Source organism: Rattus norvegicus, chromosome X (genome assembly GCF_021556685.1).
Source record: "Rattus norvegicus strain SHRSP/BbbUtx chromosome X, alternate assembly SHRSP_T2T, whole genome shotgun sequence".
Taxonomy (NCBI): Eukaryota; Metazoa; Chordata; class Mammalia; order Rodentia; family Muridae; genus Rattus; species Rattus norvegicus.
The window spans coordinates 129,978,550-130,039,497 of record NC_141554.1 but is presented as its reverse complement, the minus strand read 5'-3'; the positions used below and the strand labels follow the sequence as shown (position 1 = coordinate 130,039,497).

The 60,948-nt window shown below is 39.5% G+C and overlaps 1 protein-coding gene across 2 annotated transcripts; it reads right to left on the bottom strand.

Annotated features, from left to right (window-relative positions):
- Positions 1-1,388: 1,388 nt before the first annotated feature.
- LOC134484021 (testis-expressed protein 13D-like) lies at positions 1,389-53,099 on the bottom strand. 2 transcript variants are annotated; one of them, XR_015647042.1, is made up of 2 exons: positions 52,929-53,099; positions 1,389-2,234 (listed from the first exon to the last, which is right to left on the bottom strand). XR_015647042.1 is itself a non-coding variant. In XM_087601185.1 (2 exons), the coding sequence occupies exon 1, from the start codon at positions 4,291-4,293 to the stop codon at positions 2,602-2,604; it is 1,692 nt and encodes a 563-aa protein (XP_087457311.1). In that variant the 5' UTR covers positions 4,294-4,541; the 3' UTR covers positions 1,389-2,234; positions 2,593-2,601. The 2 variants fall into 2 exon arrangements, 1 of the variants encoding a protein (XP_087457311.1); XM_087601185.1 differs by lacking the exon at positions 52,929-53,099 and adding an exon at positions 2,593-4,541.
- Positions 53,100-60,948: the final 7,849 nt, after the last annotated feature.

The window sequence follows — 60,948 nt, the reverse complement described above, 5'->3', positions numbered from 1 at the left end:
TTTAAGAATTTATATGTATTTAGAAATATACATTTAGGAATATATATGTATATATATTACATACACATATAAGTATGGAACAACAATTAATGGAAAAAAAGGCCATGTATTTGAGAGAGAGTGAGGAGGAGTATATGGGAGAGTTTGAAAAAAGTGAAAAGGAGGAAATGATGTAATTATACTACAATCTCAAAAAATAAAAGAAATATTTTTAAGTAGAATAAATGGGAGTGATAGTACCTATGTTAAAATATTATATATTATATGTCAATGTTGTATTATAGATTATATAATATTTTATATATAAAGTATTACATATACACACACATATATATATATGAACCCATTATAGCTATAATAACCAAAAGATATATGTTTAGTGAAACTGATTCATAGCAGGCACTGTATGGTATCTTTGCATTTACTCCAGAATGAGACCTCATGCATATAGATTAGAATGAAATGGTAGGTAAATAGAACTAATACTTGTTAGGTATCTTAGGGTTACTACTGCTGTGATGAAACACTATGAAGAATATCAAGTTGGGGAGGAAAGGGTTTATTTCACTCACACTGCCATATAATAGCTGATCAGCAGTCAGGACAGGAACTCAAATAAGGCAGGAACCTAGAGGAAGGAACTGATTCAGAGGCCATGGAGGGGTTCTGCTTACTGGCTTACCCCTGAAGGCTTGCTCAGCCTTCTTTTTTATATAACCCAGAGCCACCAGCCCAAGATGTTCTCACCCACAATGGACTGGGACCACCATCAGGTCGAAAGGAAACTCCAACACCCCAAACTCTAAAAAAAAAAGCAATCCAATGAGCTAAACCTGGACTTCAGGCGGATTTCCAGTGATTAGGTAAAAGTCAGTATTCCTTGGGAACTTGTGAAAATGGTCCCCATTTTACCAAAAGGAGTCATTTCTCTCATCTTTGGCAGAAGAAACACATGGCTACCTGTGATGTCTACCACCATATCAAAGCTCATGCTGCTTTCAGGACCCCTTGTTACCTGGAGTACCAGGCTAACAGCTACCCCTTCTCACCTCTTCCCCTACCCCAAACTCCCTCTAGCTCGTGAGCTTTCCTCCCCTCCACTACTCACTCTGTTTAGAACCTCCCCCTCCCCCCTCCACCCCCAAAATAGCCTATGTGTTTCCTTCTCCCTCCCCCTCCCCCTCTCCGTCTCTCCCCCTCTTCTCCTCTCTCCCCCTCTCCCCCTCTCCCACCCTCTCCCATCCTCTCCCCTTCTCCAAGAGAAAGGGCCCTCCAATGGTGGATAATATTGAACTGTCCTACAGTTCAATGGGGTGAAAAATGGAGATTTAAGATGCTACCTGTGAGCCAACCCTCCCCAAAATACAAACCACAAGAAAGGCACATCATAAAGGTACATACTCTTTATTGTTGATAGCAGAAGATGAAGAAAAAAACCTGAAAGGGTAGAATGTGGTTAAGTTGGAATAATTCAAGGAACTAACTAAGTTCAGAGTAGAGAAAAAAGCTAAATTCCCATCCTTGGCTCCTTCCTGGCTAGTTTACCTCACTTGGGATGAGAGCATATAAAAGAACGGTTTATTTAATTCACTGATGAAAGTCTCTAAATGATAATTATTTCATGAGTTACATGAAATACATCAAAGCTGTTCTCTTATGGAATTTAACATTACAACATCCTGAACTCGTTAAACTTAGCTCATCCTCCCAGTGAAAAAGATAAATTCTAACAAAACTACATTGTTCTTCAGTGTCCCCATAATGTGTACCAGGAGCTTTTCTTTCCTAATAGCTAAACTTTTCTTTGCTTCCACTAGCGGGGTCCCACTGATCTATGAGGCCCATGAGAACTAAGGTGTTTCTTCTGGTTCTTGGATTACCGGTGTTATAAGGGAGCAAGTTCAGCTTCCTCAGCAACAAGCAAATCTGTGGAGCTGCAACATCTAAACACAACTTAACCTATAGACTTAAAAGTCAAAAGAAAAATAGCAAACAAAGGAAAGACAGCATTTTTGAGAAGAAGTTCTATTTCTAAATATGTAGTGTTTTCAGGAAACAAAATTAATGAAAGGGAGGGCAAAGGGTTTCATAACTTTCTTCTTCTTCTTCTTCTTCTTCTTCTTCTTCTTCTTCTTCTTCTTCTTCTTCTTCTTCTTCTTCTTCTTCTTCTTCATCTTCTTCTTAAGAGTGTCATCCCATCAGGAACAGCCATCAGGAGTCCACCTCGTGCAAAACTGCAAAATTGAAATTGAAATGTTATTAGGAAGAAGTGCCTTTAAGAAGTGCCATATTCAAAACAGCCCTCCTTTGTCCAAAGGACAAATGGAAAAAAAGGAATATACATATAATTTTATTTAAATAAAGCAACATCAACCTATATAAAGTGTCCTTTAACTTTCTTACTGAACAATATAAGCAAGATAATTTTTTATAATAAACAAAAACTACAAACGGAATATTTTTACGTGTTAACCTATCATGATAACAACTTAGTTAATTTGGATAAAGGCCTAACAGGTTATTTTGGCTATAAAGCAAATTATTATTGATGGGGCTGGCGGTTGTTAGGAGTCTGCTTTTTTTTTTGCTTACCTTCTGGAATCAGTGAGTTTGTCCTCCAAAATCAGCTGACATACAAACTTTCTTGCATTTATAGCAGATTTTGCGCCATGAAAAATTCATAGCCTTACACCGTGAGCAGACCCAGTTCATCTGAGAGTGTGAGACGGGCTGGGATTCTGAAGCTGCTTCCACTTGTGGCTTCTTCTCCTTCCTCGGCAGCTGAGGTTGCTCTTTCTTTGGGCTTTCTCTAACAGCTTGGCTCCAGCTCTCCCACACAGGGGCTGGCGGGGCCTCCTCCACATCATCTCCCTTGATTTGACTTCTACCGAAATACGGGGAAGCTTGAACTGATGCCTGGGGACTATTTTCACTTTGGCTATGGAGCTCACCTTGCTCAGGAAGGTGTAGCTCCTGAAGATTCTGAAGAGCTACGTTGTCATAATATGCTGCTGCTGTTGCTGCTGCTGCTGCTGCTGTTGCTGCTGCTGCTGCTGCTTCCTCCTCCTCATCTTCCTCTTCTTCCTCCTCCTCCTCTTCCTCCTCCTCCTCCACGTCCTCCTCTTCTTCCTCCTCCTCTTCTTTGTCTCCATCTTTTGCTCCGTCTGTTGCTTCTGTTTCCTCTGGTGCTGCTTCTGCTGCTACTGCTGATGTTTCCGGTTCTTCATCTTCACTGTCATTTTCAATGTCCACTAGGGCATCCCTATTCTGGATTTCTCGTGGACTTTGACCTTGAATGTGGCTTCTCATGTCTCCCAAGGTATCTGTCCCTTGGCACTTCTCTGAGTTTCCCTCCTGGCTGGAGTCTCTGATGTCCTCTGCTGCTACAGCACGTTGGATCACTGGAGGGCCTTCAGTAGCCATGTAGCATCTCTGGTCCCACAGAGTAGCTGAGTCTTGGGAGCATGGTGCAGTAAATGGACCAGGATACACAGGTGGCATCTGAACTGGAACCACAACACCTGCTTCTGTTTCCATGACTACTGAAGGTGAGCAGGGCATTAAGAATGGAGATCCCATTAGAAATGGTGGATGTGGTGGAAGCTGATATGGAACTGAAACTGGCACAGTTGGTTGCATGGCCAGGGGCCAGGGACTTGTGCTTCCTGGCATGTAAAAGACATTTGTGGCAGCTGACATCTGTGCCTCCAAATACTGTCTGTCATATGCTCCCACTGCACCCATAACTCTTGCATGATCTGAACTCAGGGGTACCACTGAAGCCCCAAGCTGTTGGGTTTGAATACCAGGCACTATATCATGAACCAGAGGAGTCATCTGGACCGATCTTTCAACATGGTGCAGCCTCCGACGCAACAGATCACACTCCCTCATCGCCTGCTGTAGGGCAGCTTGAGTAGAAATCAACTGAGTGACAGCCTCCTCACGCTGTTGACGGAGCTGCCACAACTCTGAGACTGAGGCCCTAGGAGCCGAGGGACGCTGCCCTAATGCATCTTGTGGCAACCCAACCATATAAGCCTGCTGCTCACGCTGCCTTGCACATATTCGCACACTCAGTGCCAGGGCACTCCAGGTACAGGCCCTTTTGAGAGGACGCGGCACCTGAGGATCTATCAAAATGGCGCGAAGTTGGTCTTCTATCTCATTCCAGGGCCGCATGCGGAAAGCCATGTAGAATTCGGGCCCACCTCCATTCATGAGGATTTCATTGTTAATAAATCTAATTATTTCGCTGTGGCGAAAGCCACTAGACGGGTCGCCCAAGTCCATCGCTATGGTCACTGCGGCCTAGTCACGCTAGCGCACCTGACAGAATTCTGCCACTGTCTCTCAACGGTCACAGAAACAGGCTGTGCCACCAATCCCGTTCCCCTTTTCCCACTGTCTCAGTTCTAAAACAGTTCTTGCCCAATCTCACAAAAGAACAAAGCCGATCCTCTCACCACCTCGACCTCCTCCGGACCACATCTAGCACCACCGGCGGTCGAAGACCTTAATGGCGACAAGGTGGCAACGGTGGCTGAATAACGGTCAACTTGGAACATTACGTCACCAGCTTAAACGTCACAGAGCGCGCCCCTTGGCGCAGAGAGCGCGCCCCTCCTCACAGCGCCACCTACAGGTGGCTGTGGTAGGGACAGCAATGAGCCACTGCCAACGGTTTTGTTAACATGAGCTTGGGAAAGAAAGTAGCCAAGGTGATACAAAGAATTCATAGCCACGCATTACGGTTGACTATGAGTGCATAAGGGCTACTTATAGTTCAGCTATGATTCTCAAGCTGTTTAATTATGGTTTAGGTTTTGCTGTTAGGGGTCCAGTGGTAGAGAGCTTGCCTTGGATTAACTAGGTAACAGAAGTTTCTGAGTTTCATCCACAGTGCAGTAAAAAGAATTGATAGTATCCTTTTAAGCGAGCCTAGGTGACTGACAACTGCAACCCCAGCATTCTGACGTTTGGGCAGAAAGGGCACAGAGGAACGGTTCTAGGGAAGCTTGAGCTACTGAGTGACACCCTATGCCAAAAAAATTCACAGGAATAATTATAGATTGGGAACGAAGTAAGCCAATTTCGGGACAGACTTTTTTTTTAACTTTTTGAGATTATAATTACATTTCCCTGTTCCCTCCTCTCCGAAGCTTTCCATATACCTCTCAGCCTTCCATCTCTTTCAAATTCATGACCTCTTTTTTCATTTGTTTTAATATATATTAAATATATATATTACCTTGCTCAGTACTCATATTGTTACTCATATTGTTGCTCATCTTGTTACTTATATGCATGCTTTCAGATATATAGTTTTAATCTTTCTCTAATTTTATCATATTAGTATTACTGTGTACCTGTGCCTGTGATGTGTGTGTGTGTGTGTGTGTGTGTGTGTGTGTGTGTGAGTGAGCATGTCCCTGGCAGTCAGAAAATAATTTTGTGGAGTTGGTTCTCTCCTTGAACCTTTACATGAGTTCTCAAGCTCCAATTCACGCCATAGGCATGCATGAGTACCTTTATTGGTGAGCCAGCTTTCCTGTTCCACAGCAAATATGTTAATGACATGTTTTCGCAAATCATTTGTAAGTCCGAACTTCTACATATCTGAGATCACATATGTACAGATGACATGAACATAAAAGCAAAACTAGAGGACACAGAGAATTAATCAGAGGGGAAAATAAAGATTGAAAATGGGGGTAAAGAAGGAATATGCTCAAAGCACATTGTATACCTTTATGAAAATGATCTTGTAATAATATTTTTAAATATTAAACTCTTACACTCTTTTCATGTGTGTGTGTGTGTGTGCGTGTGTGCGTGTGTTCAGACACTTGTGCAGGTCGGAAGACAGCAACTTACTGTAGTCAGTTCTCTTTCTATGTGACTCCTCGGGTCATCAGTCTTGGCGGCAACAGCTTTGCTTTCTAAGCAAGCACTTCAAGTCCTTCTTAGACTCTTTAGTAAGTTACTACTCCAATCCTTCTAAAATGACAACCCTGACATCTGCAAATGTCCTTTCTCCTCCAGAGATAAGGAACTCAGAATGTCTGTCATGAAGAAAATTAAGTAACTGAACCATGAAACCCCTGACCTTTCGTTGGTTATACACTTCCTCCAAGCCAAGTGTGGGGGTGCACAGCTGTTATCCCAACATATACTTCTTCCTGGAGATGCTCTCATGTGCGTCTGAGAGAAATACCTGCTTGCTGTAAATTGCCTGTTAGGCCTATTTTTAAATAGTATTTTAAAAGTTACCATTTTTGTATTAACTCCCTGATCAATCTTTCTTTGTATCCTTAAATGTGAAATATTAGTGTCTAACTGTTGTAAAACTGCTTAATATCCTTATAGTATATCCATTATATGTACTTGGGGAACTTTTCTGCTCGGTTTTCTATGCTTATAATAATGCATCCTTTGATACATTATTTTTCTCATGGACTTCTAAAAAAATTTTAGTTAACATACAAAATAATGGGTTTGGGTATGATATTTCAATCTGATTATCGTTGTACTTTGCCTTAGATCCAGCTTCTTAAACTGTGGATTATATGGGATCATGTGGTCGAATGTGAAGGTGGAAAAAAAAAGACAACAGTAAAAAAGATTTTGAACGCAATGACAGAAAATTCAAAAATAAACCTGAAATGAATCCAAAGTGTTTCTGGAGTACTCATCTGTGTTGTAGCTAAGCACACAGCGTGTACTCTGCAAAGCATGTGCTGTCACACCATAGAGCACCAAGAAATGATACCTGAATGACCTAGACCCAGGTTGAAGACTTTTATCCTATGAACTTTAGTGTTGTTCTTTTTTAAAGAAACATGCAAATTTTCTTTTCATATAAAACCATGACTTAATTGTTGAAAACTAAGAACTTAAATATTTTAACATCATTCCTCAACATATATCAAATTAATGTATCACTGAATTATATTGTGTTAGAATGCTTGCTTTTTAAAATGTTTGAATTTCTTAGTTTCGTTTAAAAAGTTATTCCTTTGGGTTTTGGCTTGGGATTAGGATAGAATTTCCAATAACTTTTCAAATAGCCCTAAATATATTTCTCTCATTTTATACTATGTATTTATGTGAAGTGGTAGCCTCAGCATTGATGGTTATAAAATATAAATAGTAATTAACTCTGAAAGTGTTGAAAATGCTCTATATTCTTTTTTTTTTTGAAAATGCTCTATATTCTACAGTATCAACTATTCAGCCAACATTTAATTCTTCCTGTAAAAATAATCGAGTATATGCATCTCCTTACTATGTAAATTTGCTTCCATCTTTAATAAATAATTAATGTCTATCAAAGAAGTATTTTATAATTTATTTCTTTATGACTTATTATCAGTAGATGTTTGATTTTTGTATACCTATTTTGCATATCCATATACCCAGGTTGTAAAAAATTTCTTGGGGAAAAATGAGTTGATAACAGAAAAGGTTTAAGAAACTCTGCTCTAGTCTTTTAACACACTATATTCTCCAAAGGACTTGAGGAGTCCCACAAGCGTAGTTTTGCTGTTTGCAGTCCACCCATATCTCTCTCCACACTCTGCCTGCAGTTTTCCTTGGAAGATATTCCACATTCCTGGCATTTCTTTTTGGTGGCCCAGTATAATCTTAATTGATTTTACCTTCATAGTTTGTTTTACATTAAGTTTTCCCTGTTTTCTTTTTTTTCTTTTTGTAGGCATAGATGTTATCCTTATTTTTGTATATTTGGGGGTTTTGCATGTTATGTTTCTATATTTGGTATGTTTGAGTGTTATTATTTACTCTTCTCTGAGTGGTATTGGCAATTGAGCCCTCAAGAACAGGTTGTTCATTAAGAACCTCCATACTAAACTGGAAAAGATCTATTTCCTGACAGACATAAATCTTAAACACAAAGGAAGTATGAAAAACAATTCACATGAATTCTCTTAAGACTCACAACCCTCCAAAAAGCAAACCCAAACTTATTGAAGTGAGTAAAATATCAATGAATTCAAAAGTTCATATTAAAAGCATGATCCAAAAGAGCCCAGACTCTGAGTGACAAAACTTACATGTTGATTATGACTTCTAATGTTTGTATTGATGTAAATAAGGGGGTATGAACGTGGCTATGAAATGAGTGAAGAGACTACTAGAGGGGAACAAAAGATGGTGAGGAAGTGGAAGGAGGACAGAAGGAGCTGTGGTGTGAAGGCAGAAAGGCATCTGCTGAGGTTGGGAGGGCATAAGAGAGAAGAAAGTGTGGAAGGGATGAAGGGGAAGAGAAACAGCTAAAATAAGATTTGTTTGAGAAATGCCAGAGTGAAACCTGGTTCTATGCAAACTAAGATATTTTTAATTTTTTAAAGAGATTTAAATAAACATGGATAAAATAAGAGGTTAGATCAAGACACAGATTTTTTTTAAAAAGCAACTTAGGTAAGGTATTCACCAAGGACATAGATTGTAAAAACAAAAAGAATCTTAGAAGCAAAAACCCAGTGAAACAAAAACCTCAGTGGAAATAACACCAATCAAATATGCCAAGTGGAAAAACTACAAGGGGATGAAAAAAATGAAGATCTATTAGATTGAGGCAGCAATCTAAGTAAAAAGAAAAACTCAGACATGACCACAAATTTGAATAAATCTTAGACACAACTATGACAGCAAATTTACAATCCTTTGATAAAAAAGGAATAACCAACATACAAATTTTAAAAGATAGAAAAATTACTCAAGGATAAACTGTCATGATAGCTCAGTGGGTAATGCACATGCTGCCAAGCCTGAAGAGGTGAGTTTAATCACTGGGACCACGCGGTAGAAGGACAGAACTTAGTCCTGAAAGTTCTCCATTACCACTACATGAATGCTATGACACATGCATGCCCACATACACATAAGTATACACATACACATACACACACACACATAAATAAATATATAAAGTCTTTTTAAAAAGAAAAATTACTCAAAGAAATAATAGAAACTTTCCCAAATATTAGCCAAGGCAAACTTTCCCAAATATTAGCCAAGGCGTGGGCATCCCAGTATGGGAGGCATTCAGAACCCTAAATGGACATGATTAGAAAGAACCGCCTCTGTATATTATAGTTTTTAAGGACATTAAAGTGTTTTTAAAAAATAAAAACTATAGAACACGAGGCCCTGTGCTGAGATCTTCAATATCCATGTTAAATCCAGGCATGATAGCACACATCCCTATAACCCAGAGATAACACGCCATATCACTGAGTTCCAGGATCAGTGAGAGACCCTGGCTCAGGAGTCCTGAAAGGAACCAGCAAGACGGCTCAGCATACAGAGCAACAGGCTGCCAAGCCTGATGGCCTAAGTTTGATCTCACGACCCACACGGTAAAGGGAGGGAACAAAATGCTACAAATTGTCCTCTGACCTCCTCACGCACGTTATGGTACATGTGTGCCTGTAAGCATGTGTGTGCATACACATAGGTGGTGATAGCTAGGTAGGTAGATAGCTAGGAAGGTAGATAGATAGATAGATAGATAGATAGATAGATAGATAGATAGATAGATAGATAGATAGATAGACAGACAGACAGAGAGGTAAGCAGACAGTCAGATAGATAGGTGGAGGGGGGCAGATAGGCAGATAGGCAGATAGATAGGCAGATAGGCAGGCAAACAAACTGCAGGGAGTAAATAAAGTCCTAGGTTAATGTGCATTGCTTCATATGTGTTTGGCCATATCAAGGACCAATGCCTCAGTCTCTTGGGTGTGGAAAAGCCTTCCTCATTTCTGACTCCAAGTGTTGACAGTATATACAGAAAATGTCCAACAAAGTTTACACACACACACACACACACACACACACACACACACACACATATGCACGTTTACAGCCTGAAGAATGCTCCCTTACAGAGACTTATCCTACTAAATTAGCTGTTTAATTGCATGCAGTCACCCAACCTCTCCATTCAATTGTACATAATAAAAATGCTGAGCCTCCAGGGTGCTATGGCTTCTCCCTCTCCCCAGAACACCCGATACCAACTTTTCCGTGTATGTGTCTCTGTCATTTTTTTAAAGTGTGTCATTTTCTCATTCTCTTCATTTAGCCCTACTCAGGGTTTGAGGACCCAAGCCATATAAGGATGCACCAAAAAATATATACCTGAAAAGAACTTTTAAGTACAGAGCAATCAAGGATTGAAAGAGCTGAAGGGGCTTGCAACCCCATAAGAACAACAATGCCAACCTACCAGAGTTTCCAGGGACTAAACCAGGACCCAAAGACTATACATGGACTGACACAGGGCTCCAGCTGCATATGAAGCAGAGCATGGCCTTGTTGGGTACCAATGGGAGAAGAAGCCTTTGGTCCTGCCAAGTCTGGACCCCCCAGTGTAGGGGAATGTCATATGTCAGGGCCAGAAGATGGGGTTGTTGGGGAGGGGGAACACCCACATAGCAGAAGGGAGAGGGGGATAGGATAGAGGGTTTATGGACGGGAAACCAGGAAAGGGGATGACATTTGGAATTTAAATAAAAATAAACAACCTGTGGACCCCAGAAAGACTTTTTTTGTTTTGGTTTGTTTTTATTAACTTGAGTATTTCTTATATACATTTCGAGTGTTATTCCCTTTCCCCGTTTCCGGGCAAACACCCCCCTAATCCCTCGCCCTCCCCTTCTTTATGGGTGTTTCGCTCACCACCCTCCCCCCATTGCCGCCCTCCCCCCAACAATCACATTCACTGGGGGTTCAGTCTTAGCAGGACCAAGGGCTTTCACTTACACTGGTGACCTTACTAGGATATTCATTGCTACCTATGAGGTCAGAGTCCAGGGTCAGTCCATTTAGGTAGTGGCTTAGTCCCTGGAAGCTCGAGTTGCTTGGCATTGTTGTTCATAAGGGGTCTCGAGCCCCTTCAAGCTCTTCCAGTTCTTTCTCTGATTCCTTCAACGGGAGTCCTATTCTCAATTCAGTGGTTTGCTGCTGGCATACTCCTCTGTATTTGCTGTATTCTGGCTGTGTCTCTCAGGAGAGATCTATATCCGGCTCCTGTCGGCCTGCACTTCTTTGCTTCATCCATCTTGTCTAATTGGATGGCTGTATATGTATGGGCCACATGTGGAGCAGGCTCTGAATGGGTGTTCCTTCTGTCTCTATTTTAATCTTTGCTTCTCTATTCCCTGACAAGGGTATTCTTGTTCCCCCTTTTAAAGAAGGAGTGAAGCATTCACATTTTGATCATCCGTCTTGAGTTTCATTTGTTCTAGGGATCTAGGGTAATTCAAGCATTTGGGCTAATAGCCACTTATCAATGAGTGCATACCATGTATGTCTTTCTGTGATTGGGTTAGCTCACTCAGGATGATATTTTCCAGTTCCAACCATTTGCCTACGAATTTCATAAACTCGTTGTTTTTGATAGCTGAGTAATATTCCATTGTGTAGATGTACCACATTTTCTGTATCCATTCCTCTGTTGAAGGGCATCTGGGTTCTTTCCAGCTTCTGGCTATTATAAATAAGGCTGCTATGAACATAGTGGAGCACGTGTCTTTTTTATATGTTGGGGCACCTTTTGGGTATATGCCCAAGAGAGGTATAGCTGGATCCTCAGGTAGTTCAATGTCCAATTTTCTGAGGAACCTCCAGACTGATTTCCAGAATGGTTGTACCAGTCTGCAATCCCACCAACAATGGAGGAGTGTTCCCCTTTCTCCACATCCTCGCCAACATCTGTTGTCACCTGAGTTTTTGATCTAAGCCATTCTCACTAGTGTGAGGTGAAATCTCAGGGTTGTTTTGATTTGCATTTCCCTTACGACTAAAGATGTTGAACATTTCTTTAGGTGTTTCTCAGCCATTCGGCATTCCTCAGCTGTGAATTCTTTGTTTAGTTCTGAACCCCATTTTTTAATAGGGTTATTTGACTCCCTGCGGTCTAACTTCTTGAGTTTTTTGTATATTTTGGATATAAGGCCTCTATCTGTTGTAGGATTAGTAAAGATCTTTTCCCAATCTGTTGGTTGCCGTTTTGTCCTAGCCACAGTGTCCTTTGCCTTACAGAAGCTTTGCAGTTTTATGAGATCCCATTTGTCGATTCTTGATCTTAGAGCATAAGCCATTGGTGTTTTGTTCAGGAAATTTTTTCCACTGCCTATGTGTTCGAGATGCTGCCCTAGTTTTTCTTCTATTAGTTTGAGTGTATCTGGTTTGATGTGGAGGTCCTTGATCCACTTGGACTTAAGCTTTGTACAGGGTGATAAGCATGGATCGATTTGCATTCTTCTACATGTTGACCTCCAGTTGAACCAGCACCATTTGCTGAAAATGCTATCTTTTTTCCATTGAATGGTTTTGGCTCTTTTGTCAAAAATCAGGTGCCCATAGGTGTGTGGGTTCATTTCTGGGTCTTCGATTCTGTTCCATTGGTCTATCTGTCTGTCTCTGTACCAATACCATGCAGTTTTTATCACTATTGCTGTGTAATACTGCTTGAGTTCAGGGATAGTGATTCCCCCTGAAGTCCTTTTATTGTTGAGGATAGCTTTAGCTATCCTGGGTTTTTTGTTATTCCAGATGAATTTGCAAATTGTTCTGTCTAACTCTTTGAAGAATTGGATTGGTATTTTGATGGGGATTGCATTGAATCTGTAGATTGCTTTTGGTAAAATGGCCATTTTTACTATGTTAATCCTGCCAATCCATGAGCATGGGAGATCTTTCCATCTTCTGAGGTCTTCTTCAATTTCTTTCTTCAGAGTCTTGAAGTTCTTATTGTACAGATTTTTACTTGCTTGATTAAAGTCACACCGAGGTACTTTATATTGTTTGGGTCTATTACGAAGGGTGTTGTTTCCCTAATTTCTTTCTCGGCTTGTTTCTCTTTTGTGTAGAGGAAGGCTACTGATTTATTTGAGTTAATTTTATACCCAGCCACTTTGCTGAAGTTGTTTATCAGCTTTAGTAGTTCTCTGGTGGAACTTTTGGGATCACTTAAATATACTATCATGTCATCTGCAAATAGTGATATTTTGACTTCTTCTTTACCGATCTGTATCCCCTTGACCTCCTTTTGTTGTCTGATTGCTCTGGCTAGAACTTCAAGAACTATAATGAATAAGTAGGGAGAGAGTGGGCAGCCTTGTCTAGTCCCTGATTTTAGTGGGATTGCTTCAAGTTTCTCTCCATTTCGTTTAATGTTAGCAACTGGTTTGCTGTATATGACTTTAACTATGTTTAGGTATGGGCCTTGAATTCCTATTCTTTCCAGGACTTTTATCATGAAGGGGTGTTGAATTTTGTCAAATGCTTTCTCAGCATCTAATGAAATGATCATGTGGTTTTGTTCTTTCAATTTGTTTATTTAATGGATCACGTTGATGGTTTTCCATATATTAAACCATCCCTGCATGCCTGGGATGAAGCCTACTTGATCATGGTGGATGATTGTTTTGATGTGCTCTTGGATTCGGTTTGCCAGAATTTTATTGAGTATTTTTGCATCGATATTCATAAGGGAAATTGGTCTGAAGTTCTCTTTCTTTGTTGGGTCTTTGTGTGATTTAGGTATAAGAGTAATTGTGGCTTCATAAAAGGAGTTTGGTAGTGCTCCATCTGTTTCAATTATGTGGAATATTTTGGATAGTATTGGTATGAGGTCTCCTATGAAGGTCTGATAGAATTCTGCACTAAACCCGTCTGGACCTGGGCTCTTTTTGGTTGGGAGACCTTTAATGACTGCTTCTATTTCCTTAGGAATTATGGGGTTGTTTAACTGGTTTATCTGTTCCTGATTTAACTTCGATACCTGGTATCTGCCTAGGAAATTGTCCATTTCCTGCAGATTTTCAAGTTTTGTTGAATATAGGCTTTTATAGTAAGATCTGATGATTTTTTGAATTTCCTCTGAATCTGTAGTTATGTCTCCCTTTTCATTTCTGATTTTGTTAATTTGGAAACACTCTCTGTGTCCTCTCGTTAGTCTGGCTAAGGGTTTATCTATCTTGTTGATTTTCTCAAAGAACCAACTTTTGGTTCTGTTGATTCTTTCTATGGTTCTTTTTGTTTCCACCTGGCTGATTTCAGGTCTGAGTTTGATTATTTCCTGCCTTCTACTCCTCCTGGGTGTATTTGCTTCCTTTTGTTCTAGAGCTTTAAGTGTGCTGTCAAGCTGCTGACATATGCTCTCTCCTGTTTCTCTCTGCAGGCACTCAGAGCTATGAGTTTTCCTCTTAGCACAGCTTTCATTGTGTCCCATAAGTTTGGTTATGTTGTAACTTCATTTTCATTAAATTCTAAGAAGTCTTTAATTTCTTTCTTTATTTCTTCCTTGACCAGGTTATCATTGAGTAGAGCATTATTCAACTTCCACGTATATGTGGGCGTTCTTCCCTTATTGTTATTGAAGACCAGCTTTAGGCCGTGGTGGTCTGATAGCAGGCATGGGATTATTTCTATCTTTCTGTACCTGTTGAAGCCCGTTTTTTGACCAATTATATGGTCAATTTTGGAGAAAGTACCATGAGGAGCTGAGAAGAAGGTATATCATTTTGCTTTAGGATAGAATGTTCTATAAATATCTGTTAAGTCCATTTGGTTCATGACTTCTCTTAGTCTGTCTACGTCTCTGTTTAATTTCTGGAAGATCTGCACCACCCTTTCCGGGAGCTTGCATGCACCAGGGTTCCAGATGGCGTTTGGTGTTTTCCTCTGGAGTCAGAGATGTGGGCCGAGTGTAGACTCTTCTGGTTTCCCAGGCGTGTCTTCCTCTCTGAAGGTTTAGCTCTCCCTCCCTCGGGATTTTGGTGCAGAGAACTGTTTATCCAGTCGGTCCCTTCAGGTTCTGGCAGTGTCTCAGATACAGCGAATTTCCTGCTCCTGTGCTCTTACCCAAGGGAACCCAGAGGCCGTATACAGTTTCCTCTTGGGCCAGGGATGTGGGCAGGGGTGTGCAGTGTTGGTAGTCTCTTCCGCTCTGCAGCCTCAGGAGTGCCCACTTGTCTTGGCGGTGAGCTCTCCCTCCCACAGGGTTTGGGAGCAGGGAGCTGCTGTGGGCAGGGATCCTCGGGTTTGGGACTCCTGCTATAAACCGGAAGTGTCCGGTCCTAGAGGAATTTTGCCTCTGTGTGTCCCAAGGCCACCAGTCAGGTCGCTTGCAGCAGGAAAGTTGGTCTTACCTGTGGTCCCGAGGCTCAAGTTTGCTCCTGGGGTGTTGCTTATGAGCTCTCGGCGGCGGCAGCAACCAGGAAGATCTGCACTGCCCTTTCCAGGAGCTTCCGTGCACCAGGGTTCCAGATGGCGTTTGGTGTTTTCCTCTGGAGTCAGAGATTTGGGCCGAGTATAGACTCTTCTCCCCAGAAAGAATTTTTAAGACTCCCATATTCTAAGCCAGGCAGTGATGACACATACCTTTAATCACAACACTTGGAAGACAGTGGCAAGCAGATCTCTCTGTGAGTTCAAGGCCAAGGTTGTCTACAGAGTGAGTTCTGAAACAGACCACACAGAGAGAAACCTTGTCTTGAAACACAGTGACGACAACAACAAAAGATTCCCCTACTCTGAAAATCATGTTTGTTTGGGAACATTCCTTTGATGATTACCCACTGTTTTAATTACTTTTCTAGTGCTGTGACCAAGGTAACATATAAAATAATTAAAATTGGGTTTACTATTTCAAAGGGTTAGAGTCCATTTGAGAGAATAAAGACATGACAGCAGGCACAGCTGAGAGCTCATATCTTGACCCACCACCATGAGGCAGAAGGGGAACACTGGGAATGGCATGAATCTTTTGAATCCTCAAGCTACTTCCAGGCATAGACCTCCTCCATGAACTGGGGACCAAGTATTCAATCATATGAGCCTATAGAAGCCATTCTCATTCAAACCGTCTCATCCATTTCATCAATCACATTGTCTTTACTTTTACTTTCTGCTTGTTGGCACATTAGAGTTAAGATTAGCTCAGCTCAGACCTTCTCTGAGTGTGCGCTCAGTATAGGATGTGTGTGGCCCTTTCCATTTCATGCTTTAAAGCCTGTCTCCCTCAATATAGAGAATGCTCTGCACTGGACAGGAAAAGTACAGACAATATTTTAATAGTGTACCAGGGACCTAGCAGACATACATAACAAATAACCATGATTCTTTGAAACTAAAATCCACATCGCTCCCTCTATCACCCGACAACACATGCCAGGATCACAGACTGCTGTCACTATAGATACTGCCTGCCCATTTTGTGTTGGTGAAGAGGAGAATAGGCATCCAATTTAAAACATCAGAGAGATTATTTTCTGCACCAGAGCCTACTTTTCCTCTTTATCCACCGTCAATCCCCAACTGTCGAGTGTTTTACGTGGATCCAGACTTATACAAAGACCAGTTCTGACCATTTTTACTAGCTCTTTAATGGGGCCATGGAACCCTGGAATTATGTATCTTGGTAATTTTTATATGAAGGGGGTCTCACACCTCAAACCATTAATATCACAAATAAGTTGTTTAATGTCCTTTTCAGCTATTGTTTGTCCTATCGTAACCACTATCTCCTCTAGGAAAACTTTCACAACAATTATGTAATCAATTATGTAATTAGTAATTAGTTTATAGGTTTATTTTATTTTTGTATATGTATGTGATATGCACACCCACACAACATGTGGTATTTGCTCATGGCTATGTGGGAATATATGTATATTTGTGTATATGCTTATAGGGGCCAGAAATTGGTATCAGGTGTCTTGTGCAATTGCTACCCAACTTAATTTTTGAGCCAAGGTTTCTTGCTGAACCTAAAGCTCACTGATGTGACTAGAGTATCTGGCCAGTGAGCCCAAAAGAACATTCTGTTTGTGATGGTTTGCATATGTTTGGCCCAGGGAGTGGCATTATTAGAAGGTGTGACCTTTTTGGAGGAAGTGTATCACTGTGGGGGTGGGCTTGGAGACCCTCCTCTTAGCTGCCTGAGGATGCTCAGTCTGTTCCTGGCTTCCTTCAAGCAAAAATGTAGAACTCAGCTCCTCCTGCACCATGCCTGACTGGATGCTGTGATGCAGCCATGCTCCTGCCTTGATGATAATGGACTGAACCTCTGAACCTGTAAGCCAGCCCCAATTAAATGTTGTCCTTTATAAAACTCATGTTGGTCATGGTATCTGTTCACAGCAATAAGACCCTAAGTAAGATACTCCCACAAGTACTGAGGTTACAGATGAGTTGCACAACCAGATTTTACACGGGGGCTAAGGATCCAAACTTAAGTATTCATATATGCACAGAAGACACTTTACCTTGAATCATCTCTCTGGACCTGTAATTAGTTGGGTTTTTTGTTTGTTTTGTTTTAGTTATATTTCACCAAGTAATCTTAATATGTTCAGACTAGAAATTGGTATTGTTTCATCTTTTTAGTCCTAGCATCTAACAGGATTCTACTTACAAGCAGAAAAAATAAAACCGAAGTTAGGAAAATGAAAGAAAGGACATAAAACAAAACTACCTGCAATCCTGCTTAAACGTCAGGTCCTAAACGTAAAGGCCAATCCATGTCATGGCTTCAACCCAGATAAAAATAAATTTTAAAAGATACACATGCTTCTTAAAGCACAGCAGCAAAACAATAAAAAGAATATACCTCACCATAAACCAATTGGTGACATTTTTGATAAAGTAATCTCATATATTGTCATAGTTGCATTTTATAACAATTTTAAACTGTTTCTAAATTACGCTAACAATGTTTAATAAATGGCAATGATATTTAAATTTTTTTAAAGATTTATTCATTTATTATAGATAAGTACACTGTAGCTGTCTTCAGACACACCAGAAGAGGGCATCAGGTCTCATTACAGATGGTTGTGAGCCACCATGTGGTTGCTGGGAATTGAACTCAGGACCTCTGGAAGGGCAACCAGTGCTCTTAACCACTGAGCCACCTCTCCAGCCCGATATTTAAATTTTTTAAACTTCAAAAGATATCACACGCCTTCCTCTGAAGATATAAAGCAATCAGTCCAGAACTGATCTGGAAACTTCTACCATGCTAGTTAGCATTCATTGTCCCAGAAGGTACTGTGCAAGCTGCTGAAGGAGAAAGGATGTCAATGGTCTTAACCGTCTGGGAATGTTACGAAGTCTATATAGACTGCTAGGCACAATGGGCAAACTACCAGGCCAGACAGATGGCTTGGTGGTTAAGAGCAGGTACTGCTCTTGCAGAGGACTAGAGTTCTGTCCTAGGCAGCCATATCAGGTTGTTTACAGATTCCTGTGACCCGTAGCTCCAGGGGCCCTCTGTGGACACCTGCACTGTTTGTGCATATACCCACACAGACACGCACACACATACATACATAAGGAAAAAGAAAAACATTAGCTTGAAAAGAGAAGGTGTGCAACAATAATGGGAAAAACCAAATGCTCTCCACATGGATTCAGTGCTTCCTCCATACGGTATTCCTGACTGATAGCACAGATACAGTGAAAGCAGGGGGGGAATTGTCTCCCTGTTTGGGGGAATTGTCATGGCACCGACCTGCTCTCTAACATTTAGGTTTGTATCAATAGACAGATGCCACTTTCAACCTTAATCAGAGAAGCCTCTCTGCAGTGATGATGAATACAGAGACTCACAGCTGCTCAAGGCGCTGAGAATAAGTGACAGTTGAACACTGAGCCCTAAGCAGAAAAGTTACACCAACTTCTTCTAAGGCTCAGGGAATATCATGAAAAGGAAGTAGGGGAAAATGTCATAAAACAAAAGATAGGGGGAAGGGCTGGGAGATGCTATATCCTGAGCATGGCATAGTCTTTGGAATTATTATCTCACCGCAGCTCGGGTTGCCTCCACTGGGCCTGTGGAACACTGCGACTGTCATCTGTAAAGCATAGACCAGGGAGGGGTTCATGGGGTCCTACCCCTCCCTGATTAACTATTGGTTACCAGCACATGCTGGGGCAGTCAATGATGTCAGTTATGTCCCCATAGGTGATTGCACCAGGATCCAGTGAACAATTACAAACCATAGTCACTCAGCTAGCCCTGGTTAAATCCAGTGGATACCATAACAAAACAAAAGACATAAATGATAGAAAGGGACATATAGAGAAGAAGGGTAGAGGGAAATGGAGTAAGAGTAGCTAGAATGCATTATACACATGTGGAAAGAATGTCTAGCCAGTTGTGGTGGCGCACGCCGGTAGGATTTGCTGAAGGAGGCAGAGGCAGGAGGATCACGGAAAGAATGTCTAAGGACAAATTTAATTAAAACTTTTAAATATATGATTCTTTTAAATTTTAAGCTTAAAATATTTTTGGCCTTTGAGATCCTCGTGGCACCAATTTCCGCTGTGTTGAGACAGGAAGGTGATATACATTGGCCTGGAAAAAAATGGAACTTAATAGGCAAATGCAGTGAAACTGTTCTTGATAAAACTATGATGGTATAAAAAATTACTAGCACACTTCACTTTGCAGGTGAGCAAGTTTGCAAAGTGTGAATGTATGTTTACAAGAAAGTAGAACAATTCAATTGTATAAATTAATCACTCTGAGAAACCACATTAAAAACAGAGCCCATTTGTACATGATTTTCAGTAAGTTCATATACTTTCAATTTTACTAAAGCCTCTGTCACTGGGCCTTCAAAACAACTTTAAACGATAATCATTAGTGATAAAGAAAGGAAAATAACATTTTAAAGTTCATCACAATCGTATGTAGCTATGCCGGTGTAGATTTAATCTCTCAGCAAATAAAAGTGATACACTGAATCAAGAAAGGGCATATATAGTAAATGTACGCTACTTATGAGTTCGGGGGTAACATGTTTCATGTTGCTTTGGGGAAATTTACTCTTTTCACTACAAACGCTTTCTTTTTCTTGTACTTTGCACCCACAGTGACCTTTTCAATATAACAGCCAAACCAGTGCCAATGAAAGAGAGCTTAGCAGTTCCTCTCAGAAATACCAGAATGATGCTTCCTAGCTTTCTTTTTTCGTGTAAGCAGAATACATGGCTGGGCACTGATGGTGGCACAATGTCACGTTATAAGCAAATAAAATTTGCAATCAATTTCAGCTGACCACTTTGACAATATGAAGTTATTTTTGTGAATATGGTAAAAATTAGATGTAGAGATTAGAGCAGACATGCATTTCATTTTTTCTGTATTTTTATTTCTTCTCTCCTCTATAGATATTCAGTATCTCTACAACATCACTCAAACGTTTTCACTGAATCCACTCGTGAATTTAAGCCTTTCTATATCAACTGCTAACATGACATGCTCTCACACACAGTGTCTTATGTCTGCTTATATCCCAAGGTGTCCTAGAAGACCTAAGGAGGCTGGGACTCTGGGACATTAAGCTCTAGCCAACTGAGTGACAGGGGTGCCACCTCATTCTTTTAAAAGTTAAGACTGACTAGAGCTTTGATAAATCCAGACAACACAGTGAGCTCATTACCCATCACCCCAATAAACATAACCTCACATATGCCCTGCAGGGCAGACAGATTTCACTCTTAAAAGGGCAGCACAATAAAAAAGCAACTTTCAGTTCTGCTCTTTCTGCCCAAAGGCATACTCAGAACCCTACACTCTCAGCAGAGGTGCTTCTGCTCTTAAGTGCCAGATGTCACCTCTCTCTGAAACGTACCTTTTCTCATTTGACCTTATTGACTTACAACTGAATAAACACATTTGATATTTTTCCTGCTTGTCATAATAATAAGCAGGATTTCGGGATGGTTTACTCAGTGGCAATGATGCGAAAAACAAACAAAAAAGGCATCATTTGATCATCAAAATAAGTCAGTGAACTAAAGGTATAGTTATCCTATTTTATAGGTAGAAATACTGGGGCTAATGAACTTTAAGTAACGTATTCACCATACACCCAGGTGTGGTAAAACTAGATTTTGTGAATGCTTTTAATCTTTTTTTCTAAAACCTGTTTAATGTTTGCAATACAATTAAAATTATCTGTCACCTTTTCTCTTGTCCTTCCTTCTCCTTCCTTCCACAGAAGTACACAAATTGGGACAAACTTTTCCATATATATTTTTACAAATACGCATTTGTCTAAAAGCAATATGCAATGTTAGAACTATAATGAATAGTAATACTTCTCACTTCACATAGATACTGCTATGCTAAAACTGGTGAGTTATTTCCGTCTTTTTTCTTTTTTATTAATTCTTAAAAACTACATACAAATAAAAATATATAATAAACAATAAGGCAAAAAATTTAAAAAATATATCAGTTTTCTCCAATGGGATAACACTAGGTATATAAAACATATTCCAGAACGGGCCCGATGCCCAAGGGTAGTTGGCCAATATATAAAGAGAGTATATATTTCATTTTTTTTTTTTTTAGGAAAACGCTTTGCAGTCCGGGCCCTTTATTTCCTTTTTGTCCATTAGGTCATGAATTCATATGGACTGTGCTCTCGTTCCTTTCCGTTAGTCCTTACAAAGTATGCTTCTCTGGATGGCGCAGGCTGGCCCTTCAGCTGAACCCAGGTCCCCTTCCCTTTGGCTTCCTTTTTCTTCTGATCTTTCTCTTTCACTCACTTCAGGAAGCTGTCTCTGCTCTTCGAGTGCTTGATGTGCTCAATCTGCACATTGATCCTCTTGGCCAGAATCTTGGCCTTAGCTTGCTTGTTTACAATGATGCCCACGGCATGCTGGGTAACATTGTAGACTCTTCTGGTTTTGCCATGGTAACACTTATGGGGCATTCCTTTTTCAACAGTGCCCATTCCCTTGGTGTCTACAATATCACCCTTCTTGTAGATTCTCATGTATGTGGCCAAAGGAACAACTCCATGTTTCCTAAAGGCCTAGGGAACTTATACTGAGTGCCTCTCCTCTTTCCCTTTTTGTTCGTCATTTTGGTGAGTTAACTAAAAGATGGCTGCCACAGCCAAAAATCTATTTCATTCATTTACAGACTTAGGCTATTAACAGTATTTTTTTTACCATTAGCCAAGGTTGTAATTAACAATACTATACATTGTTTTATTTTATTCATAAATATATAATTAAAAGTAGGTTTCCACATGTATGTATTTTATCTATGTAAATTTACAATTTTTAAATTATCATTGTTTCCACAATGATCTTAATGTCACACTTAGGTCTCATTACCAATACAGTTTCTTTTCTCTACAAAGCACTGAAGATGATGATATTCAAAGTCACAACACGTTTATGATAACTGATACTTAAGAAAGATAATAGAAAATGATGCTGGCTCCTGTCAGAGGAAGAAGTGCATACCGGCAATCTCAGTACTCAGAGAGAAAACGGTGGTGAGTTTGGCATGAGATTTTCTTAAAAAAACCAAAAAAACCAAAAAAACAATAGTTGTGGTAGTTTAAATGAAAAGGTAGATCTCTCCTGAGAGACACAGCCAGAATACAGCGAATACAGAGGCGAATGCCAGCAGCAAACCACTGCACTGAGAACGGGACCCTCGTTGAAGGAATCAGAGAAAGAACTGGAAGAGCTTGAAGGGGCTCGAGACCCCATATGTACAACAATGCCAAGCAACCAGAGCTTCCAGGGACTAAGCCACTACCTAAAGACTATACATGGACTGACCCTGGACTCTGACCTCATAGGTAGCAATGAATATCCTAGTAAGAGCACCAGTGGAAGGGGAAGCCCTGGGTACTGCTAAGACTGAACCCCCAGTGAACTAGACTATGGGGGGAGGGCAGTAATGGGGGGAGGATGGGGAGGGGAACAGCCATAAAGAAGGGGAGGGGGAGGGGTTAGGGGGATGTTGGTCCAGAAACCGAGAAGGAGAATACCAATTGAAATGTAAGTAAGAAATACACAATTTAATAAAGATGGGGAAAAAATAAAAAGAAAAGTCCCCCATACACTCATATATTTGAACGCTTGATACTCGGTTGGTGGAGCTGTGTAGGATTAGGAGGTGGGGGCCATGTTGGAGGAACTGTGGCCCTCAGAGCAGGTTTTGAGGTTTCAAAAGTCTAGGCCATTCCTAGGTAGCTCTCTCTTCCTTCTACTTGAGGACGAGTATGTGAGCTCTCAGCTACTGCTCCAGTGCCGTGGTTGCCTGCCTGCCGCCATGCTCCATACCATGATGGCCAGGGAGTCACCGTCTAGAATCATGAGCCTCAAACGAAAATTTTTTTTCTATAAATTGCCTCCGTCATGGAGTTTTGTCCCAGCAGTAGGAAAGTAATTAAGATAATAGTAGTTAGTTCCTAAGCCTAAATGGCCATTAGGGTCACCCATTTGGCCTAATAGACTACAGAGTTTTCAGACCTGGCCTCAGCTCTACTCACTAAGATACTGGAAATGACATCACAGAAGGTTCACCCGGTGATACTACAATTGATACCGTGTATCAATGCAATGCAAGTTCCACTTGCATTGGTCCAAGCTATAGTCTGATGATATGCTATGCTAGGTTTGTCTCAGGTCTACCTAGACTTGTAGGAAGCTTCCAGGCAGCTACATCACCAAAGACAAGCCTCTCTCCTCCAATAATTGTTAATCACTCATATCTCATTGTGGAGAATAAAGCTGTGAAGTCTAGTGCTGCAAAAAAAAAGAAAAAAAAACTGATCTCAATGCGTCTTGTCACCATTTCATGACCCAAAATTTCGGTTCACACCTAACTACTTCCTCAGGCCTTAAGCGGTTCTAGAAGAGCCAAGGTCAAAACACATGTTTTGTACACAACCTCAGAAAACTAAGACCACAATCTAGGGCTAAGTACAAAGGTGTAAACACGAAATCACACTTGGTTTTATATTTACTGATGCATCTCTTGAGGTCTTTTTAATTCAATAAAAGGGGTCCATTTTCACTGAATGCTACCTACATATTATATAGTAAGTATCACCACCATTCTGTTTCCTTCTCTGTGCCGAACACCAGTCTACTTAACCAAAAAAAAAAAAAAAAAAAAAAGGAAAAGAAAATCATTCTTTCTTTCTTCTTTCCTTTCTTCCTTCCTTCATTTCTTTCTTTTATTCATTTTCCAGGGGGCAGGGCAGGAGAGGTCGGGACAGGTGCAAAAGAGCCTCAAGTTTCCTTGAAATAATGGTCCTTCCTTCTGCCCCAATCTGCTAACTGCCAGGATTAGTGGAGCACGTCATTACTCTTAATATCTTTATATTTGATAATTTCATATGCCCTTTTGCTGTTTTTTGACACTAGCTTATTCTACCTTGCTCAATTCCCTTAATTCCAAATCTCAGGACAAGGTGGTAGACGACCTCTCCTTTTTACAGTGAGTGGCTTATACTTTCTCCAAACTGCTGCATCGCTGACTAGCAACATCTGCATAACCAATATTGTTTCTCAAAGAACACAGAACACTAGTGTCTGGGGACATTGAGAAGTTTAGAAGAAAAAGGAGTTGTGTAGTGAAGGAATTTTGTCAAACTAGCCTTGCTTTTCAAAAAATCTTTGCATGCCTATGTTTGTAGGTGTACATATTTGTGTAAGTACAGGCACACAAGTGCCATATTGTGGCTGTATATGTCAGAGTCCTTGTCTTTAGTCCTGTTTTAAGACAGGGTCTGTTTATTTTTCGCTGTTCCATAAGCCAAGCTAGCAAGGCCAGTGCTTTTGCAGGAATCTCATATCTCTGCCTCTTGTCTCACAATAGAAATACTGGACTATCGGGTACATACTATCATATCAAGCTTTCATGCTTGTGTGTATGTTCTGGGGATTCAAACTCATGTCCCCACCACGCTTGCTCACAGAACCATCACTCCAGCCCACACACTGAGATTTAAAACTTAAATTACTTCATTGGAGGGCTACTCACCTTGTTTAAGTTTCATAGGAACCTCTAAGATGTTGAAGGAGAATGTCATAAACTTATTTAGCAAAAATAGCTGCCCGTTTTATCTAGTGACCTTGTAGAACTAATATTACACACACAAAAATGCTAAACAAACTAAGTGCTTATCAAACTGTGATCTTTGGTATATCCCTTTATATTGAAATTTACAACCATAAAAGCCAGGACACACAGAGGTAGATTTTCCTTATCTCTGTAATTTTCCCCCTGCTCTGCATTTTAGTTCATATATACAAACTCTATGTAGAACAGCCATTTTAGGTAGATATTCAGGTCTAACCTATGTAGAACAGCCATTTTAGGTAGATATTCAGGTCTAACCTTCCTGGGTGGGATAAGGTAACAATGATAGCTAACATTTATTAAGTACTATGTGCTAAAGAAACAAAAAAATTAGCATTTTGTTTGATACCACAATGCTCATCGCAAATCCACCTTTGCAATGCAAAGACCTATAATTCTTGAAGGTGGTAAATCTTCATGGGCAAAGTTGACCACAAACTCAGTATTTTTAATTTGCCATGGGGTAATAGCATTTCTAGCAGCACATTTGCAAGTGGCAGAGAATTATAGAATTACTTTTTTGTGCATAAAACAAATGACCAAACCGATTTATTTTCCTAAATCAATACCAAACTACAGAAGGTGCAATTGTAAACTTGTTGAAGGTAAATTGAAACAGCTGGTCCCTTTTAGTTCAAATGGATATCAACAAATGACCACTGATATTGCTGCTGAAGAAAACTAAGATTTGTTCTGCAAGCTGGGCACTAATTATTCAAGTAATCTCCAAAGTAAATGCTAATGGAAGTATGATGTCAGTCTCTGAAATTATTCTTAGATCATAAAATATTTCTTTGATTGCATATGAGGATATTTAAGGGAATATTAACTACTCAAAGGGGCACACAATTGGCTTTTTTATTTTTTAAATGAAATAATAATAATGATAATAATAATAATAATAATAATAATAATAATAATAATAATAGCAGCCCAGAATTCAGAAAGCCAAGGCAATTGGGTCTGAAGTTTGAAGGCAGCATAGACTGTATAGCAAATTCAAATTCAGCCTGAACTGCACAAAAATCTGTCTTCCCTCCCAAATAATAAAAACATGTGATAGCTTTTATTCCCACAGTCTGTGTCTTTTGTAACCCAAAGCCCTTCAAGATTCTCCAGCATATTAACACTGTAGGATTTTTGTTAGTGAAAACCACCAAGTTTTACCAGTCTGTGCATTTGATACACCAATGCCCTAGTGTCTCCAATTAGAAACCATATTAAGGGTCTCTAGGCATTCCTGAAGAGTGACTATATATTATGAGCCCAGTTCACTCCCCTGTGGTTCTTTCTTTTACTTCTGCTGTCCCTCTTCCCTTCCCTTATTTGTTTGTCTTTAAGGTTTTTATTCATTAAATTTAATAATATTCTTATACAATGTATTTTTCCTTCTGCCCCCCAGGTCCTCCCCATCTCTTGACCAACTGCGACGGCTAGCTTTAGTTTGTCACAAACTAAAGTCATTTGAGAGAAGAAAACATCAGTTAAGAAAATTACTCTATAAGATGGGGTTGTAGGCAAGCCTATAAGGAATTTTTTAAATTACTGATTGATGTGGGAAGGCCCAGACCATTGTAGGTGAGGACTCCCTTGGGCTGGTGGTCCTAGGTTCTATAAGAAAGCAAGCTTATGGGGGTAACCCCTAGAAAGTCTCAGATACCAGGAAAGCAAGAGGCTCCCAGGACCCAAAAGTGATGACAAGGAGAGAGAGAACCTGTAGACACCATATCCAGAGGTTAAGCATGGCCCCTGGTTAAGAGATGGGGTCAACCACCCATCTCAAAAATATTAACCCAGAATCGTTCCTGTCTAAAGGAAATGTAAGGACAGAGAGTGGAGCAGAGACTGAAGGGAAGGCCATCCAGAGACTGCCACACATGGGGATCCATCCATCTGCAGACAGCGACCCCAGACACCATTACTGATGCCAAGAATCACTTGCTGACAGGAGCCTGGTATAGGTGTCCCCTGACAGATTCCACCAGAGCCTGACAAATACAGACGTGAATGCACGCAGCCAACCATCGGACTGAGCAGGGGACCCCAATGGAAGAGGTAGAGCAAGAACTGAAAGAGCTGAAGGGGTTTGCAACCCCATAGGAAGAACAACAATATCAACAACCAGACAGCGCAGAGCTCCCAAGGACTAAACCACCAACCAAAGAGTACACATGGAGGGACCCATGGCTCCAGCTGCATATGTAGCAGAGGATGGACTTATCTGGCATCAATGGGAGGGGAGGCCCTTGGTTCTGTGGAGGCTCGATGTCCCAGTGTAGGGGAATGTTAAGGTGGTGAGGCAGGAGTGGGTGTGTGGGTAGGTGGTTGGGGGAGCACCCGCATAGAAGCAAGGGGAGGGGGTGGGATAGGAGTTTACGGAGGGGAAACCAGGAAGAGGGGTAATATTTGAAATGTAAATAAATAAAATAAGCAATAAAAAATAAAAATAAATAAAACTAAAAGAAAGCAAGCTGAGCAAGCCATGATAAGCACCGTCCATGTTCTCTGCAACAGCTCCTTCCTCCAGGTTCCTGCCTGACTTCTTTCAATGATGGACTATGATGATATGTAAGCCAATAAACATTTTCTTTCCCAGCTTGAGTTTGGTTATACTGTTTCTTCACCGTAACAGTAACCCTAACTAGGATACCTACCCAAATCATGTTCTTTTTCTCTCTGTCTTTAAAAAACTAGAGAAAGAAAGACAACAACAACAAAACAAAATCCCAAAGACAAAAACTACCAAAACAGAAAGTACACATACACACAAAAAGTACAGAGTCCTCTGTGTGTTGGTCAACTATTCCTGAGTATATAGCCGGCCTTGGAGTTTGATTGTCATAAACGGTGTCACTCCATTAGAGAAAACTGATTTTCCTCTCCCATCAGGTACCAATTACAGCTTCTTGGTCTGCAGTAGGACTTTGTGCACATTTCCTCTTCTTCATGTTGGGATTTTTCTCTGTCTTAAACTTGAGAAGATCATGGGCATGCTCTCCCAGTTTCTATAAGTTCATATTACCTCAACCCTTGCAATCTTTCCAATCTCCTCTCCCACACAAATCCCTATGCTTCAAGTAAATTTGTTGGTGCCAGGCATGGGCTATATCTTGTTGAAGCCAAAGAGGTCTCCTATATTCCCCCAAACACTACAAGCTATGGCCAAGACTTACCTGACTGACAATGATGCCCTGTTGTTAAAAACACCACTTACATATGTCATCGAAGATGGATAAAGCTAGTGCCCAGCTAAAAGATGCACGTCTACTGACTAGCATTTATGGTGCTTGAAGGTACTATGCATAGTACTAGAGGAAAAACAGTAATGAGCAGTCTCACTCAGCTGTCAACCCTGTGACCAACAGTGATTTCTCTGGAAGCTACGCTGGTACAATAGTGGTGCAAATGTTATCAGAGTAACAAACCAAATTTGTTATTGGGTTTTGTGCCCAATGCATGAAATGGAATCCATACCTGACACTTCTAAACTAGCAAAGAACTGGAGACTAGGCAGGCCATGGGCCCTAGGGGAAAACCTACTACTATGCTACTAAAGTAACATAGAAACGAAAAGGCTCCAAATAATGCATTGGTATGACTGTAGTTAAGTGTCTCAGTCAACCTTGATAAAGAGAAGCTTCCTCTTCCAGTTAATGGTAATCAACATAGAGATGCACAACTGGACAAGGTATAAAGTAAGAAACTTTAGAGCACTCAGCCCTAAATGGGATATCTTTATCAAACCTCTCCACTTTCTTAACTTGGTAACATAGCATTAGCCATGTACCACAACCCACTACTTGAGCATCTCATCCCAGCCTCCAGGTTCTCCCTAATTATTAAGCACTAAAGTTTAAAGATGTCAAATCTGCCTTGTGCTGTGCTGAAAAGTGAGAATACTCTTTATACTCTATTATCTCTTTCCATGAAAGAAAGAAAAGTAAGGAGGAAAAAATTAAAAGGAAGCCTCAGAAGCCACTTGGTCTAACATACAAATGATCAAGGAGACAAACGTGAGAGATTATGTTTTCCTTAAATATGATGCTCTGACATTTCTGTCAACCATGCATCCCTGGAACAGTCTGTGAAACTTACATCCCAGAGTTAGAGTAATATTCTTCAACAGAATACGTAAGACTACAAAGGAAGCCAGTTACATTCAATATAGTAGTCAATCCTTTAAACCAAAATTATTATAGGATAATGCAAGTGCTTCATAGTAACATATTGAACAATCATCTAACATGACAAATAAATATTTGATACATCTAAATATAATGAAATATGCAAATATCTGTGGTTTCTTCTTATGATGGACTCATAAATATGCATTATTGTGATTTGTCGCCTATGTACATAATTGGGGTAAATACTGCATTTCAAAAATATTCATGGTTCCCATGTATTATATTCATGAACCTTCTCTTTACACAGATGATCCTTATAGGGTTAGGATTGGAAGACTTATACCTGAATAAACACTGCATTGGTATAAGCCTGGGTAAATGCAAATCCAAGCCATGACTCAGGCTGTGAATTCTTTTATACTTGTGTACAACGTTCTTAAAAGTAAATCAATTTGCCCAAGAGAGGTATAGCTGGGTCCTCAGGTAGTTCAAAGTGCAGGCAGACAGGAACCGGATGTAGATCTCTCCTGAGAGACACAGCAGAATACAGCAAATACATAGGCGAATGCCAGCAGCAAACCCCTGAACTGAGAACGGGATCCCCGTTGAAGGAATCTTAGAAAGGACTTAAAGAGCTTGAAGGGGCTCGAGACCCCATATGAACAACAATGCCAACCAACCAGAGCTTCCAGGGACTAAGCCACTACCTAAAGACTATACATGGACTGACCCTGGACTCTGACCTCATAGGTAGCAATGGATATCCTAGTAAGAGCACCAGTGGAAGGGGAAGCCCTAGGTCCTGCCAAGACTGAATCCCCAGTGAACGTGATTGTTGGGGGCAGGGCGGTAATGGGGGGAGGATGGGGAGGGGAACACCCATATTGAAGGGGAGGGGGAGGGGTTGGGGATGTTGGCCGGGAAACTGGGAAAGGGAATAACAATCGAAATGTAAATAAGAAATACTCAAGTTAATAAAGATAAAAAATAAAAAATAAGTAAATCAATTTGTTATTATAATCAGATTTTTATAGGTAATCAAGAACTTTCTTTGACTAGGTCAGTCTTAATCTGGCATTACTTCACAGTCACAAATTTCCCTGGCACATTGTGATGTAGGGCATTTTGGTGGTGGTGGTGGTGAAGGTGGTAGAGGTGCTGGGGGTGTTTGAGGTGGTGGTGGTGGTGTTTGTGGTGGTGGTGGTGGTGGTGATGGTGGTGGTGGTGGTGATGTCGGTGGTAGTTGAATGGTTATGTTTGATAAAGGGAAGGAATATTCTTGTTTGTCACTTAAAAAAGAAGAACACAGTCTCTCTTTGTGGCTTAAGGAAGCATTGAACTTACAGTCTACTTTTCTAAGACTCCAAAGCACAGAGATTATTTTTAAAATAATATGACCCTACAATAAACATGACTCTATAAGCCATTTTCAGAGAAAAAGCATTTTCTAAGTAGAGTCCGAAATATATCTCTTTTCTCTTCCCACCAAAAAGTGGTTAATAATAATGATTGAGACATGTTAAACCATATGCTGTTCCCCATATACATCTCAGACCTTTGTGTTTGCTACTCCCTCTTACTGTGCAGGCCTCTGACTTCATCCTTCCTGAGCAAAACCTTTGCTCCCTGCCATGTAGCTCTGATTCCTCTGGCTTTCCTAGGAGAGTTTATTGCTTTCTCCTATATGGTTCCATTCACTGAACCCTGACCCTACATATAGTATTGCCTTATATAAACTAGTTTAGTGAATGAACTAGACATAGCAGGGTACCAGCAAAATCCAATATAGTTCTTTCATACCACCATTCCACACCATAAGCTCAGAAGAGTCATTTTTCCCAATCTCTTCATGGCATTTCAGACAGCTCTCCTACCTTGTTCACTCATTCTCAGATATTACAAAAACAGTCATCAGTTTTTTAGGCATTAATTTCCAATCTAGTCTAAATGCTTCAATCCAATACCCATTTTTCAAAATTCATTCATCCTCCAGTTCATGTATGCCTCAACAAGAAAATGTTAAGTCAAATGGAGAGAGAGAGAGAGAGAGAGAGAGAGAGAGAGAGAGAGAGAGAGAGAGAACTGCCTACAGCAGTTCTGGAGTTTAAACATGCAGAGGGACTCTAAATTAAGAAATAATGATACAGGTTCAAGTATATTCTGACATTGATTAAATAGTATAGCAGATTCCCAGAGATGAAATTTTTTTCTAGTCTGTTTCTTGGAGGACCTTTGTCATCTCTCATTTATAGTATCCTTGTCTTAAGCAGCACTCCCCCTGGCTAGCCTGTCTCAGTGACATTGTCCTTGTTTTATATTACTCAATTCCTATGCTGGGTCATTTCATACCTCTGAGCAATTATTCTAGGAGAAATCTTTAATATGGCCTAACTCTAACTTCCTACTGTGTGGATTTATCTGGCTTCGGGAAAACAGATTAATTTGCCTATACATCAACAGTTATACATCCCTCCCACCCCCCCCACCCCCGCAAATACAGTGCTCTATCTCTCGCCTTGGTTGTCATAGGCTACTGTAGCCATAGCTTCTCTCAGAACTGGAGAGAGGGCTGCATGATTAGGTGTCCCTACTGTTCTTGCAGCATACCGGGGTTCTTTTCCTAGCTCCCATGTCATGTGACTTATCACCTTTTGTAACTCTAACTCCAGGGGAGTCCATGGCCTCTGGCCTCTGGTCTCTGCAAACACCTAAAAACAAGTACACATGCTCGAGTGTGTGTGTGTGTGTGTGTGTGTGTGTGTGTGTGTGTGTGTGTATTTTTAAACATGTCCTCTCTCACCTTTAGACCTTCCTTTTAGGCATGAGTCAGTTGCTACTCCTTGAAGCTGTAGATGTCCAGGAAACACGTGGCAAGCTCTTGGTGGTGTTAACTATGTAGCAACCTTCCATATATTTGTGAAGTTAATTATCTTTGTTCTTTGAGGTGAAGGAGAAACTCCTTGTCAATTCCATACATCTCTTCAAAGCCATCAATCTACTGTACCATTTTCCTCTCAAGCAATCACTATTTTCTCATACGTATCTTCAAGGCAAGTAGATGAAGAAGTCGAGAATGTGTTTTGAAAACCACGCATTTCTAAGTTATTTGTACATAATCCATCCTGACATGGTTCCTAGCACTTCTTAGTCTGAATTAAAGATGGTGAAAACATAGATGGATTTCTCCCAATCTCTCCTAGACCCCATTCAAATGAAAGTAAAATAGCAAATAAAAATATGAAGGAATCAACCTCTAAGAAGCAAAAGAAAAGTTGTAAATTGCCAACAATTTACAAGGGATCCTAAAGCATTTCTTGGAGGAGTATGGGTATGAAAAAGTTGGCAATTATAACAAGTGGATAAACCACAGACTAGAATATATTAAGAAACGAGAAAAGACACGAGGATCCGTCTTCTTGGAATAATATTGTGTGTTATCTCTTGAGGTTTTGATCTTAGCCATTCTGATGGGTGTAAGGTGCAATCTCAAGCATTGTTTTGATTGCATTTCCCTGAAGACTAAGGACTTTCAACATTTTGTTAAGTGTTTCTCAACCACTTCAGATTCCTCTGTTGAGAATTCTCTGTTTCGGCCTGTATCCCATTTTTAAATTGGGTTATTTGGGGATTTTGGTGTCCAACTTCTTGAGTTCTTTATAAATTTTGGATATTAGCCCTCTATCTGTTGTAGGATTGGTAAAGATCTTTTCCCAATCTGTTGGTTGCTGTTTTGTCCTAATGACAGTGTCCTTTGCCTTACAGAAGCTTTTCAGCTTCAATCAATTGTTGATCTTAAAGGCTGAGCTTTTGGTGTTCTGCTCAGGAAATTGTCTCCTGTACCAGTGCATTCAACGTTATTCCCGATTTTTACTTCTGAGATTTATTGTATCCGGTTTTACGTTGAGGTCTTTGGTCCACTTGGACTTGAGTTTTGTGCAGGATGATAAATATGGGTCGATTTGCATTCTTCTACATGTAAACAATCAGTTAGACTAGCACCATTTGTTGAAGATGCTTTCTTTTTTCCATTTTGTGGTTTTGAGTTCTTTGTCAAAAGCAAGTGTCCATAGATGTGTGGGTTTGTTTCATAATCTTTGATTTGATTCCATGGATCAACCTGTCTGTTCCTATACCAATACCATGCAGTTTTTATTACTATTTCTGGGTTGTACAGCTTGAGGTCAGAGATGGTGATCCCTCCAGAAGTTCATTATTGTTCAAGATAGTATTTGCTATCATGGGATTTTTTTTTTCTTTTCCCATATGAAGTTGAGAATTGCTCTGTCAAGGTCTATAAAGTATTGTGCTGGATTTTGATGGGAATTGCATTGAATCTGTAAATTGTGTTCAATAAGATGGCCACTTTCAATGTTAATCCTACTGATCCAAGAGCATGGGAGATCTCTCCATCTTATGTCTTCTTCAATTTCTTTCTTCAGGGAATTGAAGTTCCTGTCATTCAGATCTTTCACTTGCTTGGTTAGAGTTACACCATGATGTTTTATAATATTCATGGCTATTGTAAAGGATGTTGCTTCCCTGAGCTCTTTCTCAGCCCGTCTATCATTCTTATAAAGGAGGTTTACTGATTTCTTTGAGTTAATTTTGCATTGAGACACTTTGCTGAAGGGATTTATCAGCTATAGGGGTTCTCTGGTAAAATTTTTGGGGTTGCTTATATATTTTGTCCTATTATCTAAAAATAGTGATGGATACTTGACTTCTTTGTTTCCAATTTGTATCACCTTGATCTCCTTTAGTTGTCTATTGCTCTGGCTAGAACTTCAAGTACTCTGTTGAATAGCTAGGAAGAGAGTAAGCAACCCTGTCTTTTTTCTGATTTTAATGGAATTGTTTTACATTTCTCTCCATTAAATTTGACGTTGGCTAATGGCCTGCTGTATATTGTTTTTATTTTGTTTAAATACATGCTTTGTATCCCTGATCTCTCTAAGACTTAAAATGAAGGGGTGTTGAATATTGTCAAAGACTTTTTCACCATCTAATGAAATGAGCATGTGATTTTTTTTCTTTCAGTTTGTTTATATGGTGAATTACACAGATGGATTTTCATATATCGGACCATCCCTGCATCCCTGGGATGAAGCCTACTTGATCATGGTGGATAATATGTTTGATGCATTCCTGTATTTGGTTTGCAAGTATTTTACTGAGTATTTTTGCACACACGTTCATGAGAAAAAAAATGGTCTGAAATTCTCTTTATTGAGTCTTTGTGTGGTTTAAGTATCAGGGCAACTGTGGCTTCATAGAATGAGTTTGGCATTGTTTCTTCTGTTTCTATTTTGTTAAATAGTTTGAGGAGTATTGGTATTAGCTCTTCTTTAAGGTCTAGTGGAATTCTTCACTAAAACCTTATGGTCCTAGACGTTGTTGCTGTTGTTGTTGTTATTGTTGTTGTTGTTGTTGTTGTCGTTGTTAGATATTTAATGACTGCTTCTATTTCCTCAGGGGTTATAGGGCTGTTTGAATTGTTTACCTGATCTTGATTTAACTTTGGTAAATGGTATCTGTCAGGAACATCACCTATTTCATGAATATTTTTTAATTTTATGGAGTACAGACTTTTGAAGTAAGACTTAATGATTCCTTTAATTACCTCAGTGTCTGTTATGTCTCCATTTCAGTTCTGATTTTGTTTATTTGGATACTGTCTCTCTGTCTTTTGGTTAGTTTGGCTAAGGATCTGTCTATCTTGTTGATTTTCTCAAAGAAGCAGCTGTTGGTTTCCTTGATTCTTTTTCTTGGTCTCTTTGTTTTTTAACTGATTGATTTCAGCCCTGGTTTTGATTATTTCCTGCCTTCTACCCCTTTTCAGTGTATTTGCTTCATTTTTTTCTAGAGCTTTCAGGTGTATTTTTAAATAGCTGGGATGAAAGGTTTCCAATGTCATTATGGAGACACTTAGTGCTATCAAACTTTCCTCTTAGCACTGCTTTCATTGTATCCCATAAAAATTTGGATATGTTGTACCTTCATTTTCATTACATTTGAAAGTCTTTAATGTTTTTCCTTATTTCTTCCCTGACCCAGAAATCATTGAGTAGAAAGTTGTTCAATTTCCATGAGCATGTAGGCTTTCTGGTATTTCTGTTGTTGTTTGTTTGTTTGAATTCCAGCTTTCTGGTGTTTAGTTTTCCTATACCTGTTGATGTGACTATATGGTCAATTTTTTAGAAGAATCCATGAGGGACTGAGAAGAAAGTATATTCTTTTGTGTTTGGGTAAAATATTCTGTAGATGTCTATTAGTTTTATTATTTCTCTGTTTAGTTTTTCTCTGGATGACCTGTCCATTGGTGAGAGTGGGGTGTTGAAGTCTCCCACTATTAATGTATGGAGTTTGATGTGCGATTCAAGCTTTACCAGTATTTCTTTTACAAATGTGGATGCCCTTGTGTTTAGTGCATAGATGTTCAGAATTGAGATATCATCTTGGTAGATTTTTCCTTTAATCAGCATGACATGTTCTTCCTGTATCTTTTGATTAGACTTAGTTGAAAGTTTATTTTATAAGATATTAGAATGGCTACTCCAGCTTGCCTCTTAGGTCCATTTGCTTGGAAATTTTTCCAGAAGTTTACTTAAGGTACTATTTATCTTTATTACCGAAGTGTGCTTCCTGTACGCAGAATGATGGAATCTGTTTTCACATCCATTCTGTTTGCCTGTGTCTCTTTATTGGGGGAATTGAGTCCATTGATGTTGAGAGAAATTAATGACTAGCGATTGTTATTTCCTACTATTTTTTTTATTAACTTGAGTATTTCTTATATACATTTCGAGTGTTATTCCCTTTCCTGGTTTCCAGGCAAACATCCCCCTCCAGTCCCCTTCTTTATGGGTGTTCCCCTCCCCATCCTCCCCCCATTGCCACCCTCCCCCCAACAATCTAGTTCACTGGGGGTTCAGTCTTAGCAGGACCCAGGGCTTCCCCTTCCACTGGTGCTCTTACTAGGATATTCACTGATACCTATGAGGTCAGAGTCCAGGGTCAATCCATGTATAGTCTTTAGGTAGTGGCTTAGTCCCTGGAAGCTCTGGTTGCTTGGCATTGTTGTACATATGGGGTCTCGAGCCCCTTCAAGCTCTTCCAGTTCTTTCTCTGATTCCTTCAACGGGGGTCCTATTCTCAATTCAGTGGTTTGCTGCTGGCATACGCCACTGTGTTTGTTATATTCCGGCTGTGTCTCTCAGGAGCGATCTACATCCGGCTCCTGTCGGCCTGCACTTCTTTGCTTCATCCATCTTGTCTAATTGGATGGCTGTATATGTATAGGCCACATGTGGGGCAGGCTCTGAATGGGTGTTCCTTCTGTGTCTGTTTTAATCTTTGCCTCTCTATTCCCTGCCACGGGTATTCTTATTCCCCTTTTAAAGAAGGAGTGAAGCATTCACATTTTGATCATCCGTCTTGAGTTTCATTTGTTCTAGGCATCTAGGGTAATTCAAGCATTTGGGCTAATAGCCACTTATCAATGAGTGCATACCATGTGTGTTTTTCTGTGATTGGGTTAGCTCACTCAGGATGATATTTTCCAGTTCCAACCATTTGCCTACGAATTTCATGAAGGCATTGTTTTTATAGCTGAGTAATATTCCATTGTGTAGATGTACCATATTTTCTGTATCCATTCCTCTGTCGAAGGGCATCTGGGTTCTTTCCAGTTTCTGGCTATTATAAATAAGGCTGCGATGAACATAGTGGAGCACGTGTCTTTTTTATATGTTGGGGCATCTTTTGGGTATATGCCCAAGAGAGGTATAGCTGGATCCTCAGGTAGTTCAATGTCCAATTTTCTGAGGAACCTCCAGACTGATTTCCAGAATGGTTTTACCAGTCTGCAATCCCACCAACAATGGAGGAGTGTTCCCCTTTCTCCACATCCTCGCCAACATCTGTTGTCACCTGAGTTTTTGATCTTAGCCATTCTCACTGGTGTGAGGTGAAATCTCAGGGTTATTATGATTTGCATTTCCCTTATGACTAAAGATGTTGAACATTTCTTTAGGTGTTTCTCAGCCATTTGGCATTCCTCAGCTGTGAATTCTTTGTTTACCTCTGAACCCCATTTTTTAATAGGGTTATTTGTCTCCCTGTGGTCTAACTTCTTGAGTTCTTTGTATATTTTGGATATAAGGCCTCTATCTGTTGTAGGATTGGTAAAGATCTTTTCCCAATCTGTTGGTTGCCGTTTTGTCCTAACCACAGTGTCCTTTGCCTTACAGAAGCTTTGCAGTTTTATGAGATCCCATTTGTCGATTCTTGATCTTAGAGCATAAGCCATTGGTGTTTTGTTCAGGAAATTTTTTCCAGTGCCCATGTGTTCGAGTGCCCTAGTTTTTCTTCTATTAATTTGAGTGTATCTGGTTTGATGTGGAGGTCCTTGATCCACTTGGACTTAAGCTTTGTACAGGGTGATAAGCATGGATCGATCTGCATTCTTCTACATGTTGACCTCCAGTTGAACCAGCACCAGTTGCTGAAAATGCTATCTTTTTTCCATTGGATGGTTTTGGCTCCTTTGTCAAAAATCAAGTGCCCATAACTTTGTGGGTTCATTTCTGGGTCTTCAGTTCTGTTCCATTGGTCTATCTGTCTGTCTCTGTACCAATACCATGCAGTTTTTATCACTATTGCTCTGTAATACTGCTTGAGTTCAGGGATAGTGATTCCCCCTGAAGTCCTTTTATTGTTGAGGATAGCTTTAGCTATCCTGGGTTTTTTGTTATTCCAGATGAATTTGCAAATTGTTCTAACTCTTTGAAGAATTGGATTGGTATTTTGATGGGGATTGCATTGAATCTGTAGATCACTTTTGGTAAAATGGCCATTTTTACTATATTAATCCTGCCAATCCATGAGCATGGGAGATCTTTCCATCTTCTGAGGTCTTCTTCAATTTCTTTCTTCAGAGTCTTGAAGTTCTTATTGTACAGATTTTTACTTGCTTGATTAAAGTCACACCGAGGTACTTTATATTGTTTGGGTCTATTACGAAGGGTGTTGTTTCCCTAATTTCTTTCTCGGCTTGTTTCTCTTTTGTGTAGAGGAAGGCTACTGATTTATTTGAGTTAATTTTATACCCAGCCACTTTGCTGAAGTTGTTTATCAGCTTTAGTAGTTCTCTGGTGGAACTTTTGAGATCACTTAAATATACTATCATATCATCCACAAATAGTGATATTTTGACTTCTTCTTTTCCGATCTGTATCCCCTTGACCTCCTTTTGTTGTCTGATTGCTCTGGCTAGAACTTCATGAACTATATTGAATAAGTAGGGAGAGAGTGGGCAGCCTTGTCTAGTCCCTGATTTTAGTGGGATTGCTTCAAGTTTCTCTCCATTTAGTTTAATGTTAGCAACTGGTTTGCTGTATATGGCTTTTACTATGTTTAGGTATGGGCCTTGAATTCCTATTCTTTCCAAGACTTTTATCATGAAGGGGTATTGAATTTTGTCAAATGCTTTCTCAGCATCTAATGAGATGATCATGTGGTTTTGTTCTTTCAGCTTGTTTATATAATGGATCACGTTGATGGTTTTCCGTATATTAAACCATCCCTGCATGCCTGGGATGAAGCCTACTTGATCTTGGTGGATGATTGTTTTGATGTGCTCTTGGATTCTATTTCCTATTATTTTGATGTTTGTGGTTTAACTGTGTGTGTGTTTGTGTTTGTGTGTGTGTGTGTGTGTGCATTCTTTGTTGTTGCTAGTATGGAATTAGTTATTTCCTGTGTCTAGGTTGGCACCTATGGTTTTTTTAGAGGTTGTAAGATATCTTCCCAGGCCCTTCTAACTCTTATAGTCTCTGTTGAGAAGTCAAGTGTAATTCTGACAGGTCTGCCTTTATATGTTACCTGGCCTTTTCCCTTTTAGTTTTTAATATTCTTTCTGTAGATTTTGCATTTTTATTATTATGTGACAAGAAAATTTTCTTTTCTGGTCCAGTCTAAGTTGTGTTCTATAAGCTTCTTTTATGCTTATAGGCATCTCTTTCTTTAGGTTAGGAGAGTTTTCTTCTATAGTTCTGTTGAAGACATTTTCAGGTCCTTTGAACTGAGACTCTTCAACTTCTTCTGTTCCCACTATTCTTAGTTTAGGCCTTTTTCATGGTATCCCAGATTTACTTGATGTTTTGTATCAGGAGTTTTTTTTTTAGATTTAACATTTTATTTGATTGATGTATCAATTTTCTTCTATTGTATCTTCTACACCTCAGATTCTCTCTTCCAGACCTGTATTCTGTTGGTGATGCTTACACCTCTTGTCCCTGTTCTCTTTCCTATGCTTTCCATCTCTAGAATTTCCTCAGTTTGTAATTCATTTATTGATTCTATTTCCATTTTCAGGTCTTGAACTGTCTTATTTATTTCCTTTACCTGTTTAATTGTATTTTCCTGTATTTCTTTAAGGTATTTATTAATTTCTTCTTTAAAGTCGTCTAGCATCTTTATAAGATTGGATTTAATATCATTTTCTTGTGCTTTGCTTATGTTAGGATATCCAGGGCTTGCTGTAGTAAAGTAGCTACACTCTGAAGGTGTCACATTGCTCTAGCTTTTGCTGATGGTGTTCTTTCGAGGGCCTTTAGTCACCTGAATGGCTTTAGTCTCTGGATGTTAGTGTTGTACTATTAGGAAGGACCCTGACCTCTTTGGTCCTGATGTGGCAGGCCTCTGATGGGTTTCCTTGTGCTCTGCGTCTCTGAATCAGAAGATCTGATGAAGTTGTGCAGAGAGCTGGTGGGATATTGGGGGCCCAGTGAGGCTAGCAGGCTGCTCAGGGTAGTTAGGGGTACCCCAGAGAACTCCACGGTCAGGGAAGATGGGTACAAGAAGCATCACATTTTTTAAATTTGTGTTATGTAGAGAGTAAAGATTTCCACTTTTATATATTAGCTTCTCAAATGAATACCCATCTTTAGTATTTCCAGGTCTTAGTGTCAGAGAGTCAATTCCCCATTCACCACAAAGGAAAACTTCTCAACTAATCCGTCCTTCTGACTGTAGAATAAAGATTTCCTCATTAGAAATCCCAGTTAGCTACCAGAAGAGAGAAAACTTGACTGAAAAACCGGTTTTACACAGAAGCAAAGGAAAAATCCACACCATCACTTCAGTAACATTTCTTCAAATGCCCTGTTATCATTAAAAATATTAAAGGAACAAATCCCAGTCATCTATTCCTACATAAATAGTGAGTTATAAACTCCCAAGCAGACCAGGTATGATAGCACATGTCTTTAACCCCAATGATCAGGAAATCACTGTGATTTTGGAGCTAGATTTATCTTTTTTAAATATTTATTTATTTATGTATACAGCATACAGATTTCTGTCTGCATGTAAGCCTGCAGACCAGAAGAGGGCACCAGATCTCACTAGAGATGGTTGTGAGTCACCATGTGGTTGCTGGGAATTAAACTCAGAACCTCTGGAAGAGCAGACAGTGCTCTTAACCTCTGAGCCATCTTTCCAGCTAAAGCTAGTTTGTTCTACATAGTAAGTTCTAGATCAACCAGGAGTTGCATAGTGAGACCTTGTTTTATAAAATTAAACTGGCAAAAAAAAAAAACTGTCAACTCTATGTTACCAGACTCTGGAATTTTGTAAAATGCTTACAACAGCCTTGAAAGGTTTGAAGAAAAACAAATGACTAATATGTGGTAAGAGGCCTGCCTACTATCTCCCTCAAATGTGCATTTCAGCTAATAATCTGTGATAGAAGCTTGAAATTCTGGTATATGTTTTTGGTACCAGGCAGAGCAATACAGAACTTTCACTCACAAAATTACGGTTGTTCATTTCTATGTTGTAAAGTCAACTTTTCATCACTGTGCAAAAATACCCAAGAAAATCAACTCAAAGGAAAAAGATATTTACTTGGCTCACAGTTTCAGACATTTTCATCCATGATTGTTTGGCCCCATTGTTTGAAATTCTGATGGAAGACATTTATGGAAGAAAACATGTTTAATGGAGAATAGCACCTCTAGATTCAAAACAGACAGCTACAGGAGTACTGTACATGTACATTGGCAAGTAGTTTTCCTTATGTGATAAATACGCAGGAATTGGAGAGCAATCCTTCAATTTGAAACATCTTGATTCTTAATCTACTTTCCAGACCTGAGACAACTTTCAGTTTACATCCTACTGTCTAAAAAGATGGCCCCCATTGGAAAAATCCTGAAATATTCTTAGTCCTAATCAAAAATGATTCACAGTCATGTACTTGAGTAAAGTTACCATATTGTCACTATTTCATTGTTGTAACAAAACACCTGAGGCAAACAAATTATAAGGATAAAAAGAAATATTTAGATTATAGTTTCAGAATTTTCAGTACATGGCCATACAAAAGCAGAGGAAGGTTCTAGAAATCAGACCACACCCTCCAAGGATATAACCCCAGTTATCTTCTTCTTCCAATTGGACCTTCTCTGTTGAATCTTATAACCAATAACCCATTGAGAGATGTGCCTCACAATGAACTAACATGATTTGCCTCCCAAAAACCTGACCTCTCAACACTGCTCCACTGGGAAGCACACCTTCAATATATGATATCATCTAAGGAAATTTCAGAACCCAACAATCGGATACTAGAGCTTGCTTCTTTATAGCATGACTGTGAATTTTCAGCACTAGAACATCTTCTTGGGCAGCATTTGTCAACATTATTTAAACACACAGGAATTGGCTTTTTAAAAAAACTGGCAAGACACAAAAGTGGGAACAAGCAAGAGATAGACCAAAAAGTGTGGGAAGGGAGAGTTCTGTGGGCAGAATGGCCTTAAAAAGTATCCAATGAATGTGTAGTTGTGAATCCCAAATCCATGGGATACATCTACACAACACTCCTAACCCTAAGGGAACATTGCAGAAGAGGAAATGGAAAACACAAAGAGACAGGGGATCGGAGAGTTTTCTGTGACATATTGCCAACTAACATCAGAGGCTATACCCATAACGTCTCACCAGTTGTCATCTCCCAAACACAAGCTGAGCAGAGAACACACCCACAAACATGCCAAAGTGCATGGAGAGAAGCCAAGGAGGCCTCAACACAACACAAGGAGCTACAGCCCTGAAAACATAGAAACAAGTAACATTATATGGCTTCAATAGGTTTTATTTCAGAATGTATATGTATATACAAATACATAGATGCAAAAAATAATGGTTGAGGGAAACAGAGGAAAGCAGAGATAAGTATATGGGAGGGTTTGAAGGGGAGAAATGGAAAAGGAAAATGTAATTAGAACACAATCTCAAAAATAAACAAAAGCCAAACAACCAGGTATACTGGAGAAGTGAGAAGGCCATGAATATGCCCAAGGCTGAATCTGTGTGTAGACAATATTAACTTTCACTTAGGGGTGAACTTCCCATCTCTTCCCCATGCATGAAGTGAGGACTGAGGCAGAGTTGTGAACAATGTAGCTAAGCTTTGATGGAAGTCCCAAGACAAAAGCAATGTGGGAAGTCAGAGATTTTCTTTTTCTGGTTCTAAACATTTCAGAGAAGTCTATCAAAATACTACCTATGACTAACACAATAGAAAAACTATAAAGAAAAATTAATGGAGACTAATGTATAATATGGATATATGTGTGTATATACATATATATTACACCATCAAATATAACAATATTAGTACAATAGAAATATCAGGTAGAAAGACTATAATGAAATAAGCAGATGGAAAATGTGAATAAATAATGGTCAAAATATTCCCACAGAGGCCTGACTGTAATCCCAAAACTCAGGAAGCTAATGAGGAAGGATTTCCAAAAGTTGAACATAAAATACATGGAACTTAACATTGAAGAAACTCAACAAACACCAACTAGAATTAATTCAGTGAGACGTCCACCCAAAACTTTATAATTAAATTATTGATAAAGTGAGTAAATTTTGAAATAAGGAAGAGAGAAATAACTCATCACATATGTGATACTCAAGATAGGCAATAGCCAATTTGTCTTCAGAAACCTCGAATTTCAAAAGCAATAGTCTGAAAAGTTTAAGGTACCAAAATAAAACATTATGTTTATCCAAAACTCTGTATTTAGTGAAGCTATCCTTCTAAAATTAAGACATTTTCAGATAATTGCTAGTTGCACATATCCTATAAGAAATTAAATGGGTCCTATACCATGAAGTTAAAGCATTCAAGACAGTAATTTAAGGTCCAATGAAAAACTAAAAATTTTGAAATGTCACTACACAAACATAAATTATGCTTGTCAAAAAGACCCAGAAATGAACCCACAAAGTTATGGGCACTTGATTTTTGACAAAGGAGCCAAAACCATCCAATGGAAAAAAGATAGCATTTTCAGCAAATGGTGCTGGTTCAACTGGAGGGCAACATGTACAAGAATGCAGATCGATCCATGCTTATCACCCTGTACAAAGCTTAAGTCCAAGTGGATCAAGGACCTCCACATCAAACCAGACACACTCAAACTAATAGAAGAAAAACTAGGGAAGCATCTGGAACACATGGGCACTGGAAAAAATTTCCTGAACAAAACACCAATGGCTTATGCTCTAAGATCAAGAATCGACAAATGGGATCTCATAAAACTGCAAAGCTTCTGTAAGGCAAAGGACACTGTGGTTAGGACAAAACGGCAACCAACAGATTGGGAAAAGATCTTTACCAATCCTACAACAGATAGAGGCCTTATATCCAAAATATACAAAGAACTCAAGAAGTTAGACCGCAGGGAAACAAATAACCCTATTAAAAAATGGGGTTCAGAGCTAAACAAAGAATTCACAGCTGAGGAATGCCGAATGGCTGAGAAACACCTAAAGAAATGTTCAACATCTTTAGTCATAAGGGAAATGCAAATCAAAACAACCCTGAGATTTCACCTCACACCAGTGCGATTGGCTAAGATCAAAAACTCAGGTGACAGCAGATGCTGGCGAGGATGTGGAGAAAGAGGAACACTCCTCCATTGTTGGTGGGATTGCAGACTGGTAAAACCATTCTGGAAATCAGTCTGGAGGTTCCTCAGAAAATTGGACATTGAACTGCCTGAGGATCCAGCTATACCTCTCTTGGGCATATACCCAAAAGATGCCTCAACATATAAAAGAGACACGTGCTCCACTATGTTCATCGCAGCCTTATTTATAATAGCCAGAAGCTGGAAAGAACCCAGATGCCCTTCAACAGAGGAATGGATACAGAAAATGTGGTACATCTACACAATGGAATATTACTCAGCTATCAAAAACAACGAGTTTATGAAATTCGTAGGCAAATGTTTGGAACTGGAAAATATCATCCTGAGTGAGCTAACCCAATCACAGAAAGACATACATGGTATGCACTCATTGATAAGTGGCTATTAGCCCAAATGCTTGAATTACCCTAGATCCCTAGAACAAACGAAACTCAAGACGGATGATCAAAATGTGAATGCTTCACTCCTTCTTTAAATGAGGAAAAAGAATACCCTTGGCAGGGAAGGGAGAGGCAAAGATTAAAACATAGACTGAAGGAACACCCATTCAGAGCCTGCCCCACATGTGGCCCATACATATACAGCCACCCAATTAGACAAGGTGGATGAAGCAAAGAAGTGCAGACCGACAGGAGCCGGATGTAGATCGCTCCTGAGAGACACAGCCAGAATACAGCAAATACAGAGGCGAATGCCAGCAGCAAACCACTGAACTGAGAATAGGTCCCCCGTTGAAGGAATCAGAGAAAGAACTGGAAGAGCTTGAAGGGGCTCGAGACCCCAAAAGTACAACAATGCCAAGCAACCAGAGCTTCCAGGGACTAAGCCACTACCTAAATACTATACATGGACTGACCCTGGACTCTGACCCCATAGGTAGCAATGAATATCCTAGTAAGAGCACCAGTGGAAGTGGAAGCCCTGGGTCCTGCTAAGACTGAACCCCCAGTGAACTAGACTATGGGGGGAGGGCGGCAATGGGGGGAGGGTTGGGAGGGGAACACCCATTAGGAAGGGGAGGGGGGAGGGGGATGTTTGCCCGGAAACCGGGAAAGGGAATAACACTTGAAATGTATATAAGAAATACTCAAGTTAATAAAAAAAAATCATATTGTACATTTTAAATATGAATAATCTTATTTTTCAGTAATACTTAAATAAAACTAGGGAAAACCTAATGCAATTTTCATTTGTAATTTCTCTTTTCCCTAAATTTTTAAAAAGTAATGCATAAAACAGTTAAAAATGTACGCATATAATGTATAAGACACTTTCTTTCCAACTGACAGCCAAGTACAAGAATAAGTACAAGAATTATCAAGAATTGCACTGCACGGGGTTGGGGATTTAGCTCAGTGGTAGAGTGCTTGCCTAGCAAGCACAAGGCCCTGAGTTCAGTCCCCAGCTCCAGAAAAAAAAAAAAGAAGAAGGAAAAAAAAAGAATTGCACTGCACTAACATCTCTATATCCAATGTTTCTTGTGAAGAATAACATCGTATCCAATAAACTCTACCAGTTTGTCATAAAAAAGATAGCTTTTGTTATAATATCAGCAAAAAGAAGGAAGGACAGACATGTATTGCAGGAGAACATTTTTATAATTTTTTATTCAGTTAAAGCCAAGGTTAGTATTATTTTAAACTTGATTACAAATTTAACTTGACAATTTCAATATTTAGCATAGTTTCTAAGGCAATAACTAAAAAATATACAGTACAATATGGGTAATAGTTTTGTATCTCAGTGGTAGAAAGCTTGCTTAGATGTTCAAGTCCCTGGATTTGATTCCAAGTACTACAAACACCAATCATATAAACAATAACAGGATGACAATATTATGGAATTGTTTGCACCTATAAATCCAATATTCATATCAGAAAAAGGGGATCATGAGTTCAAGGCCAGTTCGTAGTGAATTCCAGGTCGTTCTGAGATTCACAGTGAGATTATGCTTCAAAATAGATCATCATCTAAAAAATGATGGATCATGACTAATTTTCATGATAGCACATGAGGAATTGTTAGGGACTGAAATATAGAGATAGGATTTTAGGTAGAATGCAGAGTAGGGTGGAGAGTCACTGAAGATTTGAACATGGAGACAGAGTATGATGTTATGCGTTTAAGTAACAGAGACAAGATGATGGGAGAGTTTGACAGATCAATAAAAAGGAATTTAATTATTTCATGTCTGTGAACCACCTGAGTGGAAATGTCAAATAAACATTATATTTTAAAAAATAGATCATCATCATCAGGTAAAGAAAGTATAAAAGAATTAAACTTATACATTGAAAATTAAATACAAAACAAGTGATGAAGGAGATCAAGGAAACGCATAATCTATATACAAATTAAATAACAAAAATAAATAAATGTCTTTATTAATTACTTTAGAAAGAAATGAGAAAATTCTTTAGTTAATTGGGAACAGAACATCTTATCCAACTACATGCTATCTATAAAATATGTAATATAAACAAAAAGTACACAAAACTAAAATTGAAAAGAAATTGAAGAAATAAATAGGCAGCTTAACAATAAGGATTTAAAACTCCAGCTTCCATTTCCAGTTCTGGATAAAAGCAAATTATACCAAAGACTAGCAGTTACTATTATAAATCAATTAACTCTCTCAGATCAATACTCAATGGAAAAAATAGTAGAATACAGAGATTTCTGAGTGCCATGGAGAATATTCCTTAGGATAAACCATATAGTGTGCTAAAAAAAATAATTCTGGATAAATTTTAAAATATTGAAACCACACATAGAATCTAGGTCTGAAAGAATGGGATTTGCAATCATCTATAAATAAGAAAAATGGGAAATACATTAAGTTTAAGCAACCCATTCCTTTTTTTTTTTTGTATCTTTATTAACTTGAGTATTTCTCTTTTTTTATTGCAATTTAACTTGAGTATTTTTTACTTACATTTCGATTGTTATTCCCCTTCCAGGTTTCCGAGCCAACATCCCCCTAGCCCCTCCCTTTCCCCTTCTAAATGGGTGTTCCCTTCCCCATCCTCCCCCCATTACCACCCTCCCCCCAACAATCCCGTTCACTGGTGGTTCAGTCTTGGCAGGACCAAGGGCCTCCCCTTCCACTGGAAACAACCCATTCTTAACTACTATGTCAGGAAAGTTAGGAAATACTTTTAGATGAAGGCAGTAGTGGAGGTGGTGCCAAGGGAGGAATTCAAAGCTATGAATATTTGCAAGAAAAACGAAACAAAACTCAACCTAAGGCGATTAGAACAAATGCACTGTGAAAGGAAGTAGTGAATAGGGAAACAATGAAGTCAATTAATGACTTCAGGATGTGATCCTGTGGGCTGGGCAGGGAGCTCAGTGGACAAAATGTTTGCTACACAAGCATCCCCAGCACACACATAAAAAGTGAAGTGCTGTGGCACACATCTGTAACCCTAAGTGCTGTGGGGTAAGGGCAGAGGCAGGCAGAGGCCAAGAGCACCCAGTTGAGCTCAGTCTATGAGTTCTGGGTTCAGTGAGCCACCCTGTCTTAAAACAATAAGGAGGAGAGCAATTGAAGGAAACACTCAGCATCCACCATCCACTTTTGGCTTACACACACACACACACACACACACACACACACACACATACACACACACACACATACACACACACACAGACACACACATACACACACACACACAGACACACACACACACACACACACACACACACACACATGGGGCGGGAGAGGGCAAACGTCTAGACAAAGAAGATAGGATATACAAATCACTCAAATCAGAAATGAAAGAAATATTATTGCCAACCGTCCAGAAAAGCTGTTCAATGTCATTAGCTACTCAGGGAATGTAAGTCAAAACCCACAATGAAATACCCATTAGCTGACTGTAAAAGAAAGAGAAAACTGGGGAAAGAAAACAGCTGGAAAGGACCTGGAGAAATTAGCAACCGTATCAACCGCATACATCCCCAATCAGGATGAAAATGCAGGCACTGAAAAACCTGATTTTCTCTGGAACATTCCCATAGAATTACCTCATGACACAGTACTTCCCCTGACACGTGTGTGTACATGGAAGAGAACTGAAAATAGACGTTCACACAAAATCTTGGAACCAATCTTCATTGAGGCATTTTCCATAACTGCCTGAAAGTTTAAACAGTTCATATATCTATCATCTGATGACTAGATAAGATGCAGGTAAGTGTTAAAAATAATGAAGCACTGACACATGCTACATCATGGATAAACTTTAAAATAAAGCAACGGAAAGACAAAGGCAGAAACACGAGGCCATGTATTCTATCATTTTATTGATATGAAATTCCAAACTAAGCAAATCCATGAGACAGAAAACAGGTTAATGATTGGTGTGTGGTGCTTATGGGGAGTGATGAATTGATTTTGACTACATAATGGATGCATAAGTTAGCTTGTGAAGGTTATTCAATTATCCTGGGACTAGATATGGAGGCTAATTGCAGAGCATGGTGAATTTATGATCACTGAGTTAGATATTCAAGTAAAACTTTTGTGTTCTATCTACTTTAACACAATAAGAAACATGTGAGTGGCATGATCAAATAGAACATTACCAGTAATGGACAGCATTATGTTTGTGACTGTTTATGTGTGTGTTTGTGTGTGTGTGTGTGTGTGTGTGTGTGTGTGTGTGTGTGTGTGTGTGTGTGTAAAAGAGTAGTTTGGGGAAGATGAAAGGAACCAGAAAGAAAAGGTAGGGATGGAAATGAAAGAAAACGGTAAGTTGATCAAGGGCATGATGTAATGCATGAAGGTGTCATAATGAAAATCATTATTTGTATGCTGATTTTAAATGAATTGTTAATTAAATTTAAGAAAGAAAAATGGGAAAATAAACTTCTTATATAAATTATTTACTTTGCATTCTGATCGCAACTTCCCTTCCCTCTTCTCCTCCCAGTCCCTCCCTCTCTTGTCACACCATCCCACGCATTCCCCTCTCCTCCTCATCTCCTCAGAAAAGGGGGAGACTCTCATGGAGGTCAACCAGCCAAGGCATACCAATTTGCAGTATGATTAGCTGCTGCTTCTCCAACTGAAGCTAGATAAGGAAGCCCAGTAGGGTCCCAAATATAGGCAACAGAGACAGACACAGCCCCTGCTCCCTCTGTTAGGAGTTGTGAAGATCAAGCTACACAACTGTAACATATGTTTTGACAACCTAGGCCAGCCCCATGCATGCCCCATCATTGGCAGTCCAGTCTCTGTGAGACCTTATGAGTCCAGGTTAGTTGATTCCGCGGCTTTCCTTGACCCATCTGACTCTTACAAGCCTTCCTCCTTGTCTCAGGATTCGCCAAGCTCGACTTAATAAAACAAAGTTCTTAGTGTTATTAAAGGCGATTCCATTCCAACACTTAGAAAGTAGAGGATGGAGGATCAGTTTGGGGTCATCCATAGCTACATAATGAGTTCAAGGCCAGCCTGGGCAACATATGACCTGTTTCAATAAAAAGGAAAAAAAGGCGATTTCAACATATGCAAACAAGAAAGATGATTACACAGGTTTATTCATTCTGATTTATGTAGATTAGGGAACTTGAAAATTAGGTTTTTTTCTAAACTTCTAATTTGAACTTACTAATGTTATTCTCTTTATAATCAGTCGAAATTATAAATGAAATCACCTTAGACATTTTAGGTCTGTAAATATTTTTGATTTTCTTTTTAAATATTTTAAATGCCTTTAGCACTCACTGAACAATTAAACAATCTAAATAAGTGTTTAAAACAATTCTAGTAAATATAATAAATGAAATGTATAAATACTGGTGATTCTTATCTGTGTAAATATCCAAATGCTGCTTACAATCTCAATTTTTTTCTTACTTTTAAACCAAAAATACCAGACTTAATCATAAAGCTAACCTGTACTTTCGGGTGTCAAATTCCCACCAACACTACAAATGCTTTAAATAGTGCTCGTATAATAAATCATCGTTCATTTGCGAACACTTTTTCTGATTTTGTAATTTTTAAATTCACATTTATTTATTCATGTATATATTCATATATATATGCGAGAGAGAGAGAGAGAGAGAGAGAGAGAGAGAGAGAGAGAGAGAGAGAGTATGTGTGTATGTGTTCTGTACATGCCCTGGTTCACACATGGAGGTCAGAAGACAACTTCTCAGAAGTTGTTCCTTTTCGTTCATCTTTTGTGCCCTGGAAATTAAACTCAGGTCATCAAGTTGGCAGCAAATCCTTTGACCCACTGAGCCATATTTGTGGCCCTCTTTTCTCTTTTAGAAGAGATAAGGAACGCCCTATCAGACATTTAAGTTCCCACAATGCAATGTTTATTTTTAGAAAACTAAGGTTTTGAGGGGCTGGAGAGATGGCTCTGTGGTAAGATCACTTGCTGCACAAGCATAAGGACATTATTTTGGATCTCAACACCACGCTAAAAAAAAGTGGGGTATGGCCACACACATGCACCTGCAACTCCAGTATTATGGGGGATTGCAGGGAGCCAGCCTGATCCGGAATGCTTGAAGTGGGACATGGCATTAGACACAAAGGTAGCTCTAAAGACTGGTGGTCTTCGGCATTTTAGCTCCCTGAATACACTGAATGCTTGCTGATAGCTTCTAAAAAAAATCCTAAAAACTTTCTTGCTTATATATGGTTAAAAACCCCCGCTGGTTTGGGCAATTAACACCAGTTGCCTAGCAGCAGGGGATTAAGTAAAGAATTTTTTGCTATAGCTCCCTTCTCTGACGAGGCAGCCAGAAGCCTCTCAGGCTAAGCTGGTTAACTATTTGTGAACCGGAGAGGAAAGACTGGAAAAGAATTAAAATATTTAACACCGGCAAACACATCCTAAGCCTATCTCTTTTTATTGTAATTCTGAAAGCTCATTGTATTTCTTATTATTCAGCCTTTACTAGGAGTGAGAACACTATTTTTGATTCTAATTTTATTACATCTTTCTAGCAAAGCAACTAAGACCATCTCTTAAAAGTCTCTTCCTAAAATTATTTAAAACAAATCAGGAATTTCGATAGAATCATTAATTCATCTAAACAGCATTAATTCATGAAAGTTCATCTTTATAGGGTTTTTTTTTTTTTTGCATCTTTATGTTGATCTGCAGGAAACCTCATCAATGGGGTGAGTTAATGCCCAAGGATTATTATATGAATTTAATAATGACAGAAAGGCATATTAGCTATAAGAAGCAATCCTGAGAAGAATTCTCTTTGGGACCTTGCTTCATAAAGCTCACCCATCGCCACCTCCAGGAAGGACACCTACTAGCTTTAGCCTATCCTAAATGGCTCCTGACAGGGGATGGTGGTTTGCTACCTACTGTGGTTTGCTACCCAGCAGCCCTTCTCCAAGTGCATGAAAGATCGTGTGTCAAATGGATAAGGCGAGAGTAACAGAGGATCCTCTATATGCTCCTCGGGCCTTCACACACAGCTGCGCACACAGCTGCGCACACATGCTCATCTACTACCTTTAAACACACACGTCTACATATATTCACACAAAAGAATACAGAAGGCTAAGATTCATGCTTTCAAAATGAATGAAAGAATTATTATTTGAATGTTGGATGTGAGAGTCAAAATATTTAATCCCAGCACTCTGGAGGTAGAGACCTTGAAGATCAGGAGTTTAAGGTCATCCTTGGCTACATAGTACGTTCAAGGTTAACCTGAGCTACATGAGACCCTATTTCAAAAACATAAAATGAAATAATGAATGATCAAAATGCCCTTTGAAAAATGAATACTATCAAGTTACTAGAACCCTCAAATGATATACCTTAACTTTGTGAGCCACCCCAAAGCGGCTGTGTCACAGGTCTCACCACAGTACAAATGTGACTTCACCACTGCTGGATAGAGTCATCCCCTTTCAGTTAACCCTCCGCAGTCTCTATTCTCTAGTACCTCCCAAGACCATGAGGTCATATGCACACAAGACAGAACTGCATTCAGCTGGCAGGGGTCCAAGACGTGACTATGATCTCTGGGTGAGGGTCCCCCCAACCCACTCTTAATAATGACCAAAGAAAGGGAGGGACAAGGAAAGAAATGGAATGAAGGTAATAAGCACGGCTTTTAAAACTAGGAAAACTTTTTGAGAGTAGAGAAAAGCCATGTTCCAAACATCAGCAAACTGAAATAGATTTTATTCAACTGATGGATTGTAAGAGAATGCAATGAAATAGTCACAGAGAGAACATCCATTTCACTTTAATACTAGGAACCATTAGAGGAGGTGAAGTAATTTTAGCACATTTACTGGCTTGGCATTTCTTGGCAAATTACATGACTCAACAGTGAACAATGATTATGCTATCATATATATGGTGCTTTATGTACTTTTTCTAATTTTGGAGTCAGTCTGCAGACAAGGCATGAAAGCTTTGGTGGCATTATATTAGTCAAGAGTCAGTCTGGAAAGCTAAATCATCATCAGCATTACAGAATAAGGTCTTGGTTCTAAGACTAAAAGTGCAAAATTTTGGAGGAGGTTGGCAAAGTAAGAATCACAGAAACTTTGAAGATTACAAGTCAGCCACTAACCGGCCTGGCATTTCCAGCTGCTGGAGCGGGAAAGCTTTCTGATGGAGAACTCAGATGGCTGCTTCCTTTGCAACTGGTATTGGATAAGATTTACGCTAGCTCATTGGTGCATAAACACACGCATACAGGCACACTCCAATATGTATATGTGCACTGATTTAAAGTAAATACATATGTAAAACACATACATAGATATATATTAAATGTCTGAAATTCAAATTTAACTGCGTGGCCTTCTTTCCATCTCGAAACCTGAAACACTACCTGTGATCACTGGTTCTCAGTCAGCAAGGCTGCCCGTGTAGGAGAGTCTGCATCCAAGCACAGAGAAACTGTAAGTCGGAGCCCACAGGAACCTGCATCTGACTTTGACTGAATGTTGCAATAACAAGCAGAGATGAGATAGCTGCTCTATTTCTGCTTTCTAAATCTTGTGCGCATGTCTCTTTTGGCACACCCATTAGCCTCATGTCACAAAATGAAAGGGGATTTGGAAATTAGAACTCAAGTTTAGCTCGACTGATTTTTTAATTATGAAGAATCGAAGTCCATTTTAGAGTGCTTAAATCACATGAATTGCACCACTGAATAACCCAATAGTGTGCTGGCCTTTATGAAACTGTAGCAATGACACAATTGGAGAAAAACCAGGGATGTAGACATCAGTTTTGCAATTTCTATTACTCAATACATACAGGCATGTCACAAGAACATTCTGAGATGTGAACAAAGGATTGCATCCCACCACATAGAGCAACAAAGAACCCAACTCTACCAAAGTTCAATTTCATGAACCAACTAACATCAGGCTTCCTTACAGAAGTGCAAATTCATCTCAAATCAGCTATTGCATCAACACTCTCACAGTACAAATGCCGACTTCACCACACCTGTGTGGATGAAATCTTCCCCCTTCAGTTAACCTTCTACACTCTAAATTCTCTAGCACCTCCCAAGACCTTGAGGCCATTGGCGCTTAGGACAGAATTACACGCAGCTGGTAGGGTGGTGAAGTAGGAAGCATCTGAGCTCTCAGGTGACAGTTCTTACTCACACTTTGTATGAGGAAGTATCAATAGGTACAATTTTGAGGGTAACTGAGGAGAAGCCACAGCTACTTCTGATGAAGATAATGTGGCCATTGTGCTAGAACAGCATTCTACAATAAGACATTAAGTATCAATAAAAATAAAAGATCTACTTTTCTGTCTCTGTATCGGTACCATGAAGTTTTGGTCACTATTACTCTGTAATACAGCTTGATATCAGGGGTGGTGATTCCCCCAGAAGTTCTTTTATTGTTGAGAATAGTTTTCACTATCCTGGGTTTTTGGTTATTCCAAATGAATTTGCAAATTGCTCTAACTCTATGAAGAACTGAATTGGAATTTTGATGGGAATTGCATTGAATCTGTAGATTGCTTTCAGCAAGATGGCCATTGTTACTACATTAATCCTGCCAATCCATAAGATTACGAGATCTTTAGATCTTCTGAGATCTTCTTCGATTTCTTTCTTCAAAGACTTGAAGTTCTTGTCATGCAGATCGTTCACTTGCTTGGTTAGAGTCACACCAAGATATTTTATATTATTTGTGACCATTGTGAATGGTGTTGTTTAACTAATTTCTTTCTCAGCCTGTTTATCCTTTGAGTAGAGGAAGGCTACTGAACCGGGGGTAGCAACCAGAAAGTCCCAGATGCCAGAAATACCAAAGACTCCTAGGACCCAACAGGGATGAGATTAGCTGAAATGCCCAACAAATGGAAGAGAGAATTTGTAGAGATCATATGCAGAGGTTAGGCACACGGACCCCCGTTGGGGAATGGGGTCACCGACTCATCTCCAAATTTTTAACCCAGAATTGCTCCTGTCTAAAGGAAATACAGGGACAAAGTATGGAACAGAGACTGAAGGAAAGGCCATCCAGAGACTGCCACACCTAGGAATCCATTCCATATGCAGCCACCAAATCCAGACACTATTGCTGATGCCAAGAAGTGCAATCTGACAGGAACCTGATATAGCTGTCTCCTGAGAGGCTCCGCCAGAGCATGACAAATACAGAGGGGGAGGCCAACCATTGGACTGAGCATGGGGACCCCAATGGAGGAGTTAGAGAAAGGACTGAGGTAGCTGAGGGGGTTTGTAACCCATAGGAAGAACAACAGTATCAACTAATCAGATGGCACACACCCCCATGAGCTCCCAGGGACTAAACCACCAACCAGAGAGTACACATGGAGGGACCCATGGCTCCAGCTGCATAGGTAGCAGGGGATGGCCTTATCTGGCATGAATGAGGAGAGAGGCCCTTGGTCCTGTGAAGGTTCCATGCCCCAGTATAGGGGAATGCCAGGGCAGTGAGATGGGAGGGAGTGAATGGGTGGGAGCGCATCCTCACAGAAGCTGGGAGAGGGGGATGGGATGGGGCTTTGCAGAGGAGAAACCGGGAAAGGAATTAACATTTGAAATGTAAGTAAATAACATATACAATAAAAATAAATAAATATAAGAGAGGTACCTCGATAATCTTGTCAACTACCACTTAAATATTTTTCTAAAGGAACCAAACCAGAACTTGATCCAGACTTCGGACCCACTGGCCAATTTTCTAGAAGTACAGTGGACACTGCTAATGTGTACATCTTAATGGTAAAGATGTCCTTTAATATGCAAGGAAACAATTGCACTAGAAATCAGCATGGCTGTAAATAACAAGGAGTGGGGAGTTCTGGCCATCTGGGGAATGTAGAAGGTCCTCTAAGAGGTTGACAAAGTACTATTTCTTAACTTGGATGACAATTTCAAAAATGGTTCTTTTCACAGTAGTTCATTAAGCTGTTTACACTTATTCTTTTTGTTTTCTGCGTCTGTATCTTTTCATTAAAAACAAAACAAAAAAAACCAATTTCCAAAATGATGTGAGGGGAAAATCACATTCAAAAAAGATATCTTCAATATTATTAGTGCCTTTGGTTTTGTTTTTTCCTGTATTGAAGATATCATTGCTATTCAATAGAGCTAGGAAAAGAGAAGTTGTAGATCTATGGCAAGTGGATTCAGTTTGCATGGTAGCACAGACCTGTAATCTGAAGTTAGAAGCTAGATGATTAGAAAAGGTCATTTTTGTCTACATTGCACATTTGAACTACATAAAGCCTTATCTCTCGTCTCAAACATCAACAACTAAATAGTAAAAGATACACTCATGGGTCTATAAAACAAGAGCATATATATATATATATATATATATATACCTTTCAAATTAAAAAGCTGAATAACAGAAATGAAAATGTATAACTACATGAAGAAGAAAAATAAATCTGGAAAATGATATTGAAGAAATTAAAGCAATTAAAAATAAGCTCTGGTCAGTAATAGATGAAGGAATTGTATCCCTGAGAAGTAATTTGGCTGGTCTCCACTCTCCATTCCTCTTTCCCATGGCTGGAAAGAAGTGTTAATGACTATCTGTTTTAGAAATAGACAGCGCCCAAAGGTAAGGGTCACAAAGATTTTTCTGTGAAAGACCAGAGAAATATTTTGAACTATTTGAATAATAAAGCCTTTGTCGGTTATTCAATGATGTTTCTGTAGCTTAATAATAGCTGTAGATAATATGGAAACAAATGAGTATGTAAATATTCCAATCAACCTTTGATTGTAGACAAATAAGTTTGTATTTTCTTCATGGGACATGAAATTTTTTTCATCCGTAAGTCATTTAAAATGTAAAGACCAGTGTTAAGTCATGGTCATAAAAACCAAATGGTGGCCAAGATTTGCCCTAAGAATTGTAGTACGCAGACCTAAGTCTGCTCTTTCCAACTTATGGATTACAAGTCTCAAAGACCATTAGAAAACAGATATTTGCATTTCAATTCATAACAGTAGCAAAATTAGAGTTGGAAGTAGCAACAAAAATAATTTTATAGTTGTGGATCACCACAACATAAGGAACTGTATTAAACGGTCAAAGCATTGAGGAAGGCAAGAACCACTGAAATGGGATGCAATCTGAATTTCTGGAGCACAGTCACATACTTGAAATGGACTCTCAACTGCTATTTGAGAGAAGTGCACTTAGAGATGTTTAGCCCATTGAATTTTGTCTCTCCATTTTATTGACTTAGTCTATTCTCTATCTATTAAAGGCACTACTGGAAACTCTCAGATGAACTGACATTGCAAATGTTTCAGTGCATTTATTTCCATGGAGGAAGAGAGGGCATATATTCAACCAACAACTTGTAAGAATCCTTGAGATACAAGGGTAAGAGTACTCACTGATGAATCCATTATATTAATAAAATCTGGGAGCACTAAATGATGATCACCAAGAGGGTAGATAAATGAATTGTGACAGATAAATTCAATCTAAGAAGTAAAATGAACTACAGTTATGCAATATGGAGACTTTTACAAATAGAAGGTTGGGGGGGGGGAGTTGCAGAACAACAACTACAAAAATCTATGATGCCACTTACGTGAAGTTTTAAATAGAAAAAGCAACATGAAATATAATTTATTGGCATATAAACATTAAAGGGAAGGGGTCCATATAACCATGAAAATAGTGAACAGCAAAATCAGGATAGTGGTTTTCACTGGAGAAAAACAGAAAAGAGGTAGTAGGATCCTGGAATGGCACAGAAGTTACTGTCACTGTGTCTGGTATATGCTATTTCTGTTTGAAAAGTCAAGACAAGCAAAATTAAATATTTGTTGACTGTGCAAATGCATGCATCCAAATGTCCTAATATTTATAATTTTCCTGTTACATCTTAAGGTTTACATTCATAAAGATTCCCCAGCTAATTGTTAGCTAACATTGGCAGAGTAATAAATTCACTGATGTTGGGGGATGGTTTTGTGCACTATGAATTTGTATGCTGATTTCTACACCAAACACGGGCATGGTCAAGCATGTTCAGTCATGTAAAAATTGTTTTCCATCACCTTTGGTTGGTTGGTTAATAAAGAGCTGATTCAGCTAACACCTGTGCAGAAGAAAAAAGACAGAACTTCTGATGGGGTGGAGGGAGCTTATCTCAAAGAGATGGGGGTGGGAGATATGAGAGAAAGCTGAAAGGAGAGGAAAAAGAAGTCACCATGAAGAAGATGATGGACCATGAGGAATTGCCCTGAGCAAGTTGCCAAGGGAGTTTCCATGAAGACACACATGGAGCAAAGTGAGCCAGGGCAAGACTTGTGGGGATGTGACTAAGGATAGAAAAGTACTTTTTCCCACTTTGAGACAGTTCTTTTTTCCTGTCTAATGGCCTGGCTGTCCTGAAACTCATTTTGTAGATCAAGCTGACTTCTAACTCACAGAGATCTGCCTGCCTCTGCCTCCCTGTGGGAGATGTGGAAGTCAGCCTTGTGAAGGAAAGGATGGGATGGAGAGCAAGGCACCACAGGCTTCTGCAACTCCTAGAAGAATCCTGATCTGCTTTACACGGCATTAGATCTAAGATGGCTCCCAGCACACTGGTGAGACAGCCGAAAGGAACTGTGGCTAGGGTGGTGGCTGCTTCCCCTGTCTTCATGTAAATCCTCATCTGTAATTATACTCCCCTCCCCCCTCTTTTTTCTGAGTTAACTCATCAGACAGGGTTGTCATGGGTACACAATGACTGTGTGGTGAGATATGATTGGCCAAGGATTTAGGAGCTTGGGTTTAGCTCAAACACTGTATATAAGCTTATGTGCTATGCAATAAACTCAGATCTGTACTCTGATACTGATCTCTGGAGTCTGATTTCCTGGACTTGTCACGTGACTCCATCACCTCTCACCCCTCATCCTCAGTGCTGATCCCACAACAATTCAGACTGAAGAGAAAAGACCACATGGTGATGGTAGGCAGCCCAATTGGGTTAGATTAAGATAGAATAGATGAGTATCTGCCCAATTATAGGACTGCCAGCTATAATGCCATAAGGCTTCCATGTCTTTCATTTAGGAGCTAAAATGGGCGTAGAAAGGCCCTACCGTTATTTGGAAGCAAGGGAATGATGAACACCCTCTCCCCAATTACTTTTACACACTGATGTTCACATTGTATTTTAAATGGAGTTTCTAGTGTCAATAACCCAGAATTGCAAACCAGCCATTTCTCTTACTTGTACAGCTTCTTAATAGAATTAGTGTGTTAGAATATATGGTCAGCATCACATAGCCTCTCTACAAGTTACTGCAAGGACTGCATGTGCTTTATTTGCAATGAACTCCAGGAGTTTTCTTACAACAAGAAGTGACAAATAATGGTGATAAGGATGCAAAGGACACAAGACCATAACAAAGAGAGTAGAGCTGTTCAGCTTTGCATACACTTGGCTCAGAGAGTGGCACTATTAGGAGGTGTGTCCTTGTTGGAGTAGGTGTGTCACTGTGGGCATGGGCTGTAAGACCCTCATTGGCCTGGGAGCCAGTCTTCCACTAGCAGCCTTCAGATGAAGATGTAGATCTCTCAGCTCTGCCTGCACCATGGCTGCCTGGATGCTGCCATGTTCCTGCCTTGATGATAATGGACTGAACCTCTGAACCTGTAAGCCATCCCCATTTAAGTGTTGTCCTTTATAAGAAATTTTTTTTCTTATAAATGAAGATGAGGGTCTTAAAGCCCACACCCACAGTGACAAAACTATTCTAACAAGGCCACACCTCCAAATATTGCCACTCCCTGGGTCAAGCATATTCAAACCAGGATCGCAACTTTCTCTCAAAAAAAAACCGTTATCAAAAGCTGAATTTTCTCAATAATGTCCAGATTTTCTAATTATACATTTACCATTATATTTTTAATTATCCTTTCACTGACTTAAAAAATAATCCTATAGGAATAAAATCTCAAAACACCCATTAACAAAAACCTGGATAGAAGATTGCATTATATTTACAAAGTGAAATGCTATATGTCAATTAAAATAATGTACTGCAGAAATGTGTAAGAAAATAAATGAATTTCAAAAAAACATCATGCTAACTGAAGTAAGCTAGACATAGAGGAGTACACAATGTTTAATTTCACTTAGATGAGGTCTATTACGGGAAACCAAGCTAAAGTCACATAAATCAGAGCACTGGTTTTAATTCCATTTATATGAAGTCTATTAAAAGAAAGTAAGCTATAATCACATAAATGAGAACAGTGGCTACAGGAAATGAAAGCTATATCAAAGAGGAGCAAGAAGAGATAATTCATCTCCATTGGGGTAGTGACTATATGCATGTGTGCACTGGTAAAACAGACAAAAGTCGTATTGATTTTAATATTTAAGGTATTCTATTGTTTATATGTCACATGTCAATAGTGCTAATTGTTTTCATTCCTATAAAAATAGCACTGAAACTGTGAGTAAAAAACATTCTCTGACCCAGAGATTTGAGTCCCAAACTCACAGATCAAATTCAGCTGACAGGTGTATTTTGTTGGAGTCAATTTTTTTTTCAAATTTTCTGTCAAAATTGGAGAACTGACATGAAATGTTTTTGGTTTTTTTTGGTTTTTTTAACCTGCCTCTGACGGGGAAAAACAGATTTTACAATACTAGGCCAAGTTTTATTTTTGTTTGTTTGTTTGTTTGTTTGTTTGTTTGTTTGTTTTGACTCATTCACTTTACATCCCACTCACTGCCCACCTTCTTCTCACCCCCTTCCACAATCCCTTGGATATTTCCCCCACCCCTGGCACATCAAGCTTCTGTAAGGCTAGGTGCATCCTCTCCCACTGAAGCCAGGCAAGGCAGCCCAGCTAGAAGAACATATCCCACAGACAAGCAACAGCCCCTGCTTCACTGGTTTAAGATTATCAGGCTGAGCGTTCAGAGTTTGATTTTCTAAGTGAGAGAAAGGTGGCACCGGGACGAGTCACGTGGTCTCAAGCACAGGAACCTTGAAACAAAGAAACACAGGGGGAATCTCTGCAAGCAGGCTCTGAGCTCCCCTGCTGTGAAAAGTGCTGGCTGCTCTGAACCACAGAGCCAGAGAACAGACTGTGCCTGCTTCCTTAGCAGATGTTGATTGGAGCATGATTTAATTCAAAGCCTGGTTTATTTGCTTTTAGGATAGATTTATATACAAAGTTTGTCAGAATCACATGGGGAATTTCACCCGCAATTCGGAACCAACATAGGAAAAATAGAAGTCTGTAACTCCAGGTAGAGAGCGTAACAGAAAGATGGTGTATATACAGTGTGCAAGAAACTCATATTCTTTGCTCATGGGTTCCACGGGAAGTTTGGGTTAATTTCCTAACATGACAGAATAGAGAAAGCCT

Excerpts from the sequence above, each read along its gene's own strand:
- LOC134484021 (XM_087601185.1), bottom strand. The coding sequence starts at position 4,293 with ATGGACTTGGGCGACCCGTCTAGTGGCTTTCGCCACAGCGAAATAATT.